The sequence below is a fragment of the Centrocercus urophasianus genome, unplaced genomic scaffold (genome assembly GCF_019232065.1).
Source record: "Centrocercus urophasianus isolate 14NV4802_14NV808 unplaced genomic scaffold, USGS_Curo_1.0 seq_43, whole genome shotgun sequence".
In the NCBI taxonomy this organism is placed as follows: Eukaryota; Metazoa; Chordata; class Aves; order Galliformes; family Phasianidae; genus Centrocercus; species Centrocercus urophasianus.
In genome coordinates, this window is record NW_024885011.1 from 2,242,443 (window position 1) to 2,307,090 (window position 64,648).

At 50.9% G+C, this 64,648-nt stretch overlaps 5 protein-coding genes and 1 long non-coding RNA gene across 10 annotated transcripts in view; 1 reads left to right on the forward strand and 5 right to left on the reverse strand.

The window, feature by feature from the left end:
* The window catches only part of LOC122168488 (serine-rich adhesin for platelets-like), a 1,721-nt gene extending 9 nt beyond the window's left edge, over positions 1–1,712 (reverse strand). The window contains exons 1-5 of the mRNA XM_042833852.1: positions 1,679–1,712; positions 1,491–1,550; positions 632–1,137; positions 457–555; positions 1–294 (exon numbers count right to left, since the gene is read on the reverse strand). The exon at positions 1–294 is cut by the window's left edge and continues 9 nt beyond it. Coding sequence (XP_042689786.1) covers positions 1–294; positions 457–555; positions 632–1,137; positions 1,491–1,550; positions 1,679–1,712 — 993 coding nt within the window. The remainder of the gene's footprint in view (positions 295–456; positions 556–631; positions 1,138–1,490; positions 1,551–1,678) is intronic.
* A 1,690-nt stretch (positions 1,713–3,402) lies between these two features.
* On the reverse strand, positions 3,403–10,400 carry SF3A3 (splicing factor 3a subunit 3). Its single transcript, XM_042834061.1, has 17 exons — positions 10,267–10,400; positions 10,128–10,175; positions 9,947–9,999; positions 9,385–9,490; positions 8,910–8,982; positions 8,430–8,521; positions 8,057–8,139; positions 7,618–7,756; positions 7,246–7,314; positions 6,828–6,895; positions 6,380–6,487; positions 6,027–6,096; positions 5,388–5,552; positions 5,160–5,270; positions 4,667–4,757; positions 4,012–4,067; positions 3,403–3,681 (listed from the first exon to the last, which is right to left on the reverse strand). Exons 1-17 carry the CDS (start codon positions 10,360–10,362, stop codon positions 3,604–3,606), a joined length of 1,506 nt encoding a protein of 501 aa, XP_042689995.1. The 5' UTR covers positions 10,363–10,400; the 3' UTR covers positions 3,403–3,603.
* A 3,128-nt stretch (positions 10,401–13,528) lies between these two features.
* Positions 13,529–39,192, reverse strand: FHL3 (four and a half LIM domains 3). 5 transcript variants are annotated; one of them, XM_042833953.1, is made up of 6 exons: positions 39,121–39,192; positions 16,505–16,689; positions 16,257–16,431; positions 15,496–15,665; positions 15,028–15,214; positions 13,529–14,887 (listed from the first exon to the last, which is right to left on the reverse strand). In XM_042833953.1, the coding sequence occupies exons 2-6, from the start codon at positions 16,658–16,660 to the stop codon at positions 14,736–14,738; spliced, it is 840 nt and encodes a 279-aa protein (XP_042689887.1). In that variant the 5' UTR covers positions 16,661–16,689; positions 39,121–39,192; the 3' UTR covers positions 13,529–14,735. The 5 variants fall into 5 exon arrangements, with proteins under 5 accessions (XP_042689887.1, XP_042689890.1, XP_042689889.1 ...); XM_042833956.1 differs by having other exon boundaries at positions 16,505–16,686; positions 39,121–39,150; XM_042833955.1 differs by lacking the exon at positions 39,121–39,192 and adding an exon at positions 33,331–34,021.
* A 484-nt stretch (positions 39,193–39,676) lies between these two features.
* Positions 39,677–44,163, forward strand: UTP11 (UTP11 small subunit processome component). Its single transcript, XM_042834170.1, has 8 exons — positions 39,677–39,786; positions 39,882–39,943; positions 40,384–40,486; positions 40,732–40,845; positions 41,310–41,403; positions 41,710–41,840; positions 43,190–43,300; positions 43,885–44,163. The coding sequence occupies exons 1-8, from the start codon at positions 39,724–39,726 to the stop codon at positions 43,966–43,968; spliced, it is 762 nt and encodes a 253-aa protein (XP_042690104.1). The 5' UTR covers positions 39,677–39,723; the 3' UTR covers positions 43,969–44,163.
* Positions 44,164–53,461: 9,298 nt separating this feature from the next.
* Positions 53,462–55,579, reverse strand: LOC122168558. Its single transcript, XR_006171281.1, has 3 exons — positions 55,279–55,579; positions 54,544–54,649; positions 53,462–53,599 (listed from the first exon to the last, which is right to left on the reverse strand). It is a non-coding gene; the product is annotated as an uncharacterized LOC122168558 (long non-coding RNA).
* A 7,880-nt stretch (positions 55,580–63,459) lies between these two features.
* On the reverse strand, positions 63,460–64,584 carry POU3F1 (POU class 3 homeobox 1). Its single transcript, XM_042834098.1, has one exon. It carries the CDS (start codon positions 64,582–64,584, stop codon positions 63,460–63,462), a length of 1,125 nt encoding a protein of 374 aa, XP_042690032.1.
* Positions 64,585–64,648: the final 64 nt, after the last annotated feature.

Consider the following 64,648-nt stretch of genomic DNA (forward strand, 5'->3'; position numbering starts at 1 on the left):
GGCACAGAGGAGCTCTGAAGACACAGCCCACGTGTGGCCTCCGTGGGGCAGAGGAACTGCAGCGATGCAGCCAGCCGAACATGATGGGTCTGCACACCCATTTCTCTCGCATGCAGTGGGATAAACCACGGAGCAGTTACCATAGGAGCTCGCATTGAGCTGCAGGCAGAGTGAGGTGTTGCAGCACTCCACGGTGCACTGCTGTAGGGCCATGCTGCCATTGGTCCTGCACGGCTCTGCCCTGCACACACTGCTGCACCTGGCAGTGTAGTTCGTGCTGGAGAAACGATACAGCTGCAACAGCAGAGCCAAAGGGAAAAAAAAAAAAAAACAAACACTAGAAGTGTGAAGAGAGGCAATTACAGAGGAGCAAAAATAATGGACAAACTGTGAGAGAGGCAAAGGAAAATCAGGTGTTGTGCTCACGGCCCCCAGCAGCCACCGTAAGCTCCGTACCTCACACAAGGTCTCATTGTGGCAGGTGGCCGTTGTGTTCCTGTGGGCTTCATCCTGGTAGCACCTCTCCCCGAAGCACTGGAAGCTCTGACAGCTGAGCTGGGGGGAGGACGTGCCAGGGGTCACAGCGCAGCAGAGCTTCTGCATGGCCAGCATCCCCCTTCCCTCTCCTTACCAGGGTTTGTTCTGTAAGGTTCACGGAGGTGTTGGCAGCCACTGAAGTCTGGCTGATGGCCACCGAGGTGGTGGTGGTGGTCACTGAGGTGTGGATGGAGGCAGCCATTGAGGAACTGGTGGCAGACATCAAGGTCTGCTTGGTGGCCACCAATCCCTGGTTGGAGGCAGCCATTGAGGCACTGGTGGTAGCCACTGTTCTCTGCTTGGTGGCCACCAATGCCTGGTTGGAGGTGGCCACTGAGCTCTGCTTGGTGGCCACCACTGCCTGGTTGGAGGTGGCCACTGAGCTCTGCTTGGTGGCCACCAATACCTGGTTGGAGGTGGCCACTGAGGCACTGGTGGTAGCCAATGAGCTCTGCTTGGTGGCCACCAATGCCTGGTTGGTGACAACCACTGAGGTGTTGGCAGCAGCCACCAAGGTCTGCTTGGTAGCCACGGAAGCTTTGGTGGCAGCCACTGAGGCGTGGTTGGTGGCTGTTATGGACATGTTGACAACTTTGCGCCCTGAAAAACACAAAGTTCCCCCTTGGTGAAGGAAATAGCATCCATGTGCTTAACAAGTTGTGGTTCCCTATCCCAAACCAAACCAAAGACCCGTTTGCAACCAGCAGTGAGGAGCCTGCCCAGCAGGACAGAGATAATCACTGACTATGGAAATGGTACAGCAGCTTCTCCCTTCCCCTTCAAGGCACACTGTATAGGAGATTACAGCCATTTCTGGGGTCAAAACCCCAAGAAAAGTTTCTTTTGCACAGCTCTGCCTGATAGCTTACAGCCAAGAGAGGACAGGGACATTGTCCCATCACACCAAGTTGCCTTTGCCCCGTTCCCAAGAGGATCCTCTCCTGTGCACTCACCTGCTATGGCAAGAGGGCCCTGGGTGCAGAAGTGCAGAGCCAAGACAGAGAGCAGCAGGCCTGAAACAGAGCAGAGACAACTGGGACCATCAAAGGCCAAGTTCAGCTCTGGCAGCCTCTGTGTTGGTGGGTTGGTTGGTCTGTGGGGCACCAGCTCTGGGATGGATTCTGCTCAGAGCACACATTACCTTGAGCAGGGAGGAGCTGCCGGTGAGCTGCCATCGTCCCCACCAGCAACCTCAGCTGGGACCTGGCAGACAGATGCAGTCAGAACTGGGCAATCAGAATCAGCTCATCACCCAGAAGTTATCCTTCTGGTTTGGCATCAGGGACCAAGAGTCAGGCCCTTCCAGTCTCGGTTGCAGCAGCAGAAGGCTGAACAAGGACTGAGGAACCCTGGAAGCACTTCTCCCCATGGGCTCAGCCCAGCCCTGCTAAACAGGAGCCCCCCGGGAGGCCACGTGCTGCTGTTGGTGTGGTAACCCTCCACCCTCGTGTAACACAGAGCTCTGAGCGGCGCCAGCTTGGCACCACACACAGCAAACTGCTGATGCTGTTGTCAATGAAGAAGCTGCCCAGCTCAGGATGGAGGCACACACATCCCCGTTGCATGGAATTCTGAATCCAGTCGTCTGCATTGCTTCCCAACGTTGATCCCTGCACTGCTCACACCGTGGGTGGGGAAGTTCTACCTCCTCAGGTGCTTCCTGAGATACACTACTCTCCATCGAATGGAAGCAGACGTTTTCCTTGCAAAATCTTTGCCAATTCAAGAAAGGAAACAGCGGAGATAACTCCAAACAGGTTCCAAGGCTGTTTTCTGAATACTCCCCTTCTGCCTTAGCATTTAAGCTCAGATAGCATTCCTAGGGCACTCTTTCAGAGTGACAGAAAACAACACAGGCTGGAGTTTCTCACCTCCCAGAGCAGGGCAGCTCCCCCACCCAGAGCAGGTTAGGAGAGCCCTACAGAGGAGGGTAGAGCACAGCTGGGCTCACCTCCACAACGGGCTGAGATCAAACCAGAAAAGGCTCCCCCCGAAACAAGCTTCTGCCCCCAAGCAGGGAAAGGAATCTGCTCACAGACTCACCCTGTGTCCGTGCCCTGAAAGCCCCTGCGTGCCAGAGGAAGCCTGCAGCTGCTGCCAGAGATGGGGAGCCTCTGAGCACCTCAGAGGCACAGCTCACACCCTGGTGCCAGGGAGCAGCCCCAGCCTGCCAACCAGCAGCTGCACAAACCGTCACCCAGGGAGAAGGGTTTGTTACCTGCAGCTCTGCTGGATTTGGAGATGCAAACATCTGTGTGCAGCAAAAAAACAGAGAAAGGGATTTTTAAGGCTAGAGGTGTCACACCAGAACATCTATACTGAAATGAAAGCCCACTGTAGGCAGTGTGAGGGCTGCCACAAAGCACAAGGCCTCTGCCCCACGCCTCTTTTCTCCTCATGGACTTTAATTCGTGTGGCAGTACCACACTTCAAGAGAAGCAAAGGAAGGATCCGTGCTAGCATCTGCCAAAGTCAGTGCCAGCACTGGACAAACGAACACAAACTACCCACACGGCAGCCCATCCTAAACAAAGTTCATTTATTGGTTCCCTGAAAAAAATCCCAGTAGCCAAAGCCTCACAGGAAGCCAGACTTGAAACCAAAGCAGCAATGCAAGCCAAATATCTGCTCTGCAAAGGAGCACAGACAGACATTAAACTATTATATAGTACAAGATTGCCAGCATGCAATGCTCGTGTGTGCTTTAAAGAAGGCAGTCCTCATCATAAAAACTTCCATCAGCACTGGAATAAGAGAGAAGTAATTGTTTCTAACAATTCAAACTGTGTAGAAAGTTTCTGAAAGACACCAGTATCAAATCTCCTCCTTCCAGCATACAAAAGGAGACGCATTTTCAGCACTTCCTAAGTTAAAATCCATTTATTTTTAAGGTTTTTAATACAAAATAACATCACAAGGCTGCTTCTCACAGAGGGCTTACTAGAAAGCGATTCTATGAAGTATCCTATGTTCATGCAAGTAGAAAAAAATCAATAAGCTGAAGAACTGGAGCTGGTGACACTTCTTTTTCTTTTTTCTGATGTGAAATCCTTCACCTGGGAAAAGTTACAGCAGCCCCTGACGTTTCAAGTCTTCGTAGGTCTTTTTGTTCACCACATTCCCACTGGAGTCCTCATATTCCTCCTGGAATAGAATGAACAGTTTGGGGACACCTGCATGCAGCCTGACTCAGGTTGTGCTACAGCATTCACAGTTTAGCTCCAGTTCCATCTGAGCACAGCCACTCTGCCAGGAGCCTCCCTGCATGAAGACATGCAGTGCATCTACCAGCAAGCTCAGCACCATCTTATCTAGACTCAGAATAATGACAGAAGGCTCTGAAATGTCCTGGAGACCTCAGCCTGTGATGCAGCTTGTGTTAGAAACTCTCCAGCCAGAGCCACTTCGTGCAAGGTAGATGAAGACCCCCAAGTACACTGGACGAGAAACATCCCAGTGCCTCTGCCATCTTACCTCTGTATCAGGCTGCCACCTCTCTGAAGCCTTCTGTAGTTTCAGCTTTGCCCACACTGTAAATACAAAGGCATTCACAACATGAACACCATTTCACTTCAAACGCTGCGTCTGAAACTACTGAAATGCATCAGCTTTTAAAAAAATTCAATAAAATAAAATAAATCCCAACCAGTGTCACTTCTGGGCCTTTCACTGAGTACTGCACTGAGTACTGCAGGCTTTCAAAACCTCCCTGGAGGCTCCACCATTTCTGAATGTTTTGCTGGCTTCCCCATGGAGACTGTGAGGAGCATCAGTTAAGTAACACTTGCATGGGATCACACAGTCACACTCTGAATAAATGGTGGCCTGCTACACTTGGCTGAGATTCCATACATAAAGCACTGCAGACAAAAAAGCTGGCAACAAACAGACACTTGGCTGGCATTCCTAGCAAACATCTATTTCTGCAGGCATCCAGCAAGAAACAAAGACATTCTCCCTCTAAGAACTGTGAGAGATGTTCCAATGAAGGGTCATCCCAGCAGCATTGTGCTTCTTACACTTCTCCCTTAGTCACCAGTTGTGGGATAATACATTCCTGGCCCCAGCTAGCAAATACCAGCGTTCTCATAGCACAGTCCCTGTGCAAAGAAATGCCATCTAGACTTACGTGAGACAGCGTCCTCAATCTGTGTGACATTGGCAAAATGTGCAGTGTTGGGAATGCCCAGGCATCTCATCCCGTGAGCGTGACGCCACTCCTGGGAACGAGAGGCAAAAGTCACTGAGAGGGAATGGCACCTCACCACAGTGCCTGCTGGGAGGCCTATGATGAGCTAAGCAGTGTAAAACAAACGCTAACAAAACACAGATCTCCCAAACATTGTTTTTTTTCTGATGGTAACAAGACACTGAGTGCTGTGCATCAATCAGGCCTGGATATCGGTGTTCAAACAAGAGACTGGGTATAAATTGGCAGAACAGATCTTTGCATGCTCTGGGGAATTTCCAGTTTCAATAGCATGGCCTTGCAGCAGCAGTGCAGGCACACATTTTGTAAGTGGAAGAAATGCCACTCAGATGCTCATGTCATCTTCTGATCACTTACTACAAAGATTGTCTGAATGTGGCACTGATGGCTCTTGTGACCAAACCTCACTTACTGCAAAATGGCGTTGAAAAGCTTTGGGCCCTCTGTAGGTGTAGTTACCACAGATCTCACAGTTGTAGTTGATGTTTAAACCATGCAATTTATACAACCAGTACGGGATTGGCTGAGAAGGGAAGACAAACAAAGATTAGGCCAAGTGACAAGGGAGCTTCAAACAGAAGAGTGGAGTGGGATCCCCCACTGGTTCAGAGCTAAATCCAGACCCAACAGCCTCAGCTACCTTGCCATCCCAACCAAGGGGCAGATTTTTAGGATTATAAATGATTTCATTTTCTTCATCCTCGCTCTCGCTCTCGCTGATCTGCTCTTCTTCCTCCTCCTCCCTCTCCTCCCCTGTCCGCGCCTGCTTACGCTGCACGTTCTCATGAGTGAGGTGTCTCTGTTCCTGGAGTGTGAGAAGGACAGAAGGAACTGTGTTCACACAACAGCAATAAAATAAGATGGTAAGCCAATGGCAGCTGCCACCGGACCCAAACTGAAGCAAGGATTTAAGGCAAGCATTAAGGAGGAGTAAGAAAGAAAGAAAGGCAGGCAGTTTCTCCACAGGAAACATGTAGACTTCTGGAAAGAAAAGCAGTTCTTGTGGACACAGTCTATGAAGATGCTGGGTAAAAACAGAATGATCTTCTGGTCACTGCTGGACAGGTCTGGGTGGGGAGGGGAGAAGGGAGGGGAGGAGGGGGAGTGGACAGGGAGGGGAGGATGGAGGGGAAATGGAGGGGAGAGGGGAGGGAGGAGGGAGGGGAGAGAGGGAGGAGGGGGAGAGGAAGGGAGAGGGGAGGGGGGGGAGGGGAGAAGGGAGGGGAGGAGGTTACTTTTTGGAGTAACCAAAAGCTCAAAGACAAAATAAAATTCTTACCCCAAGAACTTCTACATATTCATATATCTGAGCTTCCAGGAATGCAAGATCTTTATTTCTTTCAGTGTCTCTGAAAGAAGAGAAGGGAAATTTCACTAAGCCCATTCTAGAGCTGCAAACACCAAACAGGTGAACTCCTAAGGACAGTTTGACTCCAGTGCAGCAAAAGAAGGAAAAAGCTGACATAAACTAAACTGCATGCAAACTACTCAGCTCTGATATCTCACATTTGGTTCAGGACCAACATAAAAGGATTCCAACACTCTGGGAATCTAACACAACTCTACAGTGGTGATGTTTATCCCCCAGTGATGGGATCAGCACCGACCTGAGAACAGCCTTTAAGAACTCACCTTTTGATTCCCTTTGTCTTTGGATTCTTAGCAAACAAGGAAGGATCCAGTGCTTCCAGGGACTTGCCTTTAGTACTGAAAAGTCTCTGCGCACGCTCTTCCAGAGTCCTGGGGAGAAACAGGGAGGAGATGAACTCAGATCAGTTTCTTTCTATTTCCAGAATATTATCTGAATTCGTGCAGCACCATCATAAATCCAGCTTTTAAGAGGAGAAGAGCTTTTCTATGATCTTTGTTTTTTAGACCAAATTCTCCTACACGACAGACTCCAGTACAGCATGCTTTTCAAAACTGCACATCACAGAATTCCCTGATTGGCTTTCAACATGTTGAACATCATTAAAGTAATTCTTGTACAGTAGAGAAGCCAAATAAATATCCCATAAAGGAATGCAAGGTGGCAAGACCTCAAAAACTGAAAAGGATTTAGGAAAAGAGTGCATCTTACCCGCCACATTTCAGCCCCAGTGCCAATAATGCTGATTTCAGTCTGTCCAGTCCTAGGGAGGCCAATTCCTATTCAATGCAGCAAATCACAGTAAGATAAGAGCTATTAAAAATATAAATAATATGGATGTGTCTTATAAAAAAAAAAAAAGAGGAAGAAGGAATATGAGCAGCACTAAAGAAATGAGTGTCAAGTGGGTGCCACTCCTTACTGACAAAATGAGGCATGTGCCAAATCTCAACAGAGCTTTCAAGCTGCAGCCCCCTAGCGGGAGAAATTAAATCATCAGCACAACCAAAGTTTCATCCAGAGAGCACAGAGCCAAAAACAAAAGCTGAAGAAGCGAAATGATGGCAAGAAACCAAACGGTTCAGCTCCCATCTGCCCCCAATTTAAAAGCACAGCACTGAATACCTACTTCCCAAGAGGAAAAGGCTGAGAGATCCAGGTGGGCTCCAGCGTGAGTGAGGGCACTGCTGGTCTCTTTCTGCCAAGAGAAGACATGTGGGACATCCGTGTGACACTCTGCACCTCTTCATGCAATCCAGGTACCCAACACACAGCACAGCAGTTCAGTTCACACACAAACACCCCATCGCTGAACCACGCAATGAACTGACAGAAAAGATTAAAAGCAAGCAAACGTTTAAAAAGGCTGCTTGCAAATGCCTTCCAACTCCACCTTTGTGACATCTTGCTATCAGACTTCACCTCAGCAGTGATTTAACACCAGCAATTCATAAGAAATCCATCCCAAATGAAACAAAGCTCTGAATTCACAGCTGCTCACCGGCCAGCCAGGGAATGTTCCGTTCTCCCACTTTTTCTCAAACTCAGTCTGAATTTTCCCAAACAGTTCATTCTGGTCCAGTAACGGTTTCACTCGATCTGTGTACTCCTGTAGGTACTCAAGAAGCATTTCAAGATACCTGGCAGAGTAATTATCAGCACAGACAATAATTCCATATCAGAGTACTGGTAGAACAGTATCAAAGTTATCAAGAGTAGCTTTTAATGCAATAAACTCGAGTACTTGCACAGAATAAGAAGCCCAATGGCTCTCCACATTTTGTTGTGCTTCATGTCCTCTCAGGACTCAGTATGACTGAGTTACTACAGCTCAATTTATATCAGCTCTGCTTGATTGCTAACTCTGTTCCTGGACACTTGAGAAGCAAATTCCTTCTCATCGACTGTCATAAATGAAGCAGGCAGGACAAAAGGCTCACCTCTTATATTCAGCATTTTTTCTCTCTTTGGGGATGTCAAAGAGTTGGTCAAAGGTAGACAGGTAAGTGATGTAATCCAGTTTCTAAGAAGAAAACAAAAAACAGTTTGAGTCAGACTTTATACGCATGCAGCCAAATCAACATCTCATTTCCAGTTACCAGACCAGAAGAAAAGCACAAAGCTCATTTATTCTGCACGGTCTGCACAGGGCTGGGGTTTACCACCTGCTTTTCAAAGCAAAACAAGCACTGTGAAACAGCTGTTTGCACATAAATGCCATTGGAAACAAACCAACAACCAACCCACAAAACCAAGAGCCTTCAGCACTGAAGTGCAACACAGCTGAGCACCCACAGCAACCCAACCTCTCACCTCTGATGATTTCAGATTAATGTATTTCAGATAGCAGTCGTGCAGATCCAAGTAGCGCCCGTACCCTTCTTCATCTGTGAACTCCACCAGGTCTGCAGGAAAGAGCATGGAGAGCTTTGTCACCAACCTCACATTCTCTGCTTATTAAATGCACGCTTCAGAATCTGAAAATAATGAACTGCAGGCCAATTTGTCTTTCTTAAGCATGTTTATAATGCACATGGATCCTCGTTGACTGGATGTCTGCCAGCTTCCTTGTGTTGCATCAGAACATTCCTCAAAAGAATCATCACAACTGTGAATATTTCTGCAGCTCAGAAGAATGTAAATGAAATAAGAACATTTGTCACGGTTAATGCAGGAAAAGGGAGGTGGGACTCTATGCAAACCAGATCAGACAGGTCACTAAATCGCAGCAAGCAATGTATTCTCACTTCAACTGGCCCCAGAAAAGAAACAAATACAACCCTAAAGACTTACTTTGAGCTTCTTCACTTGGGTTGTCTCTGGCCTTCAACAGTTCCTCAAACTCCACTGACATGGGAACACAAATCTTCAAGAACAGACAGAAGTTACAGAAAAAAGTGATCAGTTCAGCTAATGCTGGAGTAAATCATACTGCAAACAGTAAAACTGGTAACTGAACAGGTGTTCAAAGCACTTCTTCATGATCACATCTGCACTAAGGAAAAAAAGTACAACCCAGTGACTCTGCCAGTTATGCAAGCAAGAACGAATACCAGCTCAGAAGCAGAATGTTCTTAAACTAATAGAGTGTGTGGAGGACATGGTGAGCATCCTGCATTTTCTCCTACTCAGACAGAGCCTTATATAAAGCCTTAAAGCACCGCCTACTCTTGAACGCTTTGTTTTCCTGAGTGACATTTTAACACAGCAGAGGTGAAGCCCAACACACCACAAGTCAGTCATTCTCACGAAGCAGGGAATTACTCACCTCATTGGGATGCTTCCGGTGAAACTCTTTAATTTGTTTCAGCCTGTTGTAGAATTCTGCAAATTCATTTGGCCCTGAAATGGCGCTGAGCTCTTCCTTCCGTAAGCTGCAGGTGCATGAGAAGAAGACAGATTGCAAACAAACAAACAAAACATGCTTATGCTGACATAATCTTTTTGGAAGTGTAACGCTGAATTCTGCTCCCACAAAACACCAGTGAGACTGACAGCACAGCCCCACAAAGCCCCAGTGATGTTCCACAGGCAGTCAGGCCCATGCTCTGCAGATCTGGGTCACATCTCTACTGAAAATGCTGCAGTCTCAGTTACAAACACTCAAGTCTCCCTCAATGATTCAATCCAAGAAAACAATGAAATGTTTGCGTTGCGCACAAACACTTTTTAATGTAAAGCCTGGGTCCTCCTCCAGCAGGTTTGGGGCTGACCCCCAGCCTCGACTGCAGCGTCGTGCAGTCATAAAGTCATAGAATTGCTCAGTGTTTACAGCAGACCCAGAGGAGCCCCAGGTCCTCTATCCGCGAGCCAGCAGGCCGCACACTCACCCGTCCTTGTCGTCATACAGGTCCCTCAGGTTGCCGCTCACTTCCATGTACCTCTAAAACACAACACAAACCCCGCGCTGCCACCGCGAACCTCAGCCGGGCCCGGCCCAGCAGCTCGGCAGCCTCTCGGGCCGTTCCGTACGGATCCCGGGGCCGCAGCGGCCCACCCCGCCCGACTCACGTCCTGCATGGCCCGCGTCCGGTGGTCGGAGTTGATCTGATCGCGGAGCTGCAGGGAATGGAACGGCGTCAGCGAGGGCCTGGGCCCGGCCCATCCCCCACACGACCCCACCGGATCCCCCGCCCTTCCCCGGGCGCACCGTGGACTTCTTGGTGAGCATCTCCTTCACCATGACGTCCATCAGCCGCTCCCGCTCCTCATGATAACGTCGCTGCTGCTCCAGGATCGTCTCCATCCTCTCACGTCCCGCCCGGAAGTCGAAGCGCGCTACTTCCGGCGCAGCCTGTGCGCTACCGGAAGGGTCCGGCCCCGCCCTGATCCTTGCCGGAAGGATCCGGCCTGAACGTGGGACCGCGGTGATTATCGCCGCTGCGAAGAGGGGGAGGCAGAGCTATGAAGCCGCTCGCCCACATCTCGTGCAGCCTCGAGGCGGTGTGGAGCGGTGGGAAGCCGCTCCGGTATCGGATGGTGGGAGAGGAGGGCTGAACGCCCGCAAGTCCTGTCCCAAACGCTGCCAGCATGGCGGCTTTGTCCCAGTGTGCACTGAAAGGAGAGGAGCTCGCAGCCTGAACAGCCTCTGGGCCTCCAGGAGATCAGCGCGGGTGTCGGCGCCAACCCCCGATAGGGCACAGCTGCTCCCGAACACACCCGTGTCCCCACACAAACAGGCAGCGCACGGTCTCCCTCTAACCAGGGCTGCCCGCCCAGCAGGGTCAATCAGAGCCCACGTTCACACGTTGCCCTTTGTCACAGCGATTAGAAAAGCCACAGCTTGAGTTCCCCCCCCCTTCTCCCCCACAGAACCGCTTTGAGCACCCTGCAGCTCTGCTCCTGCCCACCCCGGGGATCAGCGAGCACTGCAGGCGCCCCCGGGGCTGGGATGAAAACCTCCAGCCTGAGGGTGGCTGTGGGCAGCGTTACACAGCTGTGAATCACAGCCCGAACAGGAACAGACCCAGCAGAACAAAACGTGTCCAGCCCGGTGCTGCCTTCTTTCCGCCTGCCTTGGGTCACAGCCGTTGCTCCTGAGAAAACAGGAGTGCTTTGTGGGCTTTGGGCATCAAGGCTCGAAGGATGCGGCTCTGGAGGATGTCATCCTGAAGAGGTCACGGTTGTGGCCTTCCACTTCTTCTTGGATTTTAATTACCATCTTCAGATCTACTCTAAATGCTGAGGAGCGTGTCAGTGCTTTGCCTCCACTTTGCCAGATGCAAAACTATAATTAAATTTAAACTCATAAATATTTTTTTCCCCTACAATGCATGTTAAATTTATTTAACTATAACAACAAAAAAACTTGGCTTCATTATGGCAGACAAAGATGATCCTGCCCTGGGAACATTCATTGCACTGAGGGGATGATACTGATGATAGGAGCGTTGTATTTAATTACTCTTGGAATAAAGTCTTCCCCAAAATGTGTCACTTCTTCTCATGAATGCCCATCTAAAAATACAAGCGGAGATAAGATTTTGGACTTGGTTTTTCATTTTTCTCTTTCCTTTCACGTGAAACTTCATCCCCAGTAAGGTAAGGAGCTGAAACCCAGTGGGGACCCCCAGCCATGTGGGCTTGGTGCACCGGGAGCCTGATGCTGCTCTTCTTCCTCCTCTGCCCATCAGCAGCACCATGGGAGGAGGCAGGCTGTGGGCTGAGCTGTGCAGGGCTGGGAAGGCAATGTGGGAGCAGCCATAGCGCTTGGGGCAGATGGGGGACAGTTTTCCCACCAGGAGAGGTGGGACAACGGGAATAAAGGTGGCTCTGCAAGTTCTTCCCACCTTCCTGGACCTTTGCTGGGGGCCTGGAAGAAGGGATTGCACCAGGAGGAGCGTGCAGGATGCCTGCAGGGCTCAGCCACCTTCCTAACCTTATGCAACGGAGGCAAAGGAGAAAGTTCTCCTTCAACTCAGGTTCCCCATTACCCCAGGCAGAATGGACAGTAGTGGTCCTGGGCTTGTTACCACACATAGGATCAAGTCTCGGCCTCCAGCAGCACCTGGCCTCCAGACCCATCCCTGCAGGGCTGCAGGAGCGGCTGGGACAGGTCCATGCTGGGTTAAGGAGCTCAGGAGAGGCTATGCTGGAGCCATGACCCAATGCTGCATGTACAAGCATGCAGCTGAGAAATGGGTGACCGCCAGCAGGGAGCTGAAAAGTCTGCCTGGAAGGAGAGAGAGCCCTCATCCACAGGGCAGAGTGGGGTGCCCACAGCGAGCCCAAAAAGCATGTGGCAGGAGCCACCGTGTCCCCCTGTGGGCTGACTTTTCCCCAGGAGAGCTGAGCTCAGTGTCTGGTTAATGCTGGGCTCCCAGTGAGGGCCCAGGCTGCGTGCTGAGGAGTATTTCCGTGCCTGCTTCAGACCGTGCTCCGGGAGCCCAGGGGAGGTTTGTGCATGACATCACCCTCCCCCTCCCGTAAATCAGGCACGGGGCCGCGCGCAGCCATGACCCATTCATGACAGGGATAAAATCCAGATGTTCCAGCGCTACGTGCAGCTGGGTCATTTCCTTTTTTGGCTAAAAACGTGAGGCTCTTGAGGCTGAGCAAAAGAGGAGCCCGGGGGCCCTTTGTACAGAAACCTTTTGTGGTTAATCCCTGGAAACAGCGCTGCAGAAACAAGGGCTGGTGGTGCTGCTGCTGCAGGACAGGCTCAGCCAGAAACCTCCAGGGCCTGAGCTGCTCGCTCCTTGTTTGAGGCCAAACAGCAGCAAAACCAGAGCCTGGCACAGGTCACAAGAAGCAAAAGTCTTACATGAAAAAAGAAAAGAAAAAAAAAAAAAAGCAACAAAACCATAGTTTTTGCAGGAGCTGATCCAGGAGTGTGCAGGCGCAGAGCCAGCATCGTGGTCCTGCTGCAGCAGCACCCGTGGGGTGCGGGGGCCGGCGAGCCTGCAGGAAGCCGTGGCAGCTGTTAGTAAATGTAAAGGAATCTGCGGAAAACAGTTTCAGATGTTAGGGGAACAACTGGCTCCCCAGCTGATAAAAGTGAGTAACAAGCACTCAGTGCTGCGGGGCAGGCTGCCAGGAGGAGCCTGCAGCCACATCCCCAGCAAAGCTCCCCACAGCTCAGAGCGTGGGGCGCAGCATGGGGAAGCTGCTGTGTGCAGTGGGGTGCGAGGCAGTACCCAGAGCTGTGGCAGGGCTGTGATCAGCCAGAAAGCATCACTGCTCTGGTGCTGCAGACTGACAGTGGGCATGGACAGACAGGCAGCCGCTGTAGGGAGACGGAGCTGCCATTCCCCTGCCCTCAGCCTGTACAGCTGGTGGGGTTGGGAAAGAGGAGGAAGGAGCGTGGTGGGGATCAGCCCCACTCCTATATGGGGATAGAAATGGGGACAGGGCTGAGCATGGAACTGCAGTACTGCCCTGTGCCTGCTGCTTGAGAAACACACGGGAACGAGTGTCACTAAAACGGTTTATTATATAAAGCCTTAGGAAACATACAAGGGGCTGACATTCAGGACACTTCCTTCTAGAGACTGCTCCAAGCGCCTCAGAATAGCAAACACACAAACTCTGATTTGCCTGCATCAAAGCTTTCAAACGAGGGTTCAAGCAGGACCTGAATACAGAGTTAATAACACTTCAACATGCATAATTTTTTCTGCTCCTACTGAATCCTGGGCAGGCAGGAGAGTCCCTTCATCCCACAGCTGGTTACACAATAACAGATAATCATGACAAAAGAATACAAAAAAAGGAAAAGAAAAAAAAACAAAACCAAAAATGAATAAACATCACAAGAAGATGCCTTCAGAGAAGCACGGGTTAAGCAGGAAAGCAGGGCTGGGGGAAGGGCCCCATGCAGGGCGAAGCAAGGGGGATGCAGACTAGGCAGAAGCACAAGCTCCCTCTGCAGAGGAGCTCTGGGGGGGCAGGGCCAGCCAAGCCACCGGGCAAGGCTCGTGTGAGCCTTTAGACCTCGTTGTTAACAGTTAAGGACAGGCAGGGGTTTTCTGGGGCAGCGCTACAGCCCTGCAAGTGCCTGAGCTCTGTCGCAGAGCCACGCTGAGCAAAGGGTGCAGCACATAGGTGGCAGAGTGGCTGCAGGAATCCCATGGTGGTGACACGTGCTCCCGCTCCAGCCCGGTGTCCCCAAGCCTCCCGAATAGAGCAGAGAGCCCCACATGCACAGGTTGTGCAATGCTGGGCTGCAAAGCCATCCACCGTGAACACCGCCAAGACCAGAGCAGGAGTTGCTGCCCTGCAGCACGCAGAGCAGGGAAAAAAGAAGAAGGATGAGCACCGTGCCCAGGGGAGCGAATGCGTGCTACCAGCGTGCAGACCCAGCAGCCCTGCACTGAAGCTGCTGCTGCTGCCCTTTGCTCAGCTCATGCCCAGTCAGACAGTAAGCAAAAGGAAAGAGTAAATAATGGGGATCTTGAAGCTCCTTTTCAACTTTATTTAGCTTTGGCTCTGCACAGAGCCACAGTGTAGCATACTCTAGCCTTCAAGGAGGGGCACGGGAACCTCCTGAACACACAGTGGTTAGGGGTCAGCCCTCATCTCCTATGCTTTGTGCCCTGCCCCTGCAATGCTGTCAGGGCTAACTGGCACAAAGACTGTGAAGAATAGAGAAAGCCCCTGCCCCACAGTGTCCTCCAAGGCTCATAGGTCGTTGCTGCAGTCACGGCACAGGATCTCATCATTGTCAGGGATAAAGCCTTTCCCGACCAGCGAGGTGTCACAGCGGGCACAGTTAAAGCAGTTATGGTGCCAGTGACGATCCTCAAAGGAGATATATTTACCACCACCGAAGCCTGTGGGAGGGACAGAGTACAGCATTAAAACCCTCGGGAGCCATTTGGACAAGCTGTTTGCGCAGCCAGAGGTCTTGGTTCATCTCCAAACCACGGCCTGCCAGGAGGAAGCGCACTGTCCCTAGGGCTGTCCCGCTCACCTGTGATGGGCTTTGTGCAGGCACTGCACTTCTTGGCATAGAGGTTCCCAAAGCACTTGATGCAGTAGGGGTTGTCATCCTGGGAGGTGAACTGCTGGCCAGCCAGGGGGGTCATGCAGCCTGTGCAGACAAAACACTCCTTGTGCCACGGCTCGTCCCGGTAGGTCACTCCTCCCTTGGTCAGGGTCTGTGGGAAGAGAGAGCACACGTGTGACACAGGGGCAGTGCCACACCTGAGCAGCCATCAGCCAGGGTGCTGGCACCCGAATCATTCTCTGACGGGGTGTGGAAAGAGCTGGTACACAGTCTGCTCATCCCTAGCACTGCTAGAGCAGAGCAGCCACTGACTGTGGCAGGGCTGGGTTGTGCAGGGGCACCCTGTCCTCTCCTGAGCCAACAGATCCCCCTGCTTTGGAAGCACGACCCCCCAGCACAGGACCTTGGCTCAGCCTGCCATGGTAGACATACCTTTTTGCAGCGAGTGCAGCGAGGAGCAAACTTGCTCTCGTAACAGGGGACACAGTAATAATCCTTCTTGTCTGGGATGAAGGATCGTGACCCGATGGGCTGCTGGCAGCTGCTGCATATGAAACAGTGCTCGTGCCAGGTTTGTCCATTGTACTCCAGCTTGCGGGATCCTGCAAGAAGAGCTGTGCTCAGAGGGGCAATGGGGAGCACGTATGCTCACACAGGACACGGAGATTGTGCAGGGCAATGCAGGCTCCTGCCCACCACAACAGAGTGGTGTGTGAGTGGGGCCGTGTGGGCAGCTGGGGGAGAGCCCCAGGAGCAGCAGCAGCCACGAGTGGGGGCTGTAGCAACACTTCTCTGGCATCAATATGGCCCCTGCAGGGCAGTCTGTTGTAACCCTTATCTGCAGAATGCCAGAATGGCCAAGCAAAGGCACTCCTTTGCCTCAGGCTATCTCCAGAGCCACTCACATGCCTTCAACCACTCCTTCTCTTTTTGTCAGCACATACCAGAAAATGCCCAGGAAACCCTTTGTTTTCTCCTCCTCAGCTCACTTCCCCACAAGAAAGGGAAACAGACACAGTCAGGGCTGTGCTCATCACAGCCTGCTGTCTCACCAGACTGTGCCCAGCCCACACCGTGCAGTGAAGGAGCAGCGGGAGGGCAGAAATTCAGCTCTCGCTTGCTGCCCTGGCACTGGACCCTGTAGCTCCATGCAGTGGGACTGGAAGCAAACCACAGTGCCCACCAGCTCCCACCTGGCATGACTGTCTTCTCACAGGCGATGCACTTGGAGGAGAACTCATTGCAGTAGCAGTCATTGCACAGCAGCTCCTCGTCCTGGCAGGTGAAGGGTTCGTCAGCCAGCGAGCGGTCACAGCGGAAGCAGCGGAAGCAGTGCTCGTGGTAGTGGCGATCCTCATAGTACAGCTCCTGGGGAGGACAGCAGGATGAGATGGGGATGGGAACCTATGGACTGCACTGCCCGGCACGTTCCCATACTCACCCTGCAGTCGTGGCCGATCAGCTCCTTGCACTCATCACATGTATTGGCAAAGTGGGCATCGTAGCAGGGGATGCAGTAGGGGCCATTGTCCATCTGGATGTACTTGCGCCCGTACAAGGACTCCTTGCAGTTGTCGCAGTCGAAGCACTCGGTCATGGTGCCGGTCTGAGGGCCACCTTCACCTGCTAAGAGAGCAGCAGGGCGCTCACTCAGAGTTGCTTTGCACTGCCTGGGATGTGCCTGCAGTGCTCCGTGTCCCCGGGACACAAGGACATGGGAGAGTTCCCCAAAGAATGGGAACTGAGCTCCTGCACCTGAACACCCTCCCCAAATCCGCAGACAGCTGGGATGGATCCAACCACACGAGCACGCAGACGCTCAGAGAAATACAGATGCATGCACAGGGAGCTCTGCACTGTTTGGCTCCTTGCTGGGAAACAAAGGGTAAATGAGGATCAAAAAAGAATGTTTTTCCACACGGGAAGTTTTGACTTAGCACCCAGAGCAGGCCCACAAGCCCTGTGTGCGTGCACCTACTGCTATACCGTAGCCAGACACCAGCAGGGACAGCCACCATGAGCCTCCTTCAGAGATCCCTAATCAGCCCCCTAAGGGCAGGGCCCCTGCACATGGCCCCGGGCTGCTGCTGCCCCATCGAGCTGCAGCATTCAGAGCTGGAACAGCTCCAGGACTTTAAAGCAGCTGCTCAGCAGGGGAGCTGGAATCGGGCACCTCGCGCTGCACCCGGCTGCAGTCATATCCCACCAACCCTCCTTGCACGTGTTGCTCCACGCATATGTTTTTGCTCCAGCTACAAATTCTTTTCAGGGAGCAAGCAGGGGGGAGGGCATGTATTTTACAAACAAGAGAGGTGTTTTGGGGTTTGCATGCAGATCTGACATCGCTCCTTGCCCCGTCTTCCTGCAGGCAGGCAGGATGCAGAATTCAGGTGCTTTCTTTGGAACATTAATTCCAGAATGAGAGTATCTTCCTGCTGTTTGGTTGAACCTGGTTATTCCTAAATATGGAATTCTCCGCTTGCAAATTCACACCCTTCTGTAATACCAGCTTGCTGTCAAGTGCAGACAAGCCCATGGAATTACATCTGAGCAGTCACGACACAGCCATGCACTGCAGCTCCCTCCAGGATCCCACTTGCCCCAGGAGGAGCCACACAGCTCCATCCCCAACCCAGTGCCCATGGGGACTGGCAGCCCCCCACTTTGTGCCTGCTGCCCCAAATTTCCCCCCTGGGGCAGCAACAATCCACTGGTGCAAGGCAGGATCTGCTCCAGACAGCTCTGAGTCAGGCAGTGAGTTCCCCAGTGCTATTCTTGGTCAAGCTCCATGGCTCCCAGCTGTTGTGAAGCCTGGTATGTGCTGATAGCACTGCTGGGGAATAAATCCAGCGTTCCCACATGGCTACGTGACCAGCGGATGGGGAAAAAAGTCCCCACTCAGATGCTCATTACCCAACTGCCGCCTGCCCCGGGGGGATGGCTTCATCCCCACCAGCAGCTCAGGGCCATTGCTCTGCCTCACAGCTCCCAGCTTGCCACTGGGATGGAGCTTTGTTCAAAAGAGCCAAGTGGGTGCTTGTGCCAGTGCTCCCCTTGCTGCCACAGCTCTGTCCCCAAGCGCCTTCTCTTTGTGATGCCCACACAAGGAGCAGCTCCCGCACCCCCAGCGCTCCCCCCTGCCACCCTGCTTGCCTTCAACTGCCGCAGCTACCTGGGACCTTTCCCTCTGGTGAAGACAGAAAACGAAATTACCACTCTTCCCCTCCCAGCCCTGCTGTACAGAACTTTCCAAGGTGTGTCTGTAATAAAAGGGCCTCGAACCACGATACCGCCAGGGCTTGGAGCTACTGTGTTTGCTCAATGGGCTGTGCTATCTCTGTGGTCCTAAAATATGGGGTCAGAGAACATCAGGAAACACGAGAGACGGGAAAAAAAGCACGATGGGAGAAGCCTTGGCTTCTGCTGGCGAGATGCACTCAGCCCCTGAGCGCTGCTGACCCCAGCCTGGAGGCTGTCCCTCCTTGTCCCCAGCTACAAAGCAAGTCACAGCATTTTGCTAAGGACAGTGAGGTGGGTGGTGCTGCAGGAGTGCATGGAACAGGGAACAAAACCCATAGAAACCCTCTGAAAATGATATTCCAAGTTCTGCTCAAAAGCAATGCCCCAAATTGTACCGTGCCAGTACAATACCCACCCTGCTCACAAGGGGCTGGAACTGTGCTGGTGTGCCAAAGCCCTCAAACTGAAGACTGGGAGAACTGGGTGCACTGGAAGCAAAGCGCTGCTTCCCTGGGGCAGTTCTGCTTTCAGCAGATTCTCCCCAGATGTAGTCTGCTTCCGTTGGTCCTAGCTGGGGGGTGTGGGGTCAGCAGAGCCAAGCATCACATGGCTGAGGTTGCTGCGAGAGCAACTGCTCTGCTGCCTTTTGCAGAGAATAAAACCCAGGCCCAGGAAGTTTACTCAGAGTTATTTGACTTAGATAAGCTGCAGGGAAGTGATCTGTTTGCTCTCTTTGTTCTGGTCGTGCAGCAGTGACAAACCCTGCACAACACCACAGCAAACTCCACATCTTCACCCACGGATGTGGCACCAAGGTCACAGCTCAGAGAAAGGGGAGACAAAAGAAATACAGCGAAGGAATAGGTCAAAAGTACCCAATTCTTACTGTGATTGCAATGAGGATCTGGGATCAATTCGTGAAGACAAGAAGTGGAGTTTGAAAACGTATTAAAAATATGTCCTGGCTTCAGGACCCTTTAAACTGACTTTTGGGTAGTCATCATGCATGCTAATCAGCATGTGCTGATACTCTGCACTCTGCACCACCCTGTAAACACCAGTTGTGATCTAGGCTGGTGTCAGCAACGCCTCCAAACAGCCAAGGTGTTGCCCCAACCTGATAGGATTCCAGTTGCAAAGAGCATTCACCCACTCACCCATGTCAGGACGAAGGCTGCCAGACCTGGGGCACTCTTGCAGCTGTCCGAGGGCAGAAATAACAGCAGCTCCCTGCCTGCCAGCTGCCCACCCAATCCTTCTGCCTGACAGAGCAGTGCTCATGGAAGAAAGGAAGCTCAGTTTCTCGCCTGCGCCCAAGAACAAACAGCTTTGGCAACAAGAGCTCCCCTTGCAAACAATATTTAAAGTGTTCCGGGATGCAAACCTGATCAGTCTGGAACAGAGCTCAGAATAGCTGCACGTATGGGAAAGGTCAGCGGTTCGCCAAGGACGCACAGCAGAGGCTGCTTTCTAATTAGAGAGTACCAGGCACATAACACCACGCCGGTGTCACTGTGCACAGCAACACCTCAGAGGGCTTAGCAACAACCCCAGGAGATCGTTACATTCATTACAGTGTCTTGAACTGTTATGCAAAGAATAGGTCCGGGGCCAGACTTTCTGCTGCATGCAATCACTTGAGAGTTTAATCACTTTTGGATGCAATTCGGGCTACACGAGGTCTCTCACACACACAGTGAACCTGCAGTCCTGTGTAACTCCATATGCGTTTGTTGCTCATTGTCAGGTCACAACCAGCTGCTCCACCAGGCAATCCAACAAGGCTATTCCCAGGGAAACACTTAATCTTCCCAGGACACAGGAATAGAGCTGCCTTTATGCGTTGGGTTCCTGCCTCTCCTCGCCCTGGCGCTCGCACTTCACACCTACAGGCACGCGGTGGGCACAGAGCAGCACTGCAGGACGGGCTCCCATGTAAGGATGAAACCTCCTGGCGAGGCAGCTTTGGAAGATGGTCTTCAGCATGCTTTGAGGTCAACAGAGGAGAACGCTCTTTGTTCCCCTTGGCTTTCCAGAACCATTATAGGTGCTGGAATCCGTGTGACATTGTTTCTGCCTCTCGTCCAACCCTAAAAGGGAAACCAGCTGCTCACTCAGGGGAGCAGCGCTGGCCCCTGCACGAGGCTGTGGACTGAGAGCCATCCCCTTCCCCTACACCACCTCTGGGCCATGTGGGGATGGCTCTTGCCCCCATGCTCCCAAACTTGTGAGCTGCAGGCCTGGGCCAGCAGTCCAGCATCCGTGCTGCTGCTGGATCTGCCTTCAGGTGAGAGCTGGGGGAGCCAAGAGGGTGCCAGCCATTTCGCCAGCTGGATCCTGCCTGCACAGGGCCCCGCCTGCTCCAAGCACCCCTGAGTCACATCCTGCTCACAGCTACACCTCCCAGCTCCACAAAAGGGCAGCCTGGAAGAGGCAGCGGATACCTGGAGCAGCGGGGTGTGAGCACAGCCCACCTGCACTACTGGTGCTGTGCCCTGGTTTGCAGGCATCCAAAAACCTGCAGCACCGTTGCTTCTCCAGGCACAGGGAGACTGACTGCTGGCCTGGGGCTCTGCAATGCATCCATTGAGATGGCTGCCACAGCTGTGAGGAAACACCCTGCACTGCCATGAGATCTGTGCCAGCAGAACTGAATTTTGCTCAGCACAGCAGGCAGCTTCTCGAAGCTAAGAGAGAAAGAAGCAGCAAGAATTGTTAAAGCATCTGACAAGGCATAAAGGCAGCTGAGGCTGCGCATAATTTTAATACACCCTTTGAATGGTAAACTGAGGGTTTCCTGGTGCTCAGAAAAGACCTCAGAGGGCGAAACCAGAACCTACTGCTCCCAGCAGCTTTTATATGAGAGACTCAGCTGTGCCATGTACCGTCAGATCTTACCCAGAGAATCTCACATGCTGACAGAGAGAAAGCCCCACGCTGGTGAATGCAACAAGAGGTGCCGCAACCAGCAGAAAGGAGGCATCCTCATCAGGTTATACATAGTGACACAGCACACTATGTATGCTGTTATTTATTTTCCACGACAGCATCACTCCATGGAGGAGGAGGAGAACAGACACAGCTTGAGGGAGCTCGGCCCCATCTCTACAAGGCCAGGACTCTCCTTTTATGCCTTCTTGCATCAGAATCAGCAGTGCTGATTCTGAAAGCAAAATGCATGACCTAAGTACCCATTGAATTCTGCTAGACAAGATACACTTCAGAAGATCTGGAAAACAAATTATTTCCTAGTGGAGATTAATTTTTTGGACTACTATATGTAATGAGCCAGATTATCCAGGAAAGCCAACACACGTTGAGAGACTGCATGCAGAATCTGCAGTGTGCACATGGAAACAGCCTCACCCTTTATGTGCTTGCAGACCTGGACAGGTTGGCAGGAGTCCTCCATGCCCCAAAAGCTGCTCTGCCCACAGGGACACGGTGGGGCAGTCAGGACGTGCAGGGTTCTGAGCCACTCCAAGACACTGTTCTGGTCTCACAGCACTACTGAGTTCATAGACCTTCACCCTCTGGTAATAAATTCCTCATTCTTCCACTGAAGATAAGGAAACATAAAACTTTTCCAACATGAATGGAAAACCTGCTGCTGCTAAGCCAGGCTCTCACAAAGCAGCATCCCCATACAAGGTAATGGCACAAAGTTCTGAGCCAGTGTTTGTACACACTGTGACATTTGTCCTCTACAGAAAGAACCTCTTTTTAATGAGGCCACTCTGCAAGGGAATCCAACTTTCCACACCACAGTGGAAAAGCAGGCAGGATGGCCCATCCGAGACTCAGCTTGTAATTGCTTGCAGTCGGGACCTCATTCCACATTTGTCTTCAAGCTTCTGTCCCTTTCTTATCTGAGCAGGTCCAGTGACTTCAGCTACAGGAGGAAGCATCTCCAGGGCTGAGCACGAAAGCCAGTGTTTGGAAGCAGAGAAACACAAGATCCATTCAAGTGAGAAATGCAGGCTTCCCCTGGATGCTCGTCCTCACTGCCTGTCCCCACCTTCCAAAAGGGACAGCAGAGCTCAGGCAGACAAGGAGAAGGGCAATAGCCCACTCAGTTCTTGCTGCAGGCTTACTTCCCTCAGGGAAAGTGAATCCTGACTGGGTTGAAAAAAGAGGCGTAAGTCTTTCCTATGCAACCAGAAAATGAAACTCTGCCCAGGGAGAAAGGAGACAATTTCAGAGTTAAGACTGCGACACTAAACATCTGTAAGGATTATTTCAGGTTCTGAACAAATCCTGCCTTGAATGCAAAGCAGAGCTGTGAGGACCCACTTGGAACAAGAGCCCCATGTCATTCTGCTGGCATGGAAACCCAACGTTTGTTCAAGAGATCAGCTGTTAATCTTACTTAAAATGTATACAGAGTAAGCAAATTCTGTGCATGCAACAGGAAGTCAGGAATTGAAACCACTTGGTCTGCTTGGACCCCCATGATTCAAACCGACCACTTAACTCGAGGAGGAAGTCCAAAAGCAAAGCAGTTAGATCTAAACACATCAGAAACTTCTCCCCAGTGAAATGAAGTCTCATTTACCAGATGGTCAGGGAACGTGGGGCTTCGAAATGTGCCAGAGGAGATTCTTGCTGGTCTCTGAAGAGGTTTGGGAGAGGAGAGAGCATGGCCCAAGCTCCCCACGGCAGGTACCTGACCCTGTGCCACACCGACTGAGCCAGGGGAGCCCCCACTGGCAGCAGCTTGCAACAAGGACTGCTGCTGGAGCTGGTACTGGTTCCAGGGCAGCAGCTGCAGACATGGCCAGGGTGACCATAATAGGAAGAAAGACACTGGAGCCAAGTTTCAAGGAGCGTGACTGAGCACGGGAGCTTCGGCGTGATGAGAAGAGTGGGGATTCACTGCTCGGGGCAGCGACTGCTGGATGCTTAAAAAAAGCCTGAAAAAGGAGTAAGAATCAAACACGCAACTGCTTTCTGAATGCCATTTGAAAGAAGGGTATTCTCCCACTTCATTATGGGAACAGGGATACCAAAAACACGCATGCTGAGAGCACACGCAGTCTTAAGACTTGCCTTGCTGAAGGCACTGTGGGGCTCAGCCATAGCACTGCTCCTGGAGTTGGCTTCATCATCTCCCACTGAACTCCCAGCACAGGAACATTCACAATCCCTTCCTGCTTCTCTTCTTTACTTTCCCTTTTTTTTTTTCCCTTTTTCAACTAGAAAATTAGGCAAGAATAAGGAATATATTTATTGTGCAGGGCTGAATAAACCTTTCAGATGCACTGAGCAGACCATACGCTTACCGCTGTCCTACTGGCAACAAACAGTTATGCAAGAACACAAACAAACCCTAAAGATAGTCATCAAAACAAATTAACGGGCAGCAGCTGGCCTTCAGGCCCCAGGTTTCATACCAGGTCCAGGCAGGAGCTAATCTGGAAAGTGCCTGTTGCTTAGAGGTGGATTAATCTATCAGTAAGCCTCCTTTGCCCTTGTCGTTACAAAGTGATGGACAAGAAAAGGTGGTGGGGGATCGTAACTGGATGAGGGTTCAACTAGAAAGTCATAAAGAGAGTATATATAAATGCACATGAAACTGCAAAGTGGTGTTTGAGGGCTTCGTGTGACCTTGCTGTTGTAGCACATGCCTTTCTTCTTCCATTTGCTGCAGCCCCATCCCAGCCCATCAGGATCACAGCGGGTCACCTGTATGGAGGCAGCGTTCTCCACCAAACAAATGTATATCAAATATGCACCCACAAAAAGACCAACAAACCAACCAACCCCACATTCATGCCTCAAACTCAGCAGAACTCTGCGGCAGAGCGCAGGCTGTCCTACATCTCCTAAGGGCAGAAACACAGTAAGATCCATACAGCACAGGAACAAAAAGGGAGTCTCAAGGACCGAGCCCATGGGAGGATAATAATCGAGCAGAGAACATTTAGTTTGGGACTGAACTGATTGATGCCCATAAAACCCAGCTGACTTGGGCCATGGCCATGTAGATGCCTAACTGCTTATCCAACTGCACAGGACGAGGGCTGCAGCAGTAATGTTTCAAAATCTCTTTGCCCCAAGAAATAAAGGTCAAACCCAGTACACTACAACTCAAACATGAAAGCATGACAGGAAATGACTAACTGCACGCTGAGGCCAATTTACCTTCGTCTTAGATCTACCCAGTACACAAAGATCTTGCAATACAAACAGACATCACAGCTCCCATGCAGAAAAAAAGAATCAGGCTGCTCGAGGTGCTTGCTTTGGGGGCTGTGCATCTCAGTACGGACATCACTGCAAAACAAAGGCATTCTGCTTTATTTCCCTAATGTTCTCTTACAATTCCAGCTCTGTGCTGTAGTTTTTGTTTCCTTTAGCTGTTTTCTTACACTGAGGATGAAGCTGCTCTTAGTTCAGAAGCAATGAATAATTTAAATTTCTCTTTACAAAGTGTTTTGTAGTCCCTGAATAAAAAGATTATGTCTCTGTTTTGCACAGGAGCTTCAAGCTTGCCTCTAAGTTTGTGTCCACATTGGCAGGCTGCAAGGGACAGATGCAGCCACGTGAATGCTTTGTGCACCTATGCTGAAAAGCAGTTCTGAGTGGTCTGAGCCCATCCCTTGTTAATCACCTTCACCTGAGAGCCTGGCAGCTCTTTTGTTGATTGAGGATCCACTCAACTTTAGTTTTATTGTTGATGTTTTTTTAACACACAGAGTAAATTTGATCTACAGGAGCAGGAAAAGACATCCAGAACACACACATCTTATTTAACACGCGCCTATTGCTTCAAGGGCAAAGGGATTGGTGTTTTTTTCCTCCCCCCCTACCAGATTTGGTCAACATGTTCTCTTCGAGTCAGTTCCTTGTCTCCCTGCTCTGAGCATTCATAGTTGCCTCCTGCACATAACAGCGATGCTGAGGCAGGCGGATGGCACTGCACCTGCACACAAAACCAGCAGAGCAAAGCAAAAGCCAACGTGATAAGGGAGATGCTGCACTGCCACTCGCATGCCACGCAGCTGCCTTCTCGCTGTCTGATCGCCAGCCAGGGGCCTCTTTGCCTCTGCCCTCACTTCTGCCTGCAGTCCCGCCTGCCGCACTTCTTACAGCTGCTGTGTCCCTCGCAAGCAAAGGCAATTACAGCTTTGTAACCCACAGCATGTGAACACTTCTAAATCTGGGGAAGGACTGAATCCTGGCAGAGGCAGATTGTCTCAGGTTACCATCCCAAGAACCGCTCGCCTGTGGTCCGAAACACAACTAAGATCCTCTGTTGCCTGGGAGATGCTGCATGTGCCAGCTGCAGCCATCCCGAAAAAGGCAGCGCTCCAAGGACGGCGAGCCAAGCTGAGAAGGACATGGCATGGGAAGAAGGAGGCCTCCTGGAGCCACTCTCCTGCCAGCGTAGACACGAAGTAAGTTTCAACCTTCTACAGCTAATGATCTTCTTGCTAAGCAATCTGGTCATCAACTGGTCTCCTTCATAAAGCACTTCTCATTGAGATCTTTTAAAATTAATCTGAAGCACTGCACGTTTCCAGCTGTAGGAGTTGTGATTATTAAGCGAATGCACATTCTACACAAAACCTCTTAGAAATAACCCACTGCAAACACTACAGATGAATTTGCAGGAAGCCACATGCTTTCCAGTTTCTGCCATACGCTGAGATGTGAAGACTTTGGTGGCACTTCTGAAAGCGAAAACTCGCCACGTCCAAAAGATGCAGTGGAAGCAGCTATTATAAATGGTCACAAACACTCACAAAATGAAGTGTAAATGCCTCTGCATCACTCACACAGTAAACACGGAGTTCCCAGTGTGTGGAGGAGCCCACCCCACAGCTGTGCTGCAGCCCCATGCCCTGCTGCTGGCACATGGCACACAAAGCACGTGTGCTGACTGCCCAGAAACTCAACAACAGCTGAAAAGCACTCCTTTGCTGAGCAAACACACACGGATAAGAAAGAGCAACGCTAATCAGCCCTGGGTCCAGACCTGGGGCTCATTCACAGATCCTCATCTTCTTGCTTAAATTTGAGATTTATGAGGAGACCCACGTGAAACAGATAAAAAAGAAAGGCAGACATCCACAAAGACCAAGAAGAGCTGATGTTTCAGCCCATGAAAAAGAAGATGCAAAGCAATGCCCCATTTCTCTGCTGCAGAGGAGATGCTCCAAACTCTTTCCCTGAAGGAAGCAACAGCAAGCTGCTCTCTGCCAAGAGTTGCAGAGCTCCCAGGGCTGTCTGCATGCTCCTGCACTTCAGGCTTCACTGCAGCAAGAAAACATCAGCACCCTACAACCCTCCCTCTGCTCTCCTCATGAGTCAGACCAAAAACCAATCTATCCACAGACAACTTGTCCCAGGCTGGCAGAGCTGGGAACCCAAACCTCCAGGCTGTTGTTACCTTGCATCGCAGCAGTGAAGGATCTGTGCAGAGCCTGGGGATGAGTTAGGGAGGCTCCCACTGACTCACGGTGCAGGCGCTCACTGCAGGTGCAGAGCAAGAGACTCTCCTGTAAGTCAGCACCTCGCTCGCAGAACGCTGGAGTGCTCACCCAGGAACAAAAGCAGCCACATCATAAACCAGAGGGTGACATCAGCACAGGGATTGCATTTCCTGCACGGGTTCAGATTTCGTTACTTGTGACATGAAATTGGACTCTTACAATTTGAGTTGCTCTATATTTTCATGAGGGACGCAGGAATCCCTGGTTCCAATTTGTTGGATATAAATTGCTTCTCAATCTCCTGAAGACAGCAACGCTCACTGCTTTCCACTGGAAATGGTCAGTGCAATTTGTACAGCACCATCCACTTGGGGCCCAGCTGTTCCAAATGCCTGGACTGTTCTTTTCCCTTCTTATTCCAAGCTCTGCTTTGCATCTCCTTCTGAAATTAAAGCTCAGAGTTATCAAGGATCTGACAGCACGTATTTCATCACTCTTGGGTTGAGTCATTGTTTCGGAGCATGAAGCATGATGCAGTGTGTGCTTATGGTCCAACACCTCTGCCAACATGAAATGCATTTGCAATTTTCCACATACAGCTGCTCAGGCTCTCCAAAAGCAACACATCCAAGACTTCTATACAAGCCCAACGGGCCAGAATTAATCTTCCTGTGTATTACATGATGTTTGCACAGGGTTGAGAAATACTAGAAATAAAAGTTCTCTTGGCTGAGTTACATGCAACACAGTGTTCTTTCTGCTATTAATGACTTCAATAAGTACCTCTGACACTCCACATATTCCAGAAACCTCTGATTTAGGCATCACAGCAGTTTTCTTGGTAGGAAAGTGTTCACTGAATTAAAGGTAGCCACTGAAATGTCTTAAATTTTAATTGCTGTCTTTTCTATTTGAAAAGCTTTACGCGCTTGGAAAAGAGGCAGTTAGTAACTAACCCTCACCCAGGACACAAACTGAAGATTAGTTTGCTTGGAAGGTGGTTTAGCTCCCTGACATCCCATCACAAACAGCACAAACACATATGATGACCCAGTGCAAGACCATAAACACCAGAGTGCTCAGTTTCCATGGACCTGACACCCGTTCCTCCTCTCACAGGATTCTTGCCTGGTCAGTTCCCCAGCAGCTGTCACCAGCAGAAGCACTGCTTACCCTTACAACACCTGCAGGGCACGGTGCTAATTTATCTCCCTCCTGAGATTTGCACCTCAAAGGGTTTTGGCACAGGGCAAGCTTGGCAGAGCTAAAAAAAGGCACCAAGATCCACACTGCTGGCCAGCAATGGAACCAAAAAGCTTCCTCCTCCTCCTGAGACGCAGCAGCATGGAAAACATGATGCCTACTCATGCGTGCTACAGACCTATGTTCAAACAGAGCCCAGACTGCTCTCCTTGTGAGAAGCAGGGGAGAGAAAAAGGTTGAGGTGAGCAGACTGAGCACTGTGCCTGAACCTGGGCTCCAGGCCTTTCACCTGAGCGATGCAGGACGAGGGGAAATGGTTTGAAGTTGAGGGAGGGAAGATTTAGGTCGGACATTAGGGGGAAATTCTTTACCCAGAGAGTGGTGAGGTACTGGAACAGGCTGCCCAGAGAGGTTGTGGATGCCCCGTCCTTGGAGGTGTTCAAGGCCAGGTTGGATGGGGCCCTGGCAGCATGGTTTAGCATTAAACGTTGGAGGTTGGTGGCCCTGCACGTGGCAGGGGGGTTGGAGATTCATGATCCTTGAGGTCCCTTCCAACCCTGGCCATTCTGTGATCCTGTGATTTCTGTGACGTGGTGTCTCTGTGAGCAGCTCCCAGCACTGCAACTTTGTGCTTTCAAAGCAAGAAGCTGGAGGACAGCACCGCAGCAATGTCTATCACATGAGCACACAGCACACAGAGCTACGCCCCAGTTCAGACTGTGTTAGGTCTTAAGAGCCGTTAAAACCATTTCTTCCTTAACTGAGGGCAGTGGAATTCCAAGGTGAGGTCAAAAGCCCAACAAAAGCAGCTCGGGGCAGTGCCTGGCAATAGTGCTCAGAGGCAGCTCAGGGTCTCCTCCCCGTTGTTATTTCACCACCCTTGTATCCTAAGCACTACAAAGGAATCCTGCCATCAGCTGTGGACCTCAAAGAGGAATTTCTGTCCTTTCAGATAGACATTTACATTGTTGTTTCCTTTCTTTTGGTTCATTAGAAGAGCTTAAAAAAACAAAAAAACAAAAAAACAAAAAAACATTTCTCCCCTGTAGGGCTGAGCTATTGATACACTGTTTTGGTAGGAAACTGCACGATCTACATCCACCATCCAAACAGCAAGAGAAATTACCTAACCTCAAACATACACAAGGGAAATCCTGTGGGCTTGGATCATTCAAGAAAGAAGGTTGCTTTACAGCTACAGGAACAACACACGTCCAGAATGGGCTCTGTGCTGCTAAGATGCAGTTTGAAAAATCAACTGCCCGTTGTTTCTGCTATTTGCATTTTATATTAAAAAATCTCCCAAAGACTTCAAGAGCCAGAGCTCAGCCTGGAAAGGATTTTTATGGTTGCACTGCTAACCCACGGAAAGCAGGGATCTCAAATGGAAAGAGGCCATGACAGCAGACATCACTCCCTGGCCCTGCCTGAAGCAGCTGGGATGATCTCTCCAGGTAACCAAATCACTGCTACTAAAACCCATGTTGACATTGAAAGAAATCTGGAGAAGATGCCAAGTCATCACTCTTCTTCCCATGTAACAAGATAAGAAGCACGTTGATTTAAGAGTTTCTAAGTAAGCACTTGAAATTCGAGTAAACAGATTTTAAATATCAAGACCCTATTTACATTCCAGTGTAATAATTAAATATTTAATATCTTGTGGTGCCAGCATTCGAGGTTTTTCTAAGCACCAAAATATTTTGTCATGTAAAAAACATCTGTAGCAGCTGGAAGACATCAATTTGGCTTACAAAGATTTGCTAGTTTAAATACACATAAATAAAACGTTCATTTTATTTCCAAAAAGCTAACACTGCTTGGTTTAGTTTTATTAGGGTGCTTAGTGAATAATGCTTAATACTGGCAGGGTGTATCAGATCCTACAGTGGTACAAACGCACACAGCTATCTGTTAACTCAAATAAGTCTTGTGTTTAGTTAGAGCTGGTCTGTATTGACTCACCCGAATCACGCAGAGCAATAGGAAAACCAGCTTGCTAATAGTTGAACTCCTAGTTGTATTCTTTCTCCTAGGTTCCCAAGTTCCCAGCACTGAAATCTTAAAAAAAAAACACATTGACAAGATGAAACTTCTCTTCTGAGCTGGGATTCGGATACCCATGGTACAGAACTCCAGTGTCTGCGTGCCTTTTCCCCCCAAAAAGCTCCTGCCTAATCTTAGTGCAGCGTTTTAAAAATAAATCAAGTAAACAAGGGGCACTGCTGAGATCATAAAAGGAAGTTGAATTTGGCTTCGTACTCACAGGGATCACCTTTCTGGGCAACAGTTTGTAAAGGGTTATTTATTAGCCACTCATTTTACTTCTGCTGGAAGATGCTGAGGCTTCGGTGAAGTTTCTGCAGAGCACGCAGCAGCATTCAGCGTTTGTTCAGCTAATGGTTAAATCGCTTCAGCTCTCTGATGACTTCAAGATTATGGGTGTAGGAAAAGGGAATGCTCAGCAAGGGGAACTTTCAGCCACCACCAAACTGTGGTTAAAACAGACACCAATGACTCCATTCAGCTCCCAAACCTCAGACAGTTTCCATTTTCTCAATAACAAAGCATTTTTGTGGGGTGAGGTAACAGGCCTCCATCTGCCAGGTCTAACTCTGCTGTGATCCCTTCCGAGCGTGGCTGAGTGAGGCCCTGGGGCCAGCAAGCACAAGGCTGGCGTCCCAGAACCCAGGGACAAAGGGACAGACGTCCAGAAGAGCCTCCTGGGATCGTCCCACTGGTTCTGCTGGTAGACGTGGCAAAAAGAGCCTCGGATGGGCTCCAAGCAGAGCACAGCTGGAGGGCTCCAAGGGCTGAGGAAGGAGCAAGACTTTTCAGTGAGGCTGGGCTGGAGCAGAAGGCGAATGGATGCTGGGGGTTCAGCGGTCGGCCATCCATCAATGCAGACAGACACACGGAGCACCGGGGTTTGGAAGCAATGTGGGTCTCTGAGCACACATTACAAGACACAGCACAAACAGATGTAGCCTCCCCACAATAAAATGCTTCAGGGATCACCATGCGGGCAGGGCTGTTCCACAGCAAACTGCTGAGCTGAGCCTCAGAGCAGAGGGCAGGAAGGATTTTGGTTCTGCTCTTGCTTTGTTTCTGCATTTGGCAGCTTGTATATCAGTTCCAGGAGCACCATTTGTTTCACTTCAGCTCAGCTCCTCTTACGAGCAGACCCTTCATGCAGTCCCATGAAGCCTCCCATCAGGAAGCAATGGGGGTCTCTGTGCCCAATTCTTTCCCATCTCTTGTAGCTTGGCCATCCAACCTGCCTAAGGATGGAGAACACACAGCAAAAGGCTCCCTTGTGCAAAGGTAAAACCCTCAGAACAACATGGCAGTGAGCTTGGAGGGAGAGGTTGCTCCACAGCGTGCAACACTGGGAAAGGAGCTTTATTGAGTATGTGAATCTTCTGATCTTCTGTTATGTTTCGTCTTCTTTTTTTTCTTCCCTCTCTGTCCCTGCATATAGAAGTCTTTAAAAAGCAATGCAGGAAATTGTGCCAGACACAGCAGCAGCTGGTGCAAATGGACGAGCAGCAACTTGGGCAGGTCAGGACATCCTGAACACAGCTCAGCTCCAACTTGTGTAAATAGCACTGCCAAGGGCTCTTATTCATCCCACTCGGATCCCTCATTCTGCCTGTGCAACAGATGGCAGCTGAGCACAAGTTTTAAGAATGTCAATTCAGAGGGATTAGGAAATATTTACAGAAAATCCATCCTGATTGCATTATTTTAGTCTGGTACGTCAGGTTTTATATTTACAAGGACAACAACAAAGATTCCCAAGCTGAAACTGCCCCAAAGGCATTTTGCACAAATTTAATTGAAATACACAACCTCCAGACCTATGACATGACTGCAATACAAAGCAAGACATAAACGAGGACAGAAATAACCAGCAAACCTGTACAAACACATGGAGCGGCTCCAACTTTTCTCTCAACTCACCTGCAACCCAAATTGAGCAACGTGCTAATCAGAGAAACTTCACTCCCAGAAACGCCAATTTGCTAAACCTTAACCCTTATTTCTGCAGGTCAGACAGCCTCCATTTCATGCACAGATGCAAACCAAGGAGAAGCTTCTTAATGTCAGAAGATACAGAAAATACTTCCAGCTCTGCTGCTACTTTCCCTGACTGGTCTTGCTTCCTATACATCCAAGTCTTCCCACTGGCTAAAGCAAAGGCAATTCTTCAGCTGGTTTGGTGAGGGCCTTTGCATTGCTGCGGCTGTTTGTCCTGAAGATTTGAAAATGTTAACATTGATCTCATTGCTGCCTGGTTTTAAATCAGGTACCTAGATGGATACCTGGAGAACTCAGCCAGCAAGCAGCTCCCTGGCCTTTCCCAGCCACGACAAGACATTTCCCAAGTCTTCCTCTGAAGAATGCTGCTGTCACATCTCAAAAATCCACACTGCTAACACTGGCCCAAGTGCAAGGTCAGCCAAAGAGGACTTCCATCAGAGATGGGCTCTGCTGGAGAAGGCTCCCTGGAGACCGTAAGAATAGCACACTTGATCCCAGATGGCAACAATACGCAGTGCACATTTCCAGCAAATGCAGGGATGGGGCAGAGGACCATGCAAACCGACCAAAGGCCACCCTGCTTTCTGCCATCTGCTCGCTAGATGCAGAAGCCTCAGCCGAGGCCTTTGGGAAAGGTCAGCAGAGGCTTAAAGGCTCTCAAGATATTGCTTTTGTTCTCACTGTTAGCTTCTCAATTCCTTTGTTAAAAGATACGGATCTCTCTGTAAGGCACTTATTTGGAGCCAAGAGTTTAGATATTATTGCAAAACATACGCTTAAAAGAGACTGGAAATGATGTTGGCAGTGTTACAGAGGGGAGCGAAGCACAGCTTTGGGTCAAAACGAAAAAAAAATAAATCTAAGCTAGTAAGCAATTCCCATGTGATGGCTTAGAAGAGCCAGCAAAAGCTTCTTCTAGAAAGAAAACAATACTGTGAGAACGAAGCTAACAAGAGCTGGCTCTTGGAAAAATAAAAGGCCAGCAACAAGCCAGAGCATTGCCAACAGCACATATCCAAGAGAATCTTTCTGGGAAACCAGCTCAAGTCATTGCACTGGAGAGCCCTGAGGGACTAGGGACCTCGAGGCTAAATGCTGGCAAATTGCTTCATCAGTTAAGGTTGGTTCCAGTGTTTTCTACTGCGTAAGAATAATTTGTTTTAGCCTACGGGTCTCTACAGAGCAACGGGTGAATTCAGGCTGCTTCCTCTGGGAAAGGGAAACGAGGTGCTCAGCAAAGCCCTGCTCACATGGGACATTTCTGGGAGGTTTCCCACCATCCCTTCAGCCCACCCTGTCAGCTTTGCTCTGCATTACCCCTCATGCCCCTTTGGCCACTTACCTGCTGGGAAACCCCCCAGCTGCTTCTGCCAGCTCTCCACCAGCAAGAGTTGCCACAAAAATAGGATTGCTGTGCCTCCATAAAAGCATCTTCTGAAGACTCATTCACCCCAAATGGATGAAGTCAGAGCAATTATTCTGATGCAGCTTGTTTTCCAGAGGAATGAAGAGGAGACCATGCTCTGTCTATCTCCGAGAGAGATTAGCTAATCCATCAGGAAAGAGACATACTGATGCAGAGAGATAAGGGCAAGGCTTTTGTCTGAGGTCTTCTCTTTCATTTCCAGTCCACTTACTCATAGTCACAGGAGTATGCAGAGAGTACAGAGACAACAAATGGCATCTCTAAACATCCTTCTGCACCAGCAGAGAAAAATCCTGTGCTGGCAGGGGATGGCAAGGCACTACTTAACGACCTTCCTCCTCTTCCAACCCTTTCTCTGATTCATGTTGCCACCTTCCTTCCAACTGACCTAAATAACATGTTCAGGCAGCACTGGAAGTATTTCCGCCTCATACTTCAATAGCAGCAAGATCTCCACATCTGGAAAGGGTATTGCTCAGGAAAGTCACACCACAGGTGGCTTAAGAATGCCTTTCCCAAGAAAGGAAGAGAATCATCCTGTCTTGTCTCATTGCAGCAGTAAGGCTTCCTGGTTGCAGGAGAACAAAAGTTGCCCAGGAGCACAGAAAACAATTGTGCTGCTTGTGCCCGAGCCCCAGCTAATCTGAACAATGTGGGCAGAGTATTCAATTACCTCATTTCCAGGTGTGCTGTCAGCCTGAGCCACGATTGGCTTGGGATGAAAGAGGAAAAAGCTGCTCCTAGATCTGGACTTGTCTGCATCATTTGTGGTAATTATTGCCCAGCAGCCTGTAATCTTTTCATGTCATATCGCACTCTCAGCCCTCGGTCTCTCTCTACAAACTTCTGATCCCAGAAGAGGCTGAACATCAGAGTGCAGGACCCAGTAGAGCAGCAGGCACACCAGCCCCAGAAAGGAAAGCAAAGCAAGTTACACTGCAAGGACCTGAGCAGTTCAGTCAGCTTCAGATACAAAGCGATTACGTGTGCTAACAACATCCAAGCACTTGAAGCAGATGCGTGTCCAAACACTTATTCTACCTGTCCAGCTATTAATTTCAACTCTTGTAAAAGAACACAGCATTCCATGGGAATCACAGGAATACAGGGAGAATCCAACCCCTATCACTGCATGGTTGTTTCACACTGAGTTTTTTTTGACGCTCTCCAAAACTCTTTCTCTACCACAAGTTCAAGTAGCTGTGATAGCACGTAGATATCCCACCTCTGCAGCACCCCAGACTTCTGATCAACATGCTGTCTTGCAGCAATGGCCTTCATTGGCTGTGCACTGAGTAGCTGAAAAAGTAAAAAACCCACTGACAATGTATTTCTTGTCACAAGGAAACGTACTGTTGGAGAATACAGGAAAGGGCTCCAGAGCTGCCACACAGATCCTGGGAGATCAATTTCTTCTTCAAAGTCCTCCTATACAGGAGAAAGGAGGTATACTTGATCCGTACCACCTCACTGTCAGGTAAATTGAGCTTCAAACACTAAAGGAGAAAACAAGCAAGCAAAACCCACACATCTTTGTGCTGCAGCATGACTGTTTAGTCCATAACAGCTATCTACTATCTCTACATTTTTTATTAGCTCATGTTTACTTTGGCTGCACATCCAAGCAGTCATTTAACCAGGGTGAGAGAGGAAAATCTTGGACTCTTAACAATGGCCAAGCAGTTTAATCTGCCGCTGGGGACGATGACTTGCCTCCTATTGGTGTTTAGTACTGGCAGGGTCAAGCGTAACATGTGGTGAAGGAAGCACTAGGGAAGCAGATCTGCAGCCATTCCATCAACACTGAGCATTTCCTTGAGCTATTCAGAGGTCCCTTTCCTCCCTGTGAGCAGAGAATGGCTCCAGCTGTCCAGTCACCTGCACTGGCTTCTCTGCTCACAGGATTTATGAGCTTAGGGGCCACGAACAGCTCAGGTTGGATGCAGCACATTCCTCTGGCTTACAGCTTAGATGCTCAGAACCCAGCTAGAAAGCAGTTAAGATTATGTCCTTGGATGGTGCTGGAAGCTGATTTCTGCTCCCAAACTTGAGTGGCACTGGGCAGACTGGGCATAAACATCACCCAGCTTTTGTCCAGCAATGACCCTAGTCAAAAGTAGCTGATTTAAGGATTGTTTTTTATTAGAAAATCTCAAAGTGCTTTATATAAAATAAGTCTCAAACTTGCAAGCCTGTTATCATGTGCAGTGATACGTTCAGAGCCAAAACAGAAAGTCAAAGAGATGCTGAGTAAGAGCAAGAACATGAATTTAGGATCTTCATTGCATCTCTACTTAGACTCCATGCTAAGCTATTTCCAAATAACTCTCCCTTAAGAATTTTAAGACTATTAGCTTATTCCTAATGTCCTTGTCCTGTTTCATCCCAGAGTAATACCATCCCATCAGTGTGTTCCTATTGACTAAGGGCAGAATCATTTGTTAAAGCTGTCCTCTGTTTAGCAAACACCAGCAGACACCAAGTGACTCACACAGCAGAGGCAATTCTGCAAGGATGAAATACAGGAAGGTGGAAGCCGTGTGGCATTCTTCAGTTTCCCTTTTTTTTGCAATCAGACCCTTGATATTTTCTTCAACAGGAAAGCTGACACTCCCCCTTCCCTGCAAACTGCTGACAATTGTATTTTACACCTGGCAAAGCCAGAGCAAAACGGAAAGGAAAGGAGAAACAAAGAACAAGGACTTTTCTTAGCAACTACATCTCCCTAGAATGGAACATTTTTCTTTCTGACTGCTGCTGAATACACGTTACTTATTAATGGATAAAGTCCAGTAACGACACATTAGTCATTACAATAAATGGCACCTCTTCTCTACTGAGCACCCACAGCACAGAGCGCACGACTGAACCCAGCATCCCCACCAGAACCTGCAAATCTGTGCAGCTGAATCCCTTCACTTGCCAAACTCTCAGCCCTTGCCCCTGAACATCCTAGGCTTCAGAAGCAAGCCTAAGTTCTCAGTGTTAACCTGAAGATTAAATAATACTGGTAAAGTTTTTCTGTCCTCTGACAATTGGTCTTCTCCTTGCTGCAGCTGGTATCTATTGTTAGAGGTGCTCTTTCTGTTCTCATCCATTTACAATTGTTCTGATGGCACCAACAGACAAAATGTTGCTCTCTCTCCACTCTTCCAGCCAGGATCTCAAAACTGCAGCTGTATCAGCAGGAAGAGTCAAAACCTATAAGGAACGAGGAGCCACGAGCTGCACTCCAGAGTGGAAAGCTGAGCAGAAGTGGCAGTGCCAGAGCAAGCTGGTGCTCTGCAGTGGGCACAGGCAATGAGTGTCAACCAGGGATACCAAGCAGCAGGGGAGAAATGACTTCCTTATATGAGCAATTACCAGAAATTATGAAGCTGTTTGTCCAGTAAAAAAAGCTTGGCTTCCATTCAGACCAAGCAGCCAGTCAGTCCCCAGTTTTCTGTAAATATATATATTTGTCTATGGAAACTTTCTGACATGAAAGGTGAGGCAGAGGAAAAAAGGTTTATACTCGTGTCTCTCCTGAGGCTACTGATGCAATTAGGGTTCTTCAAGCATGACCTCATGCAAGCTAAGCACAGTGAAAATCCCACAGACACGAGCAAGAACCCCAGCAGGCCACTGTAAAAACCTTGCGTGTCACTGCTGTGATTACCATAAAAGTCCCTTTCCTGGGAGAGGGGGAGCAGGAATCATTTGAGCACTAAGAATAACCAATTTGTTCCATTTTCCTGCTCGTACTGCAGAAAACAGCAGGTCGTGTAACAGCATCAGCCAGGCTACAACTGGGAACACAGCAGAAAGCATCTTGCCTCATAGCACAAGCAATAGAGCGAGTCCTGGCTGTGAACTATACCGAGTGCTTCCAAAAGTGGTGCGCTGGGAATTCCAGTAACCTGCCCACAGAGATGTTCTTCCTGAGTCTGACATTTAAAGGTTCATTGCTGTCTCGAAGCTGCCTGGTCCAAAACGTGTACAACCCTCAGAAACCTACTGTCCAGTGACCGCTGTCTACAGCCAGACAAGGCTCGTGCTCTATAGGAAAAAAAACCACGTGTGAGAAGGGCAACTGCCTTCCTTCCCCATGGGGACCTCGGAGCTCTGAGCCTCCAGCTGAAGCAGTGTCCTCAGTCAGCGTGGCTGCTTCAGAGCCTGTTCTCAAACCAACTGCAGTGTAAACAGGAAACTGAGCTGACAGCAGACGTGCTACAGATGGCTGCAAATCCTTCACAGGGAACGGCAGTGACCTCCCACTCTCCTACAGACCCAGCAACCAGTCTGGCCCTCAGCACACAAGCTCTGCAGATGCTATTCTGAAGGCAGGGGAGATGCCCAGGTTTTCCACCAAGAGACATCCAACATGGAGCAACAGTGGTGCCCCAGCAGCTGGGACTGTGGAACTGTTCCCAGGGCATCCTGCTGGGGAACTGGAGGTATTTCCAAGCACCGCCCTGCCTTCAGCTGTGGCAGGGCTGTGTCACCAGCCTTAAGAGTATACAAAATTACAGTCCTAGCTGGTAAGAACGAAACCAGAGCTCTGAACTCTGAGCTATTAAAACTTCTAAAGAAGAAGAGAGCAAGAGAAGGAGGAAACCATGTGGTTTCCATCCCAGGAAAAGAATGGCACAAAAATAAGATGGGAGAAAAAGTCAGACTTCCCTTTCTCTACCATCCTGCTGATGGCGCATCAGGAAGTTAAACAACATTTTGACAAAGCAAATTAGGGAAATAAATTAGGCAGTTTTCAACACCTTTGTGAACACCAGGAAGATACTGTTTTGTTTCAAAGGCAGGTTTTTAGAAACTGGATGCTCCTGAGGAAATACACAAGAAAAGGCTTCTCAAAAGTGAACAGAATTTGACAGTCACTTATTTGTAGCAGCTAGAAGAACCGTAGGTTTCTAAAGCCACCCTGGATGAGGTATTACCTGTGCTCCTATAGTAGGTGTTCTGATTTATGATTTTCGAAACAGGGAAACAACGAATGTATGAAACTCCAATTAAGCAGAGAGACACCAGCACCAAAGCCTGCACTACGAAGACGAGAAACCACAACCAGGTGCCATCTCCTTCAGCTAACGTGCTCCATCCAGGTTAACTGTAAGCTAAACCAACATTCCCATGAATTCTCATAACAGAGACAAATTCATTAACATAACCACAAGTACAAGATACATACAAAGCTAGAAACTAAACCAGAAAACCTTACCTGTAAGGAAACATAAGGAGCCGAAACCAAACCGTGCTCAGTAAAACGACGGCGTTTTGCAACGACACGAAGCCGTCTCACAAAGAAGCGAGGTGCCAGCTGTGACTGCTGGAGGTTTTGTTTAACAGAAGAAAGCAGAGGAGCTTTACTCCAAACCAGCCCCGGTACTCACTGCACACAGAACGTTCCTCTATACCGAACGTGAGCATTGGCTTTCGCTTTGCCTCAGAGTTTATAAGCCGGGTAAAGTTTCAGCGCTTTCTTAATGAAACCCACATTAAGCACCGCATCTTTACAGCCTGGCAAAAGGAAGCGGCGGAAAGACTTCATTGGTGCTTTCAGAGAACAAAACCCACCGAGTTGATCCGAAGGGGCTCCTTCTGGGGCGATGCAAACCCCGCACGGATGCTCACCACCCCTCAGCGCCGTACCGAGGGCTGAAAGCCCAAAGCGGGCCGCTCCCGCCGGGTTCCCAGCTCCCCCCCCAGCCCTACCTGCTCGCCGTCCCGCTGTTCGCCCCGTCGCAGGGCTGCGCTGGGCACGGCTCGGCTCTGCTCTACTCAACAGCGCTGAGCGCGGCCCCGCCCGACCCGGGGCGGAGCGCAGCCGAGGGGCGGTGGGTTGGGTCGGGCCGGGGGCGGTGAGGAGGGGGAAGCAGGGCGGTCCGTGCGCCGTAAGGAGGTGAAGGAGCCCAGCGTGCCGCCTGGAGCTCCAGCTCCCCACGGGCACGGCGCTGCGGGGCCCTCATGGGGCACAACGGGAGCGGGAACGGCCTCTGCCCGGCGATAGGACGGAGAACTACGGGCCGGGCCGCGGCTTAGCGTAGCCTCGGCACGGGGTCGAACCCAGCCCCACAGTGCGGGGAGCCGCGGAGACGCGGGAAGAGCAAAGCGCACGAGCCGAGGGCGGCAGCAGAGCGCGGGATGAGCGCCGCTGTCGCCATGGAGACAGCGTGGTGACGTTGCGTCGGCGTGGTGACGCCGCGGTGACGTGACTACGTTGCGGCGACGTCGTGACGTCACGCATTCAGGCCCCGCCCCTCAGCGCGGTGAGACCGTCGCTTCGCACGCGGCTGTGCTGTGTCGCGCCGTATCGCGATGTCGGCCGCCTTCAGGAAAGCTGCCAAATCGAGGCAGCGGCAGCACCGCGAGCGGGCACAGGTGGGTGAGCGGCATCGGGGCTTCCTGGACGGATCGCGGGACCTCGGTGAGAGTTCGGTCCTCCGCTTCATCTTCTTCCCTGCCTGTCCCCGCAGCCCGCCTGCAGGAAGAAGCTGGGGCTGCTGGAGAAGAAGCAGGACTACCGGCTGCGGGCACAGTGAGTCGGGGAGCGGGGGGTGAGGGCTAAACGGCTTTATCTCTGTTCTGGAGCCGTTGGAGAGGGTCCAGAGGACGGCTACGAATGTGATCAGAGTTAGATTTGATGTCAGTGGAAGTTCTTTACAGATTGTGGTGAGGAGCTGGAATAGGAAGCCTAGAGAGGCTGTGGATGCTCCATCCCTGGGGGTGTTCAAGACCAGGTTGAACGGAGCCTGGAGTAGCCTGCTCTAGTACCAGAGCTGAAGGTTGGTGGACCTGACTGTGGCTGGGTGTTGGAACTCGGTGATCCTTGGGGTCTTTTCCAGCCCAAGCCATTCTATGATCCTTCAGACTGGGACCAAACTGAGCAGCCCAGCACATGGCAACTCTGCATCACTGTGCTTCCTGTCAGGGAATGTGGGCTCAGGGGAACTCTGTGCTGCTCTGCCTTCCTCCCAGGGACTATCACAAGAAGCAAAATGCCCTCCGAGCGCTTCAGAAGAAAGCTCTGGACAAGAACCCTGATGAGTTCTACTTCAAAATGATCCGTACACAGCTCAAGGTGAGAAAGCAGATTGCTTTGAGGTAGGATGACACTCCTGCACCGAGTCACACTTTTTAAAAGTTAGTTCATTTTTTTAATTTAAGAATTAGTAAATAAACCAACAGGCTGGGCTTGGTGCCCATTGCAGTCTTGGAAAAAAAATGAGGTGTAACAGACAAAAAGGTTCTGCCTTTATTTAATTTAAATCAGAGCCCATAGTTCTCTGTACCAAGAACTGCATCTACACACTGCACTGTTTTTAGGATGGAGTTCATGTAATTAAGCAGCCAAAGGATGAAGTGACCCCTGAGCAGATGAAACTGATGAAGACACAGGATCTTAAGTATGTGGAAATGAAGAGAGTGGCAGAAGCCAAGGTAATACACTTCGTTTTCTCAACGTTTCCCAGTTTGCCTAGAATTGTTCTGTTTACTTTTTTTTTTAGAGTGGTGGTATATATTGTGTCTACATTTAGTGAAATCTGATTTGTATAACATTGAAAATTGAAGATGAAAATGTCAGCAGAATTCTGTGTATGGAACCTACAGAAAGCTGCTAAAGACAATGCTGTACATTGTCAGAAAGCACAGCAAACCTTTGCATACATTTCAGATGTTAAACACGTTCGTGTCAACAGCATTATTGGTACTGAAGTGGGTAACCTTGACTTGAAAAGGACTTGAAGATAGGACACAAACTAGATGCGTTTTATAATATTGAAAAGAAAATAAGAGTTCAGGTACTCATGAGCTCGAGGAACAAGCAGGAATTCCCTTCAGAGAGGCATCACTCCACCTTTTAGAGATCTTTGGCAGAACTGCTTACCTGTTGTTTCCTGCAGAAAATCGAAAGGCTGAAGTCAGAGCTCCATCTGCTGGATGTTGAGGGGAAGCAGCCCAACAAGCACACGTTCTTTTTTGATACTAAGAGAGAAGGTAAGATGTAAATAGACTTTGCTAGACATATTTTCCCCCAGTTTGTTTCAGGCGGTGTAAAATGTATAAGGCAGTATTGTGCTTGCTTTATGTGCTGCTATAAAAGAAGATTTTATTCCAGGAGCTCTGGAAGTCTATTTTGATTACTAGAGAAGACCTCAGTTCTACAGGAGCTATTTAGCTGGGTCTCTCTCTGCTGCTGGCTGTACATAAGCTGCATGTTTGGAAGGTTTGCTGGATGTTAATCCAAGAAGTCTGTGTGAGTTTATTCCTAAAATCTTTTTAATTCTTTTTCTAAATTTATAGTTCAAGAGTTTGATATTGCAACTCATCTGAATACTGTTCCAGAGCTGGTAGACAGAGTCTACAACCGACCAACCATTGCAACACTGCAGAAAGAGGCAGTGAAAGGAGCTACTGATCCTGCTCATTTAAAGGTAGTTTTTTTCTTAACGCTTTACTTTTTTAATAGAAATAATAAGCAGTGAGAAGCATTCGTTGGACCATTGTATAGGTGAACAAAGTTGTTCTGTTGCCTTGGAATTTTTCTTGGTGACACAAGGCTGTAGTGGGTATCATTTAGTCATCACTTACCTGGAGACTGCAGTCAGATCTTCTGGACCACGGTGGAGAACTTGTTTGGTTGTGTCCCAGTCCACTGGGGATGATAAACCAAGAGCTGTGAAGTTTGGGGCAGAAAGGAGCAGTACCTATCTGATGAGGATGCTTCATTGACTCCTGTAAAAAAAACAAAAACCAACAAACCTGCATCCCTGAACCTGAAGCAAATGTTTCTATTAAAGTCCTTTGTAAAATCTGTTTGCCTGTACTGTATTACCACCAGTAACAGTACTCTAGCAGAAGTAATAATTCTTCAGGATGAATTACTTGCACAATCAACTTTGATTCTGATGTTTTAATATTACAGCGCTCTGCCCTAGAAGTAGCTAAACCTGGCTTTAACAGTGGAAACACCTCTTAATTAGTTTAGATATTGGGCAGTTCTATAAGCTGAAGCCAGTGTGTGTAAGGTAAAAATAAACTTGTCTTAAACTGCTGTGTGGTAAATTTGTAACCTGTTGTTTTCTGAACCAGATGTCAGATAACAAACACCCTCTGGTCTCTTCCATCTTGCCAGCTTTCTTGGTTTGGCTTGTCAGTAAAGCAGTTGAACGAGTTTTCTCTCTGAATGTCTGAGTCACATTGTAAGCATGTTTGGATCCGTTCTCCTTAATTTAATGACTTCAATCACACCTGCTGTAACACCTTTTTGTGCTGGGAAAACCATCAGCTAAACATGACCAAACAAGTTGCATTTTGGGAGGCCTCTCTGCAGTTTCTGTGCACTTCAGGAATTGATCTCATTCATCCAGAGTGAAAAAAGACATCTGTGAGTTTTCCCTTATGGAGTTAAATGCTCTTTTGCACTCAACATTGAAATTAAGAGCTGTAAAACTGAAACTCTGCCTGCTTACCAAATTATGTTCCACAGCATCTCAGCTAGAAAACGTGGTGCTTTTTATTTGCTGATTTTTTTTTCCTATGGTTTAGATTGAGGAGATTAAAACAAGTATGAAGAATAAAGACCCAACTGAAAAACCAGTCTGAAAATCACGATATTAAACAGTTCTCCGGCATCCAACCACAATACTGAAGCAGCATTCTTTAATAAGATTGAAATGTAAAAAATGTTTGTGAGGTCCAAGTGCCTCAGAATAGGTCAGCTGTGAACTGTAGTGTCTTGTTCCTCGTTCTTAGAAACGCTTCTTTCTTTTTTCCCTTCCAGAAATTAGACCAACAAAGGAAGAATCAGTACGACCTCCTGAAGCAGCGCATTGAGCGAGAGAAGAGCATGTTTGTGATTGCACAGAAAATCCAGACACGTAAAGATCTTTTGGTGAGAGCTCTAACTGTTTCTCTGGAGCTGTTTTGCTGGGTCTGGATGTCTGTGTATCAGTTTCTTCACTCTTTGTTTTGCCATGACTTTGTTTCTAGCAGTTACCTGGAAATGTGATCTTCTTTAATACGGAGAAGGCAAGGCAGTGATTTTGTGAGGCATTCAGACTGTGACAAATGTATGCCTGCTAATCCAGCTTTATCACATCAACAACAAAGGCTCAACTCTTGAGCACGCAGTCATCTTTAAAATGTTGTCATCACCTCTCAAACACTAAAAAGTAGGAGGGAAGGAAGCAGTTCTCTTGGTTCCAAGCTCTTAACCCAGTGACCAAAAAGAACTCTCCCAATTGGCGTTTGCACTCACTGGTGCTTTTGAACAAAACAGATTTTCTACCTGACAAACAAAGGACAGAGAGAGCAGATGGAAATGTAATTCCAGTCTAAACAGTGGAAAGTGACCATTTTTCAGGAATGCTTTGTCAACCTCCAAACAGGGACTTCATAACGTAAGGTTAAAAAAAAAAACAAAACACATGACAGCAGATAAAATCCTTGCTCTTTTTTTCCCCTCCCCTTCTCCAGGACAAAACTCATAAAGTAAAGGTGAAGAAGGAGACAACAGATGGCCCAGCTATTTACAAATTCAAGTTCCAGCGGAAGCGTTGATCGTTCCATTGAAGAAGCACTGCTGCAGTCCTTGTTTAGGAAGAGTTTTTTCCTGATGGTGAAGGATCCGTTTGCTTTTTGTCACAGCCTAACGCTTGGTTGAAACAAATTACCACGGGTCTGCAGTAGCCAGAAATATATTTTATCTAATTAATTGATTAATAAATCAAAGAGTTTGTTCTCTTGGTATTTACAGTGGGAAGCCACAAGAGGTGCCTGTCTGTCCTAGTAATACACACCATAAACCATCCTTGTGAAGTCAAGGTCAGAATACAGAGACTGGGAGATGCAGGCAGCACACAAGGTAACAAATGCTGGAACAGTTTCTGTTTAAGTTCTTGGACCACTGCAGTGCCTAAACCATCAGACTTCAGAGCAGTTCTTTTTAGCTAAGTTTTCAAAACAGGTTAAAATCGAATCATGATCCTCCCAGTGACTATTTTTGCCCCACATCCTTCTTATTTTCTTCTTCTGCTTTATCTGTCTGCACTTTGAAATTTGAGAGGTGAAAGACATCAGCTAACGATAGCACCTGGCTTCTGCAATGCAGCCTTAGCAAAGACTCTTTTGGAATGGCTCTGGAAGCAGAGGAATGTTTCACTCCATAGAACAGAGAAACGCTGTTTCTGTAGCTGAGAAGAGCACATTTGTAGGTGTAGCTGTGCTTATTTTACCCTGTGCCTTACAACAGAGCAGTGCCCACGTAACCAAACTGCCAGCGTGACCAGCAAGTGTGAGCAGAGAGGCAATACTGAGATGCACATACAAGGACAGGCAATCCAAAAGGCAAATGTGGGACAAAAGTTTGTGCTGTTTATGTTGTGCTGGTTGCAGCGTTGGTAGTTGGGAGGGGGTTTCAGCTGAAAACAATGAAGACATATCACTGAGTGTCCTGGAGCAGTTCAGGCAAGTAGGAGAGCCTGGGCGTAAACATTCCTTTTCTTATCTCTTTGCTTGGAATACAGCTGCCAATAGTAAGCATATGCCTATGCCAAGCTGGTTAAAAAAAAGATGCTCTTCCCAAGCCCATCCCATTTGGTTTTCCCATATAGGCTCAAACACGACTCTTTTTTAGGTGCTGAAATGCAGCTTTGGCTGTTATTTCTGCCATTGCAAAAGTTCCAAATCCAGCAAGAGATCTGCAGTATTGTTTTTCCTCTGGGAGGCACGAAGGGAGGAGCTGTGCTTTGCCCTTAAAAGCAACTAAGACTTCTCCACATGCAACAGGTTTTGCTAATTTGCTACTGATGGCGTAATGGAAATCTCCCGTCTGAAAACGAGGTGGAAAAAAAAGAAAAGACGGGGAAAAACTCAACTCTTCTCCTTCCCGATAGGAAACGAGGTCGGGGCCGGCAGAGGGCAGCAGCAGCGCACGGCCAGGCTGCGGGGGGAGCAGCAGAACAGCCCTTCTCTATGACTACAAAGGTTTCTTGGCTTCGAGACTGCAATAAGGGCAGACTTTGCTTCTTTGGCAGAGATTTTTACTAAACCTGAGGATTTGAGCAGTGTAATTTCTGAACTTGGAAAGCTTCAGTTAGCAATAGTCAGAGACACATAAGAAGAGGGATGAAAAGCACGCAAGAAAAAAGCAAGCTGTAAGTGTCAGCTGAATTTCTGGGACTTCATAATTGTGTTGGAGCAGCACACCGAGCTCCCAACACAGTGGCTGGACTGAGATTTGTAAGAATAAATATTTTACCTACACTGAGAGTTGCTGAAGAGGATGGGGAAGGCAGGAAGGAGGTGCTGCTGCCTGGCAGGGGCTGAGAGCAACAGCCTGAAGAAGAGCCCACGAGTTGGTGCTGCGAGTGCCTCTGAGCCCTGTGGTAGATTGAGTGCTGCAATGGGCACAAATCCCTGGAAGACAGCCGTTGCTCCCCAGTTGAAGGGGTGAGATATTATGGGGTGTAGCGGGTAGCTGCAAGGCTCTGAACTGTCAGTGCTGCTCACTGTGGAAGATCCTGAGGTGGGTGCCATAGCCACCGCTCTCCTGGTGCTGCCCTCAGCCTGCACGCAAGTGTTAAGAGCTTTTGGGGGAGACAACAGCTCTGTGCAATCTGTACAGGGCACGCAGAGCAAAAGCTGTACTTCTTCTCAGCTACTTTCTGCTGGGACACTAGGGAAATCTCACCAAAGGGAAACAGGGCATCCAGACTTCAGATGAATTCCCACTGGGATGGATGAAAGAGCTGCTCAGATGCAGAAGGGCAGCAGGGAGCCTTACAGGACTGAGGACCTGCTCCTTCAGCTAAGAAAGACAAAGGCAATACAAGTGCCTTGGGAAGCAGGCAGCATGTACTGCTGATGGCAGAGAGAAGAGCTGTTCACCAACAAAAGTGTACACAAGCTGCCCAGGAACAAATCTGGGCTGGAAATCAAGTTTTCTAGGAGGTTCTGGAAAAGCCTCTTGATAAAAGAGATTGAAGCAAAAACATCCTTTGTGATGAGGGTTGCAGGACAGCCGTGCTTGCCAGCAGGCAGCCCCATCCCTGCAAGGAACCAAACCCCTCCCTGCAGCTCATCCCCCAGACCTCACCCTTGTTGATGCCTCAAGCCCTCACCCCAAGCAGTGAAATCCCTCTGCAAGAGCCTGGGGAGAGCCAACCCCAGACATGAACCCACTGCCCACCCAACCACAGTGGGAGATCTGAAGGGCCCCACTGATGGGATCCCCATAGAACCAGGACTGCCTGCAGCAATTTTCTGCCTGCAATAATTACAGTATCAAAAGGCTGAACCAACAGGTTCTTTAGCAAGGAGATTCCCTGCAGCTTGCAAGATACAGATATCAAAATACCCCACAGATTCAGCTCGGGTTTCAGGTGACTCAGTGTAATATTGTGCCATTTAATAATTTCATGTAATTCCTTGTTCAAGCCGGAGAACTCAATTGGTAATGGCTGTCTATAAAAGTTAATAGCAGGCTACATTAAAACACTTGTAAGATCATCTCTAGGCAACTGTAACGGTTTGTTAGCAGCAGGAGGGCCACCACCAACCCTTCAGCTTTGAGAACTGTTTCCTGCAGACCTCATTTTTGGATTCCAAACTGGCCTGGAGGGCAGCACAGTGGGACGCCTTGCCCCGCTCAGAACCGGAAGCCAGCATACCTGAGGGCTGCTGATGGGTCTGCAGCAGTCACAGTGCTCAGATCCTGGTGCTCCCATTTTCTGTGTGCTATCAGCAAGGAGATCCCACCCCAGCACCCACCAGTCAGTGTGCAGCATCACCTACCTCGTGCCCAGGTACTGGGGGGCTCTGCTCCAGGTGCTGATGTCCCATTGCTCTCCATAGGGAGTGATGTGGGGACACAGCCACCCCCAGAGCCCCTTGTCCTCATGTGGGGTTCAGCCAGGGCGAGCAGCCCAAGGGCACTGAGGAGAGAAGGGTGGCAGAGCTCCACGACGCTCAGCACAGCAGGGAGTTGAAAGAGCAGGATGTAAATCAGGAGGCTCTAATTGCTGCTCTGCACAGCTGGCCTCCAGCTCTACTCCACAGGCTCCCAGCCCACCAGGACACGACTGCTCCTCCCCCCAAGTCTGAGCATTGCCCCAACACCTGCAGACATTCCCCCCTCCCCCCAAACATCACTCCTGCCCAATTCAAATTCAATTACAGAGGGTTTGGGCCAAATAAATAGTTGCTGCTGCCTCTGTTGGGAGATGAGCATCATCAGAGCAGGCCAAGCTGAAAACAGCAAATATTTGCTGGATTTCTATCCCAGCAGCTTTTGGTGCCTCGAGAGCAGGACGGTGAGCTCTGAGGAAGGAGCCCATTATTTGGTGAAAGCATATTCCCAGACATCCCTAGCTTGGCACACCAAAGGCTGAAACAGTAAGTTAGTGCATATAGATCATCATTTACTGAAGCACAAGCCCTTGTGCACCTTTCTAGGGAAGCTCTAATTTATTATGCATTGTCATTAGCTGCAGCAGGGCCTTCATTAGAGCTAGAGTTAAGGTCTGTTTTGGCTGCCTCATCAGCATCAGTGAACTGCGTCCCTGCGAGGTTTGATACAATTTAATTAACCTAATTAAAAGCTCTGATTGCAGAGATGATTGGGGTAGAGCCAGCAGCAACTGCATATTTATAACGAGCTGGAAGGTGTGGGACTGGAGCCAAATGATATGCATCTCTAATGAGCTGGTGCTATTGAAGTGTGGATTTGGAACACTAACATTTATTTTTGGCAACAATGGCCAGTTTATCTTCATGATAGAAGTGATCACAGCTTGATCTCATGTAGCAGGGAGCTCAGCGCTGCTCTCCCTGGGCCTCTGCAGCTGAGGAGGGGAGAGACCCCCACTGGCACCCCCAGCCCGCTGCTCCCCAGTGCACTGCAGGCTGCCCTTGGTGTGCACACGATCCTGAGCATGGTCTGGCACCCCTGCTAAACCAGGTGGGAGAGCCTGAGCCCTAGATAGCAAGCTGTCTGCTGTAGCACCCACGGCAGGGGCTCACAGGTTTCTGCAGCTCTGGCTGATAGGGCTGGGAAATACCAGCACCTGGCTTTGCTCTACCCAGTGCCACGGGGAGGGATGGGAACAGCTTTTCTTCTCCTGTTTAAGGACAGAGATGGGAATTCCTGCATCTCTGAGCTGCCTCGCTGCCCTGGTGCACCTCTGTGTGTCCTGGTGGGGGTCGCCCTGTGGGTGGCACCCACTGTGATTGTGGGCATCGCTGCTGAGCCAGCCTGTGGCCTGCCCTGCAAGGGGGGGGGGGGCTGCCCCTGTACTCCCAGCCCTGCCTGTCCCTGCTGTGGGGTCAGGGCATGAGGGAGGTGGGCGACAACTGCAGGACATTCCTCCGCTCGGAAAACTTGATCCGCATTAATTGTGCTGAAAGGAGCCCTTCTGATAACGAGTACGGAATGGAAGCGTAGATAATACTCATCTCTGAGTGCCATTAATCTTTAAAACTGGAACAATAAGTGAAAACACTGCAGGGCATATGAAGCAAGGTGTGATTCACATCTGCTCCTCCGCGGCCGCCGCCTGATTTATTGGCGCGGGGCGACTTTTCCTGCGCGGTTTCAACAGAACCTCGTTACATAACACTGCACGCTGTTTGCTCACCTCCATCAATCACAGCTTCTCTTCTGACCCCCCCTCTCCCCACCCGATGCGGGAGCACCCAGGAGTCCCTGAGCCCAGCAGGGAGCTCAGCCTTCCCCGGTGCATCTCACACCGCTGAAGCCTTCTCTCAATGACAGGATGAGTTTCCTGTGCTCCCCGCATCCCCTGCCCCCGGTCATGCCACATCCATCTTCCCGTTTGATGCCTTTCATTCTCATGCAGCTCTCTCTGGGATTCGCTTTCTTTTATTGAAATGGTGGGTTTGCTGCAGTGACCTTTCTGCTGGCTCCGAGGGGAGGTGGGCAGCAGCAGTCCCAGGAAGGCGCTGACCTGTGGCTTTGAACGAGTTCAAAGCATTGCCTCCCTCTGCCTTTTGGCCATAGCCCTCAATAGAGCCCTCAGACTGATTTTCTCCTCCCCGTGCCTGAAAAGACATCACCAGAGACATTTCCCCTTGCAGCCTCTTTAATATTTACGCTGACTTTGTGAGTGGATAATATATTCCACTTTCTTTAGCCTGCTGAAAGCTGGCATTCCTCCTTGCAGTGCAGTTGGAGTTAGTGTTGTGTACAGGGCTGGAGCCATCCGGGGGATGCAGGTGATCCTGGACCACAGTTGCTGCCTGCATCCCATCCCATGAAACTGTCCTGTGACAGCTCTGACATGGTCCTGCCCAGTCCTCATCCCGTCTGCAGAGATGATCCCTGAAACTGTGCTCTGAGTTTCGCCACTCTGAGCTGCAGTGATGGCAGAGAAGTGCAGAGGGAACGATGCCACCGGTAAAATCATAACACAGAAGGAACTCTCCAGTCTTCGCCATTTTCATTTGGGCATAAACATCTTTCCTGGCCTGGTGAACACCCAAACTCCAGCCAGGAGCATCAGATGTGGGCTGCAGGGTGCCGTGCGTGTCCTATGCCTGGCTCCATGTAGCATGGAAAGCCTGCAGGCAAGGTGCAACATCCTGCCCCAACAAATGCCACCAGGCCAAGTGCTCACTGGGACAAAAACCCACCCTCACCTCCGGAGAGGACAGAACAGAGCCTCAAAGCAGCAGCTGTGGTTGCAGCTGTGGTCACAGGCATAGGGAAGAGCTCTCTGCTTCCTTGCAGAGGTGATGTGGGAGAGGACAGGTCCAGGCCAGGTGTTCCCACTGGGGACATGGATCAGGCCTGTGGTGGCCCTTAGGTGCCCAGTGTGTGATGGACACGATGAGGCACACAGCTGCGCAGGGGTCACATTTTTTCAGCCCCGTGTTGCCCCAGCAAACAAATGTCCCAGGATGCAGACAATAATGTTTTTATGAGCCTCTAAATTCTAGCCTCAAACGCTCTTTGTAGTGGACTAATAGCCAACACGTGGCCCTTCGTCTCATGCTGAACTTTTGTGGTCCTGCAGGGGAAGAAAAGGCCCTGGTGAGCATTTACACTGAGCACTTTGTTCTCACAGATTTGTAGAGCAGAGAGAATAATGTATTGAGACTCTCAGCCCGTGCCAGTTTGGCTTCATTTGTCCTTCTGAACTTGCCCTGAGAGATAATGTTTCCTTCTAATCTGCTGCCGTCCACCTACAGCAGGGACCCAGTGAATAATTCTTCCAAACAAGCCTTTATTCTTAAGCCTCTATCAGGCCCTAACCCTTTCTCCCCCTTACAGAGTAATTGTTGTGTTCATTACATGATAATGGCCTGAGCTGTATTCCAGCCCACACTTGCCATGGCCACACAAACAAGGTTCAGGCTGCTCTGCTCTCAGGATAATGCTGCTCATTTGGCATTATTTGAAGGAATGTGCCAGGCATCCAGCAGCAGGCATGCTGCCTTGTCCTGCGTCAGCGCCGCCGTCAGATGCAGCGCATTGCGCTCCCGCGAGAACCCAACACATCCTCCAAGAGCTGGGGCTTCATTTTGCTGCACGTGATAAGAAAAGGCTGTTGTACCTCTATGGGAAGGAGGCACAAGGAAGAGGAAACGAGGCTCGGAAGTCTCTGGTTCATGGAACAAATCTTTTCTGCTCAGGTACTTGCGTCGCCTTTTCACAATGATATTTTAATAAGCCTACAGAAGCCTCACAAATTGCCCTCTCCATCTGTAGGAGATGGGGAGCTCCTAGGGGATACACACAGTGTGTGCAGCAGCAGACCATCAGCCTGCTGCCCAGGAAGGCACTCTGCCACTGGTGCCCCTCTGAGCACATGTGGGTGTTAGGAGTGCAGGGATGGATGCTAGCTCTGTGCAGCTCTGGTCAATGCTTGCCAAGGGGAAGGGGAGGTCTTGTCCAGGCAATCCAAGACAAAAACCCCTGGGGTGCAGCTTCATGCACACACATTCATCAGAACATGCAGGTACGTGATATTTGCAGTCACGCTCAAGATTTCCTTCATTACAAAGCAATGGTGAAAAAAGCCCAGAAAGGCACTGGCAGAAGCTGGATGTCCTCAGCCCGTCCTGCAGCCCCTGCAAACCCCCTCCTCCCCAAAACACGGCCATTGCCCCATCCCCAGGGTGAGATCCTGCCACAGGCAAAGCCACCGCCCCGCGTGGGACAGCCTGTTCCCAGGGTGCTCCAAAAACCTGAGTGGAATCAGCAGTGTCCTTTGTACATCTCGGGGCTGGGCTGCTGCCAAATTCCTCTGCACCCACTGCTCCATTCCATGCGTCAATCATTTCTTGGCAACACGAGAAGAGTCGGGAGGCAGCTTCAGACAGTTCAGTTGCTTTCATTTAAAGGTGAAAAACACACAGTGCACAAGAAGGGGCTGCTCTGCCTGCACAGCAAGCAACGCTGCTGAACCTTCCAGTTACAAAAGGAAAAGCAGCAACAGGAGGCAGAGCTGGATGTTCTGGGAGCCCGCAGCATCCCAGTGCCGACTGGCAGTGCTGGCAGTGGAGCCCTTGGGAACAGAACAGGAAAGTCTGGGTGACTCAGAGTTCCCTGGCATGGGCACAGTGGTTCCAGGTGAGCACAGCCAGGGATGTGCTCCTGGGCAGGGACCTGAAGCAGTGGATTAAGGCTGGGAGTGCCCATGGAGCTGTGGGGCACGGCCACCAGCAACAGGTGCATAGGGAGCGAGAGCAGAAGCTGCAGATATCACTGCTCCGAAAAGGCAAGAGGAATGGGCATCAGAACAGAGGAACTTCAACGGCCCAGCTCTGCCTGCAGCCCTGCATGGCCAGTGCCCAGACCCCAGCACTGCAGGTGGGTTCAGCAAGTGAACAGCCCCAGGACATCGCGCTTTGCCCTGGGGTCAGGAGCACCAGTTGGGGTCAGCAAACTGCCCCACGGCTTTCCCAGGGCTGAATGCTCCCCATGGCTCTCTGCCTTATTCCTTCCCTTCGCCTCTTCCTCTTGCACAATCACTTTGATCTGCACTGCGGGGGACCACTGTGAAAAATTCACGTTCCATGGACGCTGAGCAGCAGCACTCCTGCAACCCCCAGGGACACTTTCGTGTGAGACAGAAGCACAGCTCCTCGCACATTGGATCAGGATGGGCTGGGAGTGGTGCCTGCGTGGTGCAGCTGATGGGGAAGCTGTGACCGTGTCCTACCCATCCCAAAGCAGCAGGCGGGAGCAGACTGGGAACCATCCCCTCTCTGTGCCGCCAGGCATTGGGAGGGAAGGGAAGGGATGCAGCCTGGGGCCGGCACAGCAGGAAGTCAGGCTTGCCGAGCTGGGTGTGGAGCATGTGGGGATGCTTGTCTAGGCTCCCGGAGCATTTTCCAAACACTTTAATTACAGTGATTTATAAGGCAAAAGTGTGGGGGCGAGAGCTTGGGAAAGGCATTAGCAGGTTTGTTCCGAGGCTCTAATCAGGGGAAGGTGATGTGGAGCGGTGGGGGGAGGCTGCAGAACCTCTCTGGATGCCAGGGGTGTGCTCACAGCATCCCTGAGACCTCAGTGCAGGATGTGCTCTGGTGGGGACCAGCAGCAGGAGCATCACCAGCACCCAGTGCCCATCCCCTGCACTGCAGAAGCCCCTTCTCTTGAGACTCCACCACATTACATGTGTACACTTCCACGTTCACACACAACCCCCCCCCATTCCTGCAGCTTTCTGACCTCAGAACCAACAGCTCCCAGAGCCACGCAGAGTGCTACGGGGCAGCAGCTCTTTATTTTAAACCTCCATCCCCCCAGCCTGGTTCGCTCCAAGCTCTGTCACTCCTCCAGCACCCCGATTACACCGGAGGAAGAAAAAGAAACATCAGGCTGCTGTCCTGGCTGGTGGCACAGCACATAGCCCAGCCCCAGGCCAACCATGGGGACGCAGAGTATTGGGCTGGCGGCTCTGACCCCGAGCTGCCACCGGACGTGGCCCCAGCGGGGTGGCCAGAGCCCATGTCACCCCTGCTGCATTCCTGCTCCTTGGCCTGCTTTGTGATAAATAACCTTTTCCTGTCCTTTTTGACACTGATGTTTATTGATGGTTGAGATCCCTCGCAGCACCGCACATCCCGCGGCCGTGGAGCCGGCTCTGCTCAGCCAGGCTGCCTGCAGCCCCTCTAAACACGTTGTGCCCAGATGTGTCGAGGTGGCCGTTGGCATCATCTCCCACTGAAACACACCACAAGGGACAGGGTAAAAAAAGAGAGTCCTTTAAATAAACCCATCCCTGCATCCCAAAGCAGAGCCATCTCTGCAGGCAGTGCTCAGCATCCCCAGCTGGGCAGAGAACTGCTGCTGTTGGGCAACATCCCAATGGCAAAGGGTCCATCCTCAGCCCCAGAACAGGGTTGCAAACGTCCTCAGGATGCCCCGTGGTCACAGCAGACAGCAGCTGTAGGCCAGGGCAGCTGGAGCACATCTGCACCAAACCCACACCGTGTTGGGTGCACACCGCCCTGCCCCACCCAGGCAGGATTTGCTGATTAAGGGATAAGTAATCACTCTCCAACCCAAAGCTCACGTTATCACTTAATTGAATGCAATTGATTGAGAAGCTAAAAGCAGCCCTGGCTTAAAGTGTTGCAGATGGTGCCTGGGAGTAGGGCAGCACGCTGAACCCTTAAAAGCATTGGCATCAAGGGCAGACGCAGACTTGCTCTCCTAAACTGTCATTATTATGGACGGGAACCAGCAGCAGCAGGGCAGCTCCAGGGGAACATTACTTATCGTGCCTGAAGCCTGCATAAACAACCTCTTATTCTTGCCCCTTCTGCCCCCGGTGGGCGGGTTGTGCTCCCACGGAGAGTTCAAGGGAAGGAAGTGTGCATCTGCAGGGCCATGTGGGGGCAGCCGGCTCTGAAGTGCTCTGAGCTCGAGCCCAGAGCGCGGGCATGGAGCCCGGCAGCCCCTGCTGCCCCAGCACCGGGGAGATGTGGGATCAGCCCCCATCACAGCCGGCCCCAGCGAGGGAAAGAACAGATGCTGGGCTCCTCAAAGCACGGGGAGTTGGGATGCAGGACTGGGGCATTTCTGCACTGCAAGCGGCGTCTCTGCTTGTGCAAATGAATGTGCATGCACTGAACCCGGTGACAGAACACCACAGGACATCTCACCTGATGTTGCTTTCACCACTGCTGCCCAGGCGTGCTCAGCTTTTGCTCACCTTGTGCTCATCTTTCCCCTTCGGTTGTGTTTTTCATGCAGTCGGTGTTAGCAGCTCTGCAGAAGGAGGTGCATACTTTATTAACTCAGCTACTTTCTTCCCTGCTAATTAAAATCAAACTACAGCTGATGCACGCTGCATACTTTGCAGCTATAAAGCAACCTGCTTTCCTGCTCTGCTCTGTGAAACCTCCATCAGAAGCAATTTCATCTGCCTGCTGAGCTGAGCACGGTACGGCCCTGTGGAAGTGGAGGCATCTGAGGATGCATCGGCCGAGAGCCCTCGGAACCCAAAGCTTCAGGCTCCAAGTCTGAGCCTGCTTGAGGTCAGGCAGTCTGAGAGGAAGAGCACCAGCACAGCATCCACACAGCTCATCGTGCTGCTCGCATGGCAAACGAGCCAAGGAACAGAGTGAGCCTCTCCATACAGAGCCTGGGGAGGGGGAGTGCCCTGGTAACCTCCAGTCCACATCCCCAGATGAAGCCATTGCATGGGGATTTTCTTCCTTAGGAAGGGATGGAGTTTCTGCAAATAGCTGAGACTTTCCCCTGTGGCCCTCGTGTTGGTGCTGGCAGACGCCATGTTGGAAGCAATACATCATCAATGGAAGGTACCTAATGATATATTGCCTTAATACATCACCATAGCAACAGGGCTCTAATAATGTATTATTCTAATGCGTTACCCAAGCACACGTTCCTCCTGATGATGTATGGCCGGGATCGCCGTGCTCCGCCAAGTCCAGATGCAGTGCAGCTCCCCTGGGTGCCATATGCTGTCCCATAGCAGTGCCACCATCACATGGATACACTGAGCTGGGGGTTCAGGAAGGGACACCTCTCACAGGAATGGGAGCTGCTGGGTGCTGGTGTCATCCTGCACAGTGAGGTACAGCAGCGTATCTGGAAATGACACAGAGCTTTCTCCCACCCCTGGACGGAGGTAGAGATGGGCAGTGCTCACCTTGACTGCCACTGATGCATCCCCAGAGTGACAGCACAGTGCTCACACAGCTGCCATGCGTTCCATCCCGGCACTTGGGGAGTTCAGTGGGGAGATGCTGGCAGCTGTGTGCTCCTCCAGCCCCATCCAAGGTAGCGTGGCCTTGGGCTCGCTCCTTCACAAGGAAAATGCCAGCTGGAATTCTCCTGCCACCCCTCACAGGGACAGCATTGTTCCCAATTCACACTATCTTTTTGACCATTCAAATGCCATTCATTCAGTCACCCCGATGCGTAGGACAGTTATCCGAAATGTTTTCCCAAACAGCGTAGTGACTATAGAGCAACAATTCATGGAATTGCTCAGGGACATCTGCACAGAGCTGGGCTGAATGCGCTCTGTGTGGAGCCTGGATTCCGCTGCCATGGCTGAATGAAGGGCAGGAGGAACTGCTTCAGCAGTGCCATTCCACACTGAGCTCCCAGCAGAACCATCTGACCAGCGCAGGGAAGGCTGCATCGTGCTCCCTCTGCTCTGCTTGCTGTGCAGGGACTGCAGGCAAAGCCCTTGCAGAAGCCCCTGGAGAGTGAAAGCTAATTAGCAGCTTAACGCTAATTACAGCTGCAGCTTATTTTGTCCTCGGTCATAAAAAGAGCAGCAGTGCTGCCTGCAGCCATTGGACTAAGGATGCTCTGGGGATCCAGACAGCCCTGTGTGGGGCTGCGTGTCCCCACGGATGGGGCAGCACTGCAGTGCCCCTTCCAGCCCTGCAGATGGGAAAACACGGCCTGAGAGCAGCGAGGAGACAACATGCTCCATGGTGCTGTCCCACACAGTGTGAGGCAGATGTGGGGTCAGTCCAAAGCCAAGCTAGGACACAGGGACAGCATTGGAATGGGCACTTTGGGCACTCAGATCTGGAGTGTCCTGAGCATCCCGCCCAGGAGCCATTTCACCCAGCACAGTCCAGCAGCATCCCTGTCACACCACCTGGCCAGCACAGGCCTTGGGGTGGCTCATGACCATTCCCTGCCACATTCCTGCTATTGGGGTGCAGAAGCCTTCCCCATGCTCCTGCACAGCGTCCAGCATTTCAGGGGGACAGCAGTGACAAATTGCAGTCTGCAGCACAGAAAAAGGGAAACAGAGGGACCAAAGGGGAAATGACTGTGTTATTGATAGACCTTCCAGCAGCTGATGGATGAGGACACCCAAATGACTGTTTAAGGTTTCAGGAGAAGCCTTCCAAGTGGCACAGCGAGGGGCAAAGCTGGGATTAACTGTAGCTCCTGAGGGAGTCCTGCAGAGATGTGCCCTCACTGTGCCGCACTGCAGGCAGGGGACATTCCCCTTGTCCTCATGGGGCCAGGAACAACAGTGACACACAGCTTGGTGGGACCTTCCCAAATCCCTGAGATTTTCACCACCTGAATCCTTTCTGAACAGTTTCCAGAGTCACCAGAATTAAAAGCAGAGAACATCACCTTCTAATCTGGGAAGCCAGGTTTACAGAGCATCAGCCAGCCCTGTTCTAAAGAAAGGGGAATACCCCCCAAGCACAGCAGGAGGGGCAGCAACAGCCCCACAGTGCCATATGTTGGGCACAGCCCTGAAAGGCAGCAGGCAGCTCCGTGCTGAGATCTGGCACAACTCCAGGCTGAGGTTCCAAGGGAAAATTTGTAGATCGAATGTTAATGAATATTATTGCTGTTATCTGGAAAGGCTGTGCTGACTTCACTCTGCTGCCAATTGCAAATAGTGATTATTTTCCCCCCCCCGCCCCTTGTAACTGATAGCAATTCCAGCACAGCTGATGATTCAGGAGAAGCAACCAAAGGTGGATGGGAACAGGCAACCCTCATCACACCCAGCTCTGACACTTCCAACAACACTCACTCTGAGATCTTCATTGCCTGGATCCCATCTGCCTTTCCTCTTGCAAACTCATCGTGCTCCATAACCACCCCTGGCCCCACTAAGGAGCATCAAAAGAATCTTAACTGCATAAATCACGCTGTAGGTCTGTGGAGAAAGAGGCAGGCAGGGACTGCCATGAATGCAGAACTGCCATGAAGCCATGCCCGGTGCATGGGATGGGGCTCTGCTGGTGGAGCCTCCTGGGGGAGCAGCAGGGAGGAAGGGTGCTGCAGCCACCCCAAAGGGACTCCCATCCTTCCCCCACTGCAGCATCCCAGCGTGATTTATGTGGCACTCGGGCAATTGATGTGCTTTGTGCCTGGGGACAGCTAAATGGTAGCTCTGTCATTAGTTTAAGCAGAGGTTAAAGGTGATCAATAACAAGGGTTTCATGCCCAATTGATCACCCCCTTGCTATTTATTTGTAGCTTTTGCTTACCATCCTGTGCTGCTTTTAGAAATAGTAATTAAAGACATAACAAGCGTTCTGCAAAGCGGAATATCAAGCACTGCTGCTATTGATCCCATTCTCTCCCTCTCACTGCTGTTGCCCTGTGTCTATCCCTGCATCAGCTGGGAGCTGCAGGCACTGGGATGGGCTGCACTCCCCCATGGAGCTGGTCCAGCCACCAGGTCCCTGCAGCACCCAGATGCAGCCCCACGCTGCACCCCAGCACCCAAATACAGCACCCAGAGGCAACCTGCAGAGGGATCTGCACATGGGATCTGCTATCTGCACTGGAAAGAAACAGCTCAAATTGTAACGCGGCACTGGATCAGCAAAAGCAATCTGGTGATGTTGGAAAGGGTTTTGGGTCATGTGCTTCTGGTGGGTTTCTGGGATGCAGCTGACAGATGTGGTGAGGCTGGGATGTGGGACAGGATTGCTGCTGGGCCCTGGGTGGAACAGAGCACAGTGCTATGCAGCCAGAGCAGCCCTATAACCTGAAGGAGCAATGGAGTGAGAACCAACGATGGGATGCTTCCAGAGCTGGGAAACTCATTTCTTCAGCTCACAAAGTTCTCACTGGAAAAAGTAAATTGCACGCTGCTACTGAGAGTCAATGAAGTCATGTTTGGAAAACAAAATGCTAAGAGTCCTTCTACCAGGAGCAAAGCCCCTTTGTGCTGCAACGGCCACGAATGAGAACACAGCTCTCCCACCTACCTCTGCTCCACACGGGGCAGAAGGGACCAAAGGGACCCAGCGCTGCGGCTGCCTGAAGTGGATGCAGGAGATGCTCCCTGGGAGGGCAGTGGGATTCGTCAGCTCAGCACTGTGCAGTCATTCCAGCTCTGCGATAATGTTTAAAGAAAGACAAAGCAGAAATCCCCCACCCCACAGGAATGCGAAGCCCCAGCAGTTTCCTCTGCTCTTCAGCCCTCCAGCAGTGAGGAGAGCCCACCTTTGTGACTTAACATTTGTGACACTGTAGAGATTAATATCACCAGAAAATAGCATTTCTTGTTATCTGCAAGGAAGCAAGCAGAAGAACCAGGAGTAAAGCCCTGCAGCTCCAGTGTGGACTAGAGGAAAATGTGCTGCTGTCACCACCGTACCACTGCTATTAGCATGGCAGTTCCCAGTCTGAAAAGCCATCACCTGCCCCTACCTCCGTTTGACTTAGAATTAACTGTGAAAACCTTCACCATTTTCAAACTAGACATATATGCAATTGAAGACAGCTGATGCAGTGGCCAGACTCTGTGAAACCGATGTGTTTGCAACAAATGTCTGAAGAACTCTGCTCTGATCTCCCGGAGTTTTGGCCAGATTTACAGCTCAGCATCACATGAAAGCTGAGAGGCACAACACGCAGAGCTACAGGTGAAGGAAAACCACTGGATGAATTTCCACAGAAAGAAATACGCAAAGAAATGAAGGAGGGAACGGGCTGCAAAGCTTCAGCCCCCAGCAGACCTCCCTGAGCACAGGGATGGAGCAGCCAGACTGGAAACACCGCAGAAAGATGCTGCTCCGTGTGAGCGCTGACTGCTGTCCTTTTTGGCCTTGTGAGGAATAAAAGCAAAGAGAGCTGGGGGTAAGAAATAGGCAGGTGATCAGGAAAGGGCTGATGTGCACCAAAAAGAGAAGCTACAAGGAAAATTAATAAAAGCACTGTGAAAGTTTGGCCCGGACAGCATTCCCCTGTACATCCAGGGCTTAACAACCTTCCCCTGCGCAGCCAGAAGTGACACTCAGCCCAACCAACAGCAGCAGCGAGGCACTGGGGTGGTGGGAGATACCAACAAGCTCTGTGCCACTGCATCTCCACCTGCCTTCGCAGCCCCCACCTCCCACTGCCAGGAGACATTTAGTCCTAATTAGAAGGAAGGGAAACTTACATGGGTGAGTTTACATGGACCCCAAAAGCAGATGCCCGCTGTAGGTGTGCATCAGTGCAGCGGGTGAGAGCTGCATGCAAGCAATGGGAGCGACGTCGAGCGCCCCGGCTCTGCAGAGCTCTGTGGGATTTGCATGAAGGACTTCACGAGCACTTAGACACACAGATAAAACAGGTGATGCTGAGCAGCTCCAGCCAAACAACAGCAGCACTGGCACTCAATTAAAACACATGCAAACAACGGCAGCGTTAGCATAGAATTAAAATATCTGCTCAACCGGACGGTGCTGAATATCCTCACAGAAGAGCAAAGCTGGGAACGGGCAAGGTGCTAACAGCAATGCTCCCAACTTCCATGAAATCAAGGAGTGTTTCTGCTGCTGTGTTTGGCAGCGAAGGGCTGCAGGCACAGCAGGTGCTGGGCAGGGATCAGGGTGAGCACAAGAACAGGCTCTGCTGGAAGGATGAAGGGACACAGCATCAGCAGCTCCGTGTAACCGCGCCTGGAGAGGCACACTGCTGCAGGACAAGCACACCCTGCTGCTCTTCCCAGTGGCTGCAGTCATGTTCTAAGGTAGGAAATCTCAAAATTGAGTTGGATATCACAGAATCACAGAATTGTAGGGGTTGGAAGGGATATTGGCACCACACAGCCTTATCCCAAGCACAGAGAAAGCCGAGCAGCACCTCTCCGCCTTCATCAACTAGAAGATAAAAATAATTTGGAAAAAAAAAAAAAACAAAAAAAAAAACCAAAAAAAACCCAACAAATGATGACTTGCTGAATATTGCTCACCTTACAGAAAGGAGCAATTTTCCTCCGATTGCCAACAGCCAGCATAAAACAGAAGAGCACATAGACAGTGCCCTGTTCTGCACACCAAGAGCTCCATGCCAGCGCTGGGCTCAGCTCAGCTCTGGGGTGCACAGAACTGCTCCCTTCCCATATCTGCACTCCATACACTGAGTGTTCTGCTGCATTTTTTGGCACTTCTATATCTGCTTCTCCTTCATGCACCAACACCATCCTGCGCCGAACTCTGATACAACCACAGCAGCTCCCACTTGAGGAAAATAAAAACCAAACAAATGGAAGAAGTCAAACAAAACAAGTAACCATGCCTGCAGTAATCGCCATTTAATCCCTGACCAAGAAGACAACAAAACCTCAGCCAGGCGACCCTGGGGGGGGGAGGCACTGCTTTGCAACACAGCTGCAGAAATCAGATGCACCGAGCAGGGTTTCTCTTTGCACAGGAGGGCTCACACAGCTCACACAGCAGCGCTGCCGGCGCCTGATCCGAGCTGACACCTCACAACCCAGGGCCGTGCGCCCTCCCAGAGCATCTCATCCATTACAGCAATGCAATGTGAGCGCTGCCCCTTCCTCCCCAGAGCCGGGGCTGTTTGCCAGCCGCGCTGCCTCGGAGGGCAGGAGATGCTGCAGTCGCTCCTGGTGTGGGAAAGCGGCGCAGTTAAAAGCGCTCAGCGCAAACAAGGAGTTGCTTTTTAAAGAAGTAAAAAAGGAAAAAAAAAAAATATCAAAACCAAAACCAAACCTCTGCTTTCGTCGGTTTGTTTCCCCTTTTGTTTCCTCCTCCCCGAGAGCCCTGAGGAAGGCAGCAGAGCTGCAGTGGAGCACAATGGTACGTGTGTGCGAGACGCACAAAAGAACGGAGAGGAGAGAGTGCGGAGTTGATAAATTTAAATTCCTCTAAGACACATTGATTCGAACTCCCAGTTCCAAGAATTTATCATTACACACCTCCACTTTTTTCTTTCAAGCATAAGCTCCAAACAGCCACGTATTTCCTCATTTCTAAAGTGCAGCGCGCATTCAGCAAATACAGAACAATTCAGTAAATACAGCAAAACTTCTGGAATCCAGGACTTGACCACCCCACCGTTCTGTGCTTTTAGATCAAGTCATGCCTGCAAGGCGCCTCAGCCCGTATCACACCTGAAAACACACAGCCCCACACCTGAGCCCCCTTAATGCTCTCCATTTGGGGGAAGCCAACACTGCCCCACACTGCAGCACTCCCAGCCCAGCAACACGCTGGGAGCCGTTCCAACGTGCAGCCAAACCACCTCACCAAGTGACTTTATTTTGAAGTCTCAGGAAACCACTTGCTGGAATTTGGGACGAGCAACGCCGTGATATTTTTCTATCTGCTAACATGGGGTGCCTACACGGCAGTGTTGGGAATGGGGTAATTTATAATGTGAATATTGCCAATATTGTGTTGTTGCTTTGGGAAGCACGCATATGCGCCCCAAAGGCGCAACAAAAAAAAAAAAAAAAAAAAATCAAGCTGCAATAAATGCAAGAGTTTTCACGTGCGAGTTCCCGAGCGTAAGTTACATTTAATATATAAAAATACATATATCTGAATTTACCTGCAGGCTACCCCCAGAATATCGCCTCTTTATCCCTAGAAAATCCCATCTGAAGGTCGTGGGATGGAATTGGTGCCTGGACTCCAGCAGGGCCACGCTAGGAGCTGAAACCACGGGAAGTTCTCTGCCAAATTAAAAGGAAATTGGATGCTTTACCCCCAGCTCTCAACCGCGCATCCGAGCAGTGGATCTGAGCAGCGCGGGCACACATGGCACAGTTCCCTCTGCATAAAACACCGCTGGACCCAAAGGACACGCAGTGGCGGCCGCAGACCCGGCGGTGCTGAAAGAGAAGAGCGACAGGAGATGGGGGTCGGTCCCTCTACACAGCACGGCAGAACTCAGTTCGCAGTTTTCCCTGCGGCAACCGCGACCCATCGGGGCACGAAGCCGTGAGAACTGGGGACACCGAGCGGAACACCTCGGAGCCAAAGAAAAAACCAAACCAAACTAAAAAAAAACCACAACAACGCGGCGTCTCGAGCTCTGCTCACGGACGTCTGTTATCCCTGCGAGAAGCGGAGAGAAGTTCTGTTCTCTAATCGCGCTGCAAAGCAGAAGTTCGGCGCAGCGTAACGAACTCGCGGCACAGCGGGACGCTCCTTCGGCGCTCCGGAGCGCGGGGTTGGACCGAAGGGCAGCGGGGAGCGCACCGAGGGTGGGATGCTGAGGGGGGGAGATGGGGGCCAGATGGACCCCAGCCCGAGGCTGCCCCGCTCCCGAAAGACGACACGAGACCGGTTCCTGGGTAAATGGTTTATGTAAGTAATAAAATATTTACTATAACATAAATAGAAACGTACCCTCGCAGTCTACATTGGTTTTGCAATAAAGATACAAACAAACAACAACAAAAAACAACAACAACAAAAAAAAAAACCAAACAAACAAAAACCGAAACCAAAGGGGAAAAGGGGGGGTGGAAGAGGAGGGGGAAATGAACCGAACCGAACCTACCAACGGGAGGGAGAGAGCTCCGCGCACGGTTAGAAAATAAATAGAAAGGGGCCGGGACGGGCAGCGCCGCGTCCTACGGCCGGGCCGGAGCCGGGGGCCCCGCGGGAGGGAATAAATTAGAGATCGCAAACCTTTGGCTACTTCTGCTGCGGCCGCGAGCGGCTCCGGCGCCCGAATAAATAGGGCTGGGGAGGGCGGCCGGGCCGGGCCAGTCCGAGGAAGGAAGGAAGGAAGGAACCGGGGCGCGTCCCGCCGCCCGCGCCCGCTCCGCCGCCGCCGTCGGGGCCCAGCGGCGGGGCCGGCGGTCACGGCACGGCGCCGGGCAGCGCGTGGTGCAGCGGCGAAGTGTCCGCCTGTGCGTAAACGTCCTCCATGGGCGGGTGCGGGAGCCCGGCCGGCGTCATGCGCTTCTCCTTCTGCCGCCGGTTGCAGAACCAGACCCGCACCACCTCCTTCTCCAGCTGCAGGGAGTCCGCCAGGGAGGTGATCTCGTGCGCCGAGGGCTTGGGGCACTTGAGGAAGTGGTTCTCCAGGGCGCCCTTGACGCCCACCTCGATGGAGGTGCGCTTCTTGCGCTTCCTGCCCTGCGCCGCGATCTTGTCCAGGTTGGTGGGGCTGCCCGTGCTGGAGTCCGTCTCCTCCAGCCACTTGTTGAGCAGAGGCTTCAGCTTGCACATGTTCTTGAAGCTCAGCTGCAGCGCCTCGAAGCGGCAGATGGTGGTCTGCGAGAAGACGTTCCCGTAGAGGGTACCGAGCGCCAGCCCCACGTCGGCCTGCGTGAAGCCCAGCTTGATCCGCCGCTGCTTGAACTGCTTGGCGAACTGCTCCAGGTCGTCGGAGCTCGGCGCGTCCTCGTCCGAAGGCTCGGGCGGCCCCAGCGGCGGCGGCGGGGAGGCCGCCAGCTCGTGGCCCGCCGCCTCCTCGGCGCCCAGCGGGTCGCGCAGCCCGTGCCCGTGGTGCAGCGCGGGGCCGGGGGGGCCCAGCATCCCATTGAGGCCGCCGTAGGGCTGCCCGTAAAGCAGCGGCTGCCCCGACGGCGGCGACATGGGGGGCAGGTGGGGGGGCGGCCCCGCGCCCTGCGCCCAGCCGCCGGCCTGGGGCACCAGGTGCGGCCGCGGGTGGAAGGCGGCGGCGGGGGGCAGCTCCTCGCGGGGCCCTCCCGGGCCGCCCTTGCCGTGCTCGGCCGCCGGCGGGAGGTGCGCGCCGCCTCCTCCTCCTCCGCCGCTGCCCCAGTCCGTACCGGCGCTGGGCAGCCACTGGTGGTGCGCCAACCCGACGGCGTGCCCGGCGGCGGCGGGGGCCAGGCCCTGCAGGTACTCGTGGTGCATCATCTTCTGCACCTCGCGGTACGTGGTGCCTTGATGCAGGCGGTCGCCGTCGGGGTGCAGCAGCGCGGCGGAGCGCGGCAGGTACTGCGCGGCGGCGGCCATGGCCGTCTGCGGGACGCGGCGCCGCGCCGCGCTTTAGAGCCCCGCGCCCGGGTGCCGCGCCGCC

Excerpts from the sequence above, each read along its gene's own strand:
- SF3A3 (XM_042834061.1), bottom strand. The coding sequence starts at position 10,362 with ATGGAGACGATCCTGGAGCAGCAGCGACGTTATCATGAGGAGCGGGAG. Across the intron at positions 9,491-9,946 it reads CTGTATGACGACAAGGACGG|CTTACGGAAGGAAGAGCTCA; the intron begins GTGAGTGTGCGG and ends ATGCACCTGCAG. Across the intron at positions 8,983-9,384 it reads ACCGGAAGCATCCCAATGAG|ATTTGTGTTCCCATGTCAGT; the intron begins GTGAGTAATTCC and ends CTGTTCTTGAAG.
- UTP11 (XM_042834170.1), top strand. The coding sequence starts at position 39,724 with ATGTCGGCCGCCTTCAGGAAAGCTGCCAAATCGAGGCAGCGGCAGCAC. Across the intron at positions 39,787-39,881 it reads AGCACCGCGAGCGGGCACAG|CCCGCCTGCAGGAAGAAGCT; the intron begins GTGGGTGAGCGG and ends CTGTCCCCGCAG. Across the intron at positions 40,846-41,309 it reads AGAGAGTGGCAGAAGCCAAG|AAAATCGAAAGGCTGAAGTC; the intron begins GTAATACACTTC and ends TGTTTCCTGCAG.
- POU3F1 (XM_042834098.1), bottom strand. The coding sequence starts at position 64,584 with ATGGCCGCCGCCGCGCAGTACCTGCCGCGCTCCGCCGCGCTGCTGCAC.
- FHL3 (XM_042833953.1), bottom strand. The coding sequence starts at position 16,660 with ATGACCGAGTGCTTCGACTGCGACAACTGCAAGGAGTCCTTGTACGGG. Across the intron at positions 15,666-16,256 it reads TGAGAAGACAGTCATGCCAG|GATCCCGCAAGCTGGAGTAC; the intron begins GTGGGAGCTGGT and ends CTCTTCTTGCAG. Across the intron at positions 14,888-15,027 it reads CTGCACAAAGCCCATCACAG|GCTTCGGTGGTGGTAAATAT; the intron begins GTGAGCGGGACA and ends TCCCTCCCACAG.